Source organism: Rutidosis leptorrhynchoides, chromosome 8 (assembly GCF_046630445.1).
Source record: "Rutidosis leptorrhynchoides isolate AG116_Rl617_1_P2 chromosome 8, CSIRO_AGI_Rlap_v1, whole genome shotgun sequence".
NCBI classification, from domain to species: Eukaryota; Viridiplantae; Streptophyta; class Magnoliopsida; order Asterales; family Asteraceae; genus Rutidosis; species Rutidosis leptorrhynchoides.
Genome location: NC_092340.1, coordinates 20,045,783 through 20,117,871, shown reverse-complemented (window position 1 = coordinate 20,117,871; position 72,089 = coordinate 20,045,783). Strand labels below are relative to the sequence as shown.

The 72,089-nt window shown below is 36.1% G+C and overlaps 1 long non-coding RNA gene across 4 annotated transcripts; it reads right to left on the bottom strand.

The window, feature by feature from the left end:
- Positions 1 to 56,319: 56,319 nt before the first annotated feature.
- On the bottom strand, positions 56,320 to 59,472 carry LOC139861933 (uncharacterized). 4 transcript variants are annotated; one of them, XR_011764016.1, is made up of 4 exons: positions 59,155 to 59,472; positions 58,934 to 59,028; positions 58,515 to 58,671; positions 56,320 to 58,346 (listed from the first exon to the last, which is right to left on the bottom strand). It is a non-coding gene; the product is annotated as an uncharacterized lncRNA (long non-coding RNA). The 4 variants fall into 4 exon arrangements; XR_011764017.1 differs by having other exon boundaries at positions 58,590 to 58,671; XR_011764018.1 differs by having other exon boundaries at positions 59,291 to 59,472.
- Positions 59,473 to 72,089: the final 12,617 nt, after the last annotated feature.

The window sequence follows — 72,089 nt, the reverse complement described above, 5'->3', positions numbered from 1 at the left end:
TACTTTAATAATTCACTATAATAATTCATACTTTAATAATTCACTTTAATAATTCATACTTTAATAATTCATACTTTAATAATTCACTTTAATAATTCATACTTTAATAATTCACTTTAATAATTCATACTTTAATAATTCAAAAATCTATTATAAATAGAATTCAATAGGTTTCATTATTTCATAGAAACTTGAAAATATATTTCTCTAAACTCTCTCAATCGATTATATATATATATATATATATATATATATATATATATATATATATATATATATATATATTTGCTATGTATTATTTCAAGATATTATTAGAATACATAAAATATTACGACGGAGTGCTGTCCGAGTGATTTCAAAATAGTTTTTTTTGAATGAGTCGAAACTAAGGAAATTATGGGTTATAGGTATGGAGGTGATGGGTATGGTTCATGGTTATGCTCGTGAGGTCAATCTAGTGTTTATCATCTCCGTTGCGTCTACGTACTTTCCTGCAATATTGAATCTCAATATTGATACGTTCGTGAATCCGAGACCAACCTTGCACTTGTTAAATGACGTTATATGTATTTTTACTACAAAATACAGTATTGTGAGTTTCATTTGCTCCCTTTTTAATTGCTTTTGCAATATATATTTTTGGGCTGAGAATACATGCGCTGTTTTATAAATGTTTTACGAAGTAGGCACAAGTACTAAAACTAATTCTATGTGGGTTTAAACCAGAAATATACCCTTAGCTTGGTAACATTAAACTACTTGTCTATGTACGGTAGGCGCGAATCCTAAAGATAGGTCTATTGGGCCTGACAAACCCCATCCTGACTATGGGATGCTTTAGTACTTCGAGGTTATTTTAAACACACCTGATCTGGTGTACTTCAGAGGGTAAAACATGAATGTTAAGGCTTGTTATCGGGTGCCTACAACTTATAGAATACTTTTATACACTTGCGAGTGTACATATATTTATAAACGGAAATCTTGTGGTCTATTAATATATTGAAATGATTGTTATGATAAACCTATGAACTCACCAACCTTTTGGTTGACACTTTAAAGCATGTTTATTCTCAGGTATTAAAGAAATCTTCCGCTGTGCATTAGCTCATTTTAAGGATATTACTTGGAGTCATTCATGGCATATTTTGAAAGACGTTGCATTCGAGTCATTGAGTTCATCAAGATTATTATTAAGCCAATTATAGTTGGATGTATTATGAAATGGTGTGCATGCCGTCAACTTTCGTTGTAAAGAAACTTTGTCTTTTAAAAACGAATGCAATGTTTGTAAAATGTATCATATAGAGGTCAAATACCTCGCGATGTAATCAACTATTGTGAATCGTTTATAATGTATATGAACGGGTCCTTTCAATTTCCATTCCGGGATTTCGGGTTGTTGAAGTAGACCTGATGGTTTCTGATGCTCAGCTTTGACCTTAGAACACGTCAAACATTCCCCTACATATTTAGCAACATCGGCTTTCATACCTGGCCACCAAAAATGTTTCTTAAGATCCTTGTACATCTTTCCCGTTCCAGGATGTATTGAGTATCTGGTTTTATGAGCTTCTCTAAGTACCATTTCTCTCATATCTCCAAATTTTGGTACCCAAATTCTTTCAGCCCTATACCGGGTTCCGTCTTTCTGAATATTAAGAGTTTCTCTGATCCTTTGGGTATTTCATCCCTTAGGTTTCCCTCTTTTAAAACTCCTTGTTGCGCCTCCTTTATTTGAGTAGTAAGGTTATTGTGAATCATTATATTCATAGCTTTTACTCGAATGGGTTCTCTGTCCTTTCTACTCAAAGCGTCGGCTACCACATTCGCCTTCCCCGGGTGGTAACGAATCTTAAAGTCATAATCATTCAACAATTCAATCCACCTGCGCTGCCTCATGTTCAGTTGTTTCTGATTAAATATATGTTGAAGACTTTTGTGGTCGGTATATATAATACTTTTGACCCCATATAAGTAGTGCCTCCAAGTCTTTAATACAAAACAACCGCGCCTAATTCCAAATCATGCGTCGTATAATTCTGCTCGTGAATCTTCAATTGTCTACACGCATAAGCAATTACCTTCGTTCGTTGCATTAATACACAATCGAGACCTTACTTTGAAGCGTCACAATATATCACAAAATCATCATTCCCTTCAGGTAATGACAATATAGGTGCCGTAGTTAACTTTTTCTTTAACAATTGAAACGCTTTCTCTTGTTCATCCTTCCATTTAAATTTCTTTATGCGTTAATGCAGTCTAGGGTTTTGCTATTCTGGAAAAATCTTGGATAAACCTTCTGTAGTAACCAGCTAGTCCTAAAAATTGGCGTATATGCTTCGGAGTTTTCGGGGTTTCCCATTTTTCAACGGTTTCAATCTTTTCTGGATCCACCTGAATACCTTCTTTGTTCACTATGTGACCGAGGAATTGAACTTCTTCCAACCAAAATGCACACTTTGAAAACTTACCGTACAGTTTTTCTTTTCTCAGCAACTCTAGCACTTTTCTTAAATGTTATTCATGCTCTTGATCATTCTTCTAGTAAATAAGTATGTCATCGATGAAAACAATGACAAACTTGTCAAGATATGGCCCACACACTCGGTTCATGAGGTCCATGAACACAGCTGGTGCGTTCGTCAATCCAAACGGCATAACCATAAACTCGTAATGACCATAACGTATCCTAAAAGCAGTCTTTGGAATATCATCCTCCTTCACCCACATTTGATGATACCCAGAACGTAAATCAATCTTCGAATAAACCGACGAGCCTTGTAGTTGATCAAATAAGTCGTCGATTCTCGGTAGTGGGTAGCGGTTCTTGATGGTAAGTTTGTTCAACTCTCGGTAGTCGATACACAACATGAATGTACCATCTTTCTTCTTGACAAACAGAACAGGAGCTCCCCATGGTAATGTACTTGGTCGAATGAAACCACGCTCTAAAAGTTCCTGTAAATGACTTTGTAATTCTTTCATTTTGCTGGGTGCAAGTTTGTATGGAGCACGAGCTATTGGTGCATCTCCTGGTACAAGGTCTATTTGAAATTCAACGGATCGATGTGGGGGTAATCCCGGTAATTCTTTCGAAAATACATCGGGAAATTCTTTTGCGACGGGAACATCACTGATGTTCTTTTCTTCAGGTTTAACTTCCTCGATGTGTGCTAGAATGACGTAACAACCTTTTCTTATTAGTTTTTGCGCCTTCAAACTACTAATAAGATTTAATTTCGCGTTGTTCTTTTCTCCGTACACCATTAACGGTTTTCCCTTTTCACGCATAATGCGAATCGCATTTTTGTAACAAACTATCTCTGCTCTCACCTTTTTCAACCAGTCCATGCCAGTTATTACATCAAAACTCCCTAACTCGACTGGTATTAAATCAATTTTAAACGTTTCATCCCCCAGTTTAATTTCTCTATCCCGACATATATTATCTGCTGAAATTAATTTACCTTTTGCTAATTCGAGTAAAAATTTACTATCCAAAGGCATCAATGGGCAACTTAACTTAGCACAAAAATCTCTACTCATATAGCTTCTATCCGCACCCGAATCAAATAAAACATAAGCAGATTTATTATCAATAAGAAACGTACCCGTAACAAGCTCCGGGTCTTCCTGCGCTTCTGCCGTATTAATATTGAAAACTCTTTCGCGGCCCTGCCCATTAGTATTCCCCTGATTCGGGAAATTACTTCTAATGTGGCCCGTTTTTCTACATCCATAACAAACAAAGGCGGCATTACTTGTTTCGCCACTATTTGTTCCTTTAGTTCTGTTAAACTTTGGTCAGTAGACCTCACACTTTTTCACACCATGGCCAGTTCTTTTACACTTGGTGCAAAATATCGTGCAGAACCCATTCTGGTGGTACTCTTCACACCTTTGGCATTTTTGGTTTTTGTTGCCGTTGTTGTTATTGAGGTTATTATTGTTGTTGGAACGGTTGTTGTAGTTGTTGTTGTTGTTGTTGGGATATTTGTTGTAGTTATTATTAGGATTACGGTTATTGTTGTGATTGTTGTTGCGGTTGTTGGGATAGTTGTTGCGATTGTGGTTGTAATTGTTGTTGTTGTTGTTCTGGTAACTCTTGTCACCGTTTTCCTCTCACTTCCTCTTGAATTGTTTCTTGTTGGCTTCTTCAGCCGCCTGCTCTTTAATTCTTCCCTCAATCTGATTTATGAGTTTATGAGCCATTCTACTTGCCTTCTGTATTGAAGCGGGCTCGTGTGAACTCACATCTTCTTGATACCTCACTGGTAACCCTTTTACAAACGCGTCGATCTTCTCTTCTTCATCTTCGAACGTTCCTGGACACAATAGGCACAACTCTGTGAATCATAGTTCATATGTGGTAATGTCGAACCCTTGTGTTCGTAACTCTCTAAGTTCTGCCTTGAGCTTATTGACTTCGTTTCTAGGACGGTACTGCTCGTTCATCAATTGCTTGAATGCCAACCACGGTAGTGCGTAAGCAGCATTTTGTCCTACCTGTTCAAGATAGGTATTCCACCACGTTAATGCAGTACCTGTGAAGGTATGCGTAGCGTACTTAACTTTATCCTCTTCAGTACACTTACTTATGGCAAACACTGATTCGACTTTCTCGGTCCACCGTTTCAATCCAATTGGTCTTTCGGTTCCATCAAATTCCAAAGGTTTGCAGGCAGTGAATTCTTTGTAGGAGCATCCGACACGATTTCTTGTGGAATTAGTTCCACTGCTAGATCCAGAGTTATTGTTATTTTGCATTGCAGCCTGTACTGCGGCTATGTTTGCTGCAAGGAAAACACGGAAGTCTTCCTCGCTCATGTTCAAATTCTGACGAGTCGCCGGTGCCATTTCCTTCAAAATAGCCAACTGAATCGAGTTAATCATACAGAATATTAAGAGTAGTCAATAGTATTTCGTAGCATAATATGAACTCATTTATAAAAGCTTTTTCTTCATATTAGCGTTTTATAAGTTTAAATTCGGGTACTACCTACCCGTTAAGTTCATACTTAGTAGCTAATATACAATTCAACTACTACAATTCCATATGAAAAACTGATTATAATAATATATCACATACAAATATTCTTCAAACTTACAACTTCGCTATACTACATATAACATGAAATATTGTACACTTTGATACATGACAGTTTTGAAGAAAAATCTAGTTAATAAACAAGTTGTTCAGCAAAGGAAATAAAGACACGTAATTCATAAGTCCATAAACCAGTCATGCATTCTGAATTTACTAAAACGACTTCCCATCCTTTGTCTTGTGGAAAATAATCGTTATGACCATTGGCTAGGCAACATGTTGTAATGTCGTCAAAAGGACCAGGGTTTCGTAATTCCCAACAGCCTCGTAGCAATCTAAAAAACTTTGTTTCTTACCCCAACTACTGAGTCCGTCACTTGTGAGAAGGTTTTATTTAAAAGTTGTAACACGATATTATTTTTCTCACTTTGGTAAGAAGCGAACATCACTAACCCGTAAGTATAACATGCTTCTTTATGTTGCATGTTAGAAGCTCTTTCTAACTCACGAAATCCTATGTTGGGATATGTTGAGTCAAAATAGGTTCTTAACCCGTAGCGTAAAATTGCATTTGGGTTCCCCGCATTTAACGCTTTAAAGAAAACACGGCATAACTTACGGTCTCCCTAATGTGATATACCCCAGCTATCAAAGGAAATCCTTTTATAAACTAAGGCATTTCTGGAAAGTCTTTCAAACGTTTGACAAGTTAATTTTGCCATAACTAAATGTGCTGATGAATTCCGACCGACTCTAGACAAGATTTCCTCAATCATATCCTCTGGTAGGTCTTCTAAAATATTTGGTTGTCTACCCTTAACGTCCATTTTGTTTTTATACTGTAGAATATACAAGGATTAGATTCGTAAAAGATAATTAACAAACAATACAAGCAATTTTTACATAGAACATAAAATTACAAGCACACTACAATACATATAATACACAACATGATTACAACCCTCTAATCTGAATCACTGGTTTCTTCTTCTTCGGACTTGGTTCGTTTTCCTAATTTTCTAGGGATATATGATGTTCCTCTAATACGAGTCGTCTTTTTCCACAATGGTTTAGAAAAACCTGGTGGTTTAGAGGTTCCCGGGTTATTGTTACAATTTAGGAAATACGAACGTTGCCGATACATATAAAGTTCATCGGGGTTGGAATCAGGTTTCTCTATTTTTATACCTTTTCCCTTATTATTTTATTTTGCCATATTAAATTGTGTCGAGGTAATTTCTATAACATCATCGGAATCCTCATCGGGATCTGATTCATCGGAAAATTGGTAATCTTCCCAATATTTTGCTTCCTCGGCGGAAACACCGTTGACCATTTTTAACTTTGGTCCGTTGGTTGATGATTTTTTTAATCGATTTACTGTAGGTATCAAAATTTCATCCTCCGGAACCTCTTCTTCTTCCGGTTCCTCCTCTTCCGGTTCCTCCTCTTCTAATTCCTCTTCTTCCGGTTCCTCTTCTTCCGGTTCCTCTTCTTCCGGTTCCTCTTCGGGAATTTGTGAATCTTCCCAAATTATATTCGACTCTTCATTATTATTAGGTGAGTCGATGGGATTTGTACTAGTGGTAGACATCTATCACACAATATCAAACACATTAAGAGGTTAATATATCATACAATATTTACATGTTAATAATATATAGTTTCCAACAAAAGTGTTAAGCAATCGTTTTTAAAGAAAACACGGTCGAAGTCCAGACTCACTAATGTATCCTAAGAAACTCGATAAGACACACTAATGCAAATTTCTGGTTCTCTAAGACCAACACTCGGATACCAACTGAAATGTCCCGTTCATATTGATTATAAACGTTCCATATTAATTCATTTCGTCGCGAGGTTTTGACCTCTATATGAGACGTTTTTCAAAGACTGCATTCATTTTTAAAACAACCATAACTTTTATTTTATCGATAAAGGTTTAAAAAGCATTACGTAGATTATCAAATAATGATAATCTAAAATATACCGTTTACACACGACCATTACATAATGGTTTACAATAAGAATATATTACATCAAAAATAAGTTTCTTGAATGCAGTTTTTACATAATATCATACAAGCATGGACTCCAAATCTTGTCCTTATTTTCGTATGCAACAGCGGAAGCTCTTAATAATCACCTGAGAATAAACATGCTTTAAACGTCAATAAAAATGTTGGTGAGTTATAGGTTTAACCTATATATTATCAAATCATAATAATAGACCACAAGATTTCATATTTCAATACATCCCATACATAGAGATAAAAATCATTCATACGGTGAACACCTGGTAACCGACATTAACAAGATGCATATAAGAATATCCCCTATCATTCCGGGACATCCATCGGACATGATAAAACAACATCGAAGTACTAAAGCATCCGCTACAACGGATGGGGTTTGTTGGGCCCAATAAATCTATCTTTAGGATTCGCGTCAATTAGTAGACTTGTTTACTAATTCTTAGGTTACCAAGTAAAAGGGGCATATTCGGCTTCGATCGTTAAACCATAGAAAGTAGTTTCATGTACTTGTTTCTATTTTGTAAAACATTTATAAAGCTGCATGTATTCTCATCCCAAAAATTTTAGATTTTAAAAGTGGGACTATAACTCACTTTCACATATTTTTACTTCGTCGGGAAGTAAGACTTGACCACTGGTCGATTCACGAACCTATAACAAATATGTACATATATATCAAAGTATGTTCAAAATATATTTACAACATTTCTAATACGTTTTAATGTTTTAAGTTTATTAAGTCAGCTGTCCTCGTTAGTAACCTACAACTAGTTGTCCATAGTTAGATGTACAGAAAATAAATTGATATATATTATCTTGACCCAATCCACGACCCAGTTTATACACGTCTCGGGCTAGATCACAACTCAAAGTATATATATTTTTAGAATCAACCTCAACCCTGTATAGCTAACTCCAACATTACTGCATATAGAATGTCTATGGTTGTTCCAAATAATATATATATAGATGGGTCGATATGATATGTCAAAACATTTGCATACGTGTCTATGGTATCCCAAGATTACATAATATATTAGAATACATGTATAATACAATATAAGTTAGCTAGGATATGATTTGTATAGAATTGTTACAATATTTTCCGTAGCTACAACAATCAAAAAATATCCAATCTTGTTTTACCCATAACTTCTTTGTTTTAAATTCGTTTTGAGTGAATCAAATTGCTATGGTTTCATATTGAACTCTATTTTATGAATATAAATAGAAAAATTATAGGTTTATAGTCGGAAATATAAGTTACAAGTCGTTTTTGTAAGAGGTAGTCATTTAAGTCGAAAGAACGACGTCTTGATAACCATTTTGAAAAACATACTTCCACTTTGAGTTTAACCATGATTTTTGGATATAGTTTCATGTTCATAAGAAAAATTATTTTCCCAGAAGAACAACTTTTAAATCAAAGTTTATCATAGTTTTTTATTATCAAACCCAAAACAGGCCGCGGTGTTACTACGACGGCGTATGTCCGGTTTTACGGTATTTGTCGTGTTTCCAGGTTTTAAATCATTAAGTTAGCATATCATATAGATATAGAATATGTGTTTAGTTGATTTTAAAAGTCAAGTTAGAAGGATTAACTTTTGTTTGCGAACAAGTTTAGAATTAACTAAACTATGTTCTAGTGATTACAAGTTTAAACCTTCGAATAAGATAGCTTTATATGTATGAATAGAATGATGTTATGAACATCATTACTACCTCAAGTTTTCTGGATAAAACTACTAGAAATGAGAAAAATGGATCTAGCTTCAAAGGATCCTTGGATGGCTTGAAAGTTCTTGAAGGAGAATCATGACACGAAAACAAGTTCAAGTAAGATTTCCACTCGAAATAAGATTGTTAGAGTTATAGAAATTGAATCAAAGTTTGAATATGAGTATTACCTTGTATTAGAAAGATATATTACTGTAAATAAGAAAGATTTCTTGAGGTTGGATGAGCACTTTACAAGATTGGAAGTAAGCTAGCAAACTTGGAAGTATTCTTGATTTTATGAAACTAGAACTTATAGAAATTATGAAGAACACTTAGAACTTGAAGATAGAACTTGAGAGAGATCAATTAGATGAAGAAAATTGAAGAATTAAAGTGTTTGTAGGTATTTTTGGTCATTGGTATATGGATTATATATAAAGGATGTGTAATTTTGTTTATATGTAAATAAGTCATGAATGATTACTAATATTTTTGTAATTTTATGTGATATTTCATGCTAGTTGTCAAATGATGGTTCCCACATGTGTTAGGTGACTCACATGGGCTGCTAAGAGCTGATCATTGGAGTGTATATATGTAACGACCCGGAATTTTCTGATCGTTCTATACTTATGAGATTAATATTTACATAAATTAAACCTTACCAACATGATAAGCAATCCAAACTGTTGAGACTTATATTTTTGAAAGGAGATTTACACAACGTTTGACCGTCCAATTTGACCGATGATATCACGAACTATATAACACACGATAATTATACGATTATGTATATGTACATATCTATACATATTTAACATGATTTAAGGATGGTTTAACATTTCATTGTGAACTAACAACAATGAGTTATAAGTATACTTTGAGACCACTAACTTAAGTTTTCAAAACGATAACTATATGTAACGTTCTTTGACATATATACTTAAAATCTATAATGTGTTGTGATTTATGTCACCAATATGATTTAAGTGTAATGGGATTAATTTGTAACCAAAATAATCTTGATAAATATCGAACAAGTTTGGGGAAGTGTGGAGTGCACACTTGTTTGAACTTATCTTGATTATGACGGGGGTTCGAGGGCAGCGCCCCCGATAAGCGGGGTCCAAGGGGTGGCAACCCCTGGTGGGGTCCAAGGGGCAGAGCCCCTGGCTTGGAAATTTTTTTTTGGGCTAACATTGCTTTATTAAAAATGTCTTAAAATTTTATTTTTGGCCCGGTTGGACCCAAAATAAAAGCCCGATTTTGAGCTTCTTTTACCGTATCATACCCATTATCTATACGTATTTACTATTGGTAAATACACATCAAATCAATATCTTTATCAGCCTTAGATCTGCCCTAGATAAGAGGGAATCTTATTTGTAAGCTAGCATACATTATTACTCAAAAATTCAACACAATAATTTGTCCTTGTTCCCTCAACAACCAAACTGTCCTATAAGTATCACCATCACTTTGGTTTTTCATTTCATTCTTACAACCATCTTTCTCTAACCAAAAACACACTCTTAGGAACTCTAAGTGTTCTTCACAATCTCAGCAAATACTCATGAAGAACTAGCTTCGTGAACAACCTATAATCATCATAAGAAAGTTTGATCAAGATTATTTTCTATCTTTTCCAGTAGCTTTATCCAAGTAACTTGAGGTAGTAACCTTATTCATAATCTTATTCGATTCATATTTATATAGCTATCTTATTTTGTGTTATAAAATTTGTAACAACAAGAACATAGTTTGAATGATTTCAAACCTGTTCGCAAACTAAATAGATCTTTCTAATTTGATTTTTAAAACGCTTCAAAACCTGTAATATATCATATTATGACAAAATCGAATTAATCATATCTTGGCTAATTAACATAATATTTAATATATATTTACTTATGATTTGATTTTATATATTTCAGGACCACCCGTAAACAACACGAGAAGATTAATCATAAGACCTCATGATTGTACGCAACACGTCATCTGACAACACGGTACTTTATGTACGCAACACGTCATTTGACAACATGGTACCATGGGTCGAGATTAATTCTGATCAATATGAATACGATGGGGTCTTTATTTATTTTATTGAGCAACTAATTTTGGACCATTAACAACAGACTGCTAACTACGGACTAAGAAAATATTAAAAGTATTATAAGTATATATATATATATATATATGTAACGATTACTTGAAAAGAAAATATGTTGATATATTATATATATGGTTAGGTTCGTGATATCTATCGGAGACCAAGTCGAGTTAAATACCTTCAAGGAAAAGGTGAGTATATAGTCCCACTTTTAAACTCTAAATATTTCGGGATGAGAATACATGCATTTTATGATTTACGTTATGGACACAAGTGATTAAAAATATATATTCTACGTTGAGTTGTACCACTGGCATACTTCCCTGTAACTTGGTAACTTCTATTTGCATGAGGTATTGTAAACGCGAATCCTATTGATAGATCTATCGGGCCTGACAACCCCAACCGGACTGGACGACCAGTATTCAACGGTTGCACAGTACTTCGTTTCGGTGACTACACTTGGTACGGTGTAGTAAGATTTCATAATAAAGGGAATATACGACGTTGATTAAATGTTAAGTATGGTTATCAAGTGCTCAACAACTTAGAATATCTTTATTAAAACGTTTATATATGAAATCTTGTGGTCTATATTTATAACGCTGCCGGCATTAAACCTATATCTCACCAACTTTATGTTGACGTTTTAAGCATGTTTATTCTCAGGTGATAACTAAAAGCTTCCGCTGCAACATGTTGAATTTAAGCAAGATCTTGAGTATGCATATTTGTGTCAAAAATAAAACTGCATATCGGAGGATTTGTAATGTAAAATATGTTGGAAGTCGTATTGTTATTATCACATGTAAAGTTTGTAAGTCTAAGATTATCGCTAAACGATAATCATTATTATCTTGTTTAAACCTTGTATTTGTAATAAAAGTTATGGTTTATATTGTAAAAACGAATGCAGTTTTTGAAAAACGTCGCATATAGAGGTCAATACCTCGCGATGAAATCATATGTTATTGTATTCGTCCTTATGGTTAAGGTCGGGTTATGACAATATACCAATAGTACATACATCTAAAAGCTGTGTATTGTACGAGTACGAATATAGGTGCATACGAGTAGAATTGTTGATGAAACTGAACGAGGATGTAATTGTAAGCATTTTTGTTAAGTAGAAGTATTTTGATAAGTGTCTTAAAGTCTTTCAAAAGTGTATGAATACATATTAAAACACTACATGTATATACATTTTAACTGAGTCGTTAAGTCATCGTTATTCGTTACATGTAAATGTTGTTTTGAAACCTTTAGGTTAACGATCTTGTTAAATGTTGTTAACCCATTGTTTATTATATCTAAAGAGATGTTAAATTATTAAATTATCATGATATTATGATATATTGATATATCTTATTATGATATATATACAGTTAAATGTTGTTACAACGATAATCGTTACATATATGTCTCGTTTCGAAATCATTAAGTTAGTAGTCTTGTTATTTACATATGTAGTTCATTGTTAATATACTTAATGATATTTTTACTTATCATAATATCATTTTAACTATATATATATATATCCATATATATGACATCATATAGTTTTTACAATTTTTAACGTTCGTGAATCACCGGTCAACTTGGGTGGTCAATTATCTATATGAAACCTATTTCAATTAATCAAGTCTTAATAAGTTTGATTGCTTAACATGTTGGAAACACTTAATCATATAAATATCAATTTCATTTAATATATATAAACATGGAAAAGTTCGGGTCACTACAAATACTAAACTGTGTTTTAATTGGATAGTTAATTAAAAGAAATTGTATTCACCCCCTCTACAATGCTCCTGTTGTTAATCAAGGGACCAACAACTGGTATCAGAGCTTCAGTCTTGATAATTTAATATCTTGGATCTGAATTCTCTCATGGCTGCATACTCAAATACAGCTTACTTTGAAAATGGCTCATCCAATAGACCACCCAAATTCGATGAAGATGAGTATGAAACTTAGAAGGCAAGGTTCATGCTTCACCTGGAGTCTATTGACCCACTTATGCCTGGTATTGCCACAGATGCTCCATTTGTCCCAACTTAGACTATTGATAGCATCCCAGCTACTGTTGACACTTCTGCCGTTCCTGGCAGAGAGGTTATTCTCGCTCCATCCAGATGGGATGCGGAGGATAAATGTCGTGTTGGACTTGAACCTAAGATCAGAACTCTGTTAGCTATAACTTTACTTAACCACCTGTTCAAACTGATTAAGGTAAAGCTGAATGCTAAGCTTATGTTAGACTATCTAGATGTTACTTATGAAGGCATGGATGAGGTTCGGTAGAACAAGATTATTGCTTTGAAAAGAGAGTATGAAATGTTCTTTGCCTATAAGAATGAGACCCTTAAGCAAACCTTCATTAGGTTTAACTCCTTAGTTGCTGACCTGCTTACTTTAAATATCACATATACTGATTTTGAACAAGTAAACAAATTCATTGACTCACTGCCTACTAAATGGAAACCTGTCACTGACCCCTTAAGAACCACCCAGACCTTAAAGAACTTTAACATGTCCTCTCTTTATGGTACACTTTGGAACAATGAGAAGGTAGAAGCTAAACTTGAACTGAATTTAAAATAAAACTTTAAGTCTGCCCCCACCACCTCAAAATCCTTAAAAACTGATGATACTGCTCTTATTGCTGCTGCTAAAAAGAAAGCTCAAAAAGCTTTACTGGTTCAAAAGTTGATGGCAGAAGATGAGGTGGATAGTGGTACTAGGTCTGAAGAAAGCAGTGATGATGAAGATGATGTGGAAGGGTTTGCTGAAGGTATGGCTTTGCTGGCTAGGCAGTTCAAAAGGTTCAATCGTAATAGAACCAACAAGCCATAAAAAGGGAGTAAGAAACCAAGTGCTAGGTATATCAGCAAATTAGTCAAGGGTCCTAAATCTGAGTGTTACAATTGTGGGAAGGTTAGACATTTTGCTGCTGAATGCATGTCTAGGAAACCTTCAACATCACATGCTAACTCCTTCTCAAAAGCTGATAAGTACAAGAACAAGTACAAAGCTATGAAGGCTCAGATGAAGGAAAGTGCAAAAGCTGATAAGAAGGCAAAGAAGCCAGAAAAGGTTCTATTTGTTGAGCATCATGATTGGGATGAAACCAGCTCTTCTTCATCTTCTGACAATGATACTGATGATGATGATGCTGGTTATGCTTCTGGTAAAAAGCTGTGTTTGATGACCAAGGAAGTCGAGGAGTCTGATGAAGATGATAATGGTAGTATGTTTTTGGCTGATATGAGGGAAGCTGATCGGAAAAAGGATTTACCTCAATGGAAATCTAAAATGCTGTATAAAGTTGATAATTTTTGAACTTATACTGATGATGAAAAAGCTGAAATGTTTGACTACCTAAGAGTTGATTTATGTAGAGGCAGTAAACGTGAAGAAGTTTTGAAAAATGATAACAAATCTTTAAATGATAAACTTAAAAGCAAAACTGATGAAATTAAGATCTTGAAGGATGAAATTTCAAAACTTCAAAAACAAAATTTTGCTTTAAAGTCTCTTCACGTTGAGGCAGCAGATGTTAAGAACCGGCTAAACGACCTCAAGAAGGTTGTTGCTTCATGGTGTACATCTTCTCAACGCACAGCTAAGTGGGTAAATGAGCAGGTGCCTGCCCAAGTTGAAGCTTTCTTTGCTGGTGACTATGCTGCTGCTGCTGCTCTCGCAGAAGTTACTTACATGGACCTCATTCTTGAAACAGATCCTAAAGATGTCTTGCCAAATACCTTTGCCAAGATAGTTAAGGGTAAAAAGGTCTTAACAAATAAGTTTGTCAGACCTACTGTGACCCCACCACCGTCCATGAAAGAAATTTTGGAGGATGAAGTAAAAGCCAAGGAAACTAGTACTTCAATTGATGAAACTACTGATCCCTCAAGCATTTACTATATGACTCCAAAGGAAAGACGCATTAAAAGGGAAATCACTGAAAACAATCAAAGAAAGTTAAAATCAATTGATTCCCCTTCGTGTTCAAATTCCACCAATGCTGAGCCAGCTGATGAAAATTGTACTGGTAAACCAGTAGCTGCTGACAAGCCAGCAAAATGCAATACTGGCAAGTTAAAGGCAGCAATCAAGATTCACAAGAATCGACTAGCATCAGCTGACAAGTCAGTAACTTCCCACACTGATTCGTCGAACAAAGGCAAAGCAGTATACCATGATTATGGTACTGGTTCTAAAAGGAAAGCTGCCCTTAAGGGAAAAGCTAAAGTGAACCAAATTGTGGAATCAAGTGCTGGGTCATCTATCACTGAGATAATGACTGTCAAGCTTGAGCAGCTCATAGCTGCCATATTTGAAAGTAGACCCGATCTTACTGCACTCATTTACTCAGTGTATGACCAGTCACCGATACCAAATGTGAGAAAATGCTACAAATGTGGCAGCAAGTTTCACTTAGCCAACCGGTGTACTCTAACCCTAACCCCAAACCAGCAGACAGAAAGAGATCATCAAAGATGACCCTTCCAGAACCCATCCTTGGATGGGTTCCTAAAAAGAACTAATCTCTTAGCTACTGTGCTGGGCATTCAAAACAAGCAAATCTGGTATCTCGTGTGGTTGTTCGAGACATATGACCGGATGTAAGTCCCTGCTGATGGACTATCAAGAAAAGGATGGTCCAGTTGTATCATATGGAGATAATTCTTTGGGTTACACAAAGGGTTTTGGTACTTTAACAAATGGGAATGTTACATTTTCAAATGTAGCATATGTCGTTGGGCATAAACATAATCTACTCAGCATAAGCCAACTGACAAGAAAAAGTAAGATAGTCCCGTTTAGAAGGAAGATTGGCACTATTTTTGATAAGATATGGAAGGAACTACTGATAGCAAAAAAATATGAGAACATGTATCAAATTGACATGAACACAGCAGTCACAACAACTGATACTTGTTTTTATTCAAAGGCAGCAGACAACCTCAAGTGGTTATGGCACAAGAGACTCTCACATCTCAACTTCAAAGATATTCATAAGTTATCTAGTAAAAGTTTAGTGTCTGGGCTACCCACAATGTCTTATGTGAAGGACAGATTATGTCCTGGATGTGAAAAAGGGAAGCATCATGTGACGATCACTCCAAATCCATATGGACGAACACGTCATTAATTGATTTCATTGCGAGGTATTTGACCTCTATATGATACGTTTTGTAAACATTGCATTCTTTTGAAAAGGCGCACCATAAATGAATATTTAAATCAAAGGTTTTCGACATATGATGATTTTTACATATAGACAATCACCATAAATAATAGTTTACAACAGTATTTCCGTTGACAATGCAGTCAAAATAAGATACATGGTGATGATTTGGTGAATGCAACGTTTCCTTGAAAATATGTCATGTAAGACTCCATGCACATAGCTTGTCTAACATCTAAGCAAACAGCGGAAGACTTCTAGAAACCTGAGAATAAACATGCTTCAAGTGTCAACACAAAGGTTGGTGAGTTCATAGTTTTAATATTACACATAATCCGTATATCAATGTGGATTACAAAAGTTCAGTTGTTTTATTCAAAACGTTTATCAATAGGTTTTACATAAAAGGTGGATCACAAGATTTCAGTTGTTTCATCTGAAACGTTTATCAATCGGTTCTACAAAATTGAGCACCCTGGTAACTAAACTTTAACGTTTATATAATTTGTACCCTTTGTATAATCATCTTAATAATACACACAAACCAATGTGTACGCTTCTCAAATAGCATACGTCCGTTAAAAGGCTAGTGCTCTAGCTCGGACGGGGATGTCAAGCCCTATGGATCCATATACTACTACTCGCGCCCACCAGTTCTTATAACTGGCAGTTACTAGTTACCAAAGCTAAGGGATTTTAGGTTCAAACTCAGTGTAGAATTTAGTATGTACTTGTATCCATTGCGTTTAAAATAAAGTGCATATATTCTCAGCCCAAAAATATATTGAGTAAAAGGGATCATATGAAACTCACACTTTATAATTATTGTAAAACAGTTATTAAAGCATTTGCATGTATTCTCAGCCCAAAAATGTAAAGGGTAAAAGGGATCTTATGAAACTCACTCAAATCAGTTTTAGTTTTTGTATTCATTTTATAAAACAGCGCATGTATTCTCAGTCCCAAAAATATAAAGGGTAAAAAGGCAAATGAAACTCACTGTTTAATATTGATATACAATATTGTAGGAAAGCATGTAGACGCATCGGAGATAATAAACACGAGGTTTGATTCACAAAAATACCCCCGAACATTACCCATAACCTCCTTGGCAATAACCCATATTTTCCTTAGCTCTAGCTTGCTCGGAAACTCGTTTTGAAAATTACTTGGACAGTACTCCGTCGTAATATTTTATGTACATTATTATTTTTGTATCGCAAAAATAATAATACTAATAATAAGATTAATAATAATCTTAATAATAATAATAATAATAATAATAAATATTATACGGAGTAATATATATTTGTGTATGTGTGTTTGATTTTTCATTCGAGCAAAACACCTGAATTTATAGTACCTGGCCTGGAATCTGGAGTCATGCGACTCGCATGGAAATGGCCTTCTGGCCATGCGACTCGCATGAGGACCAGGGACAGCTCACATTGTTTTGGCTCCTAGCTTGTCGACATAATATAAAATAAATATAAATATATAAATATTTAATATAATTATTTATATATTATATTTTATTCTTGTGCATAGTAGACTAGATATTTTTGGTTCGTTGTGTCGGGCATTTCTTCTTGACTCGGGTCCCGGTTCCGGATTTTCAGACGTCCTTGCGTACTATTTTATATCGTGTACTTTGCGTTCCGCAACTTGTACTCTTGTCATTTTTAGACGTTCTTCATCAATAATTTGAACCTTTTTAATTGTATCTTGTACATTTGAGCATTTTGGACCTTTCCGTCTTCAATTCTTCGTTTTCGCCTTTTGTCTTCGCACTTATTAAATATAAACGAATATTACTTGAATATGGAACAATTACAACTAAAATCCTGTCTTTCTTGGGGGATAATGCTATGAAATATATGTTCCTTTTTAGCCTTATCAATAGCCTTAAATTATCCCTTAATTATATCACTCAAAGTGTATCTTAAACTTTCGAGTGTTTTGGTCATTTACTTCTATAAATCATCGTCTCGCTATTTGTTAAAATACATTTTTATAATAGCGTTTTACTGTAGCAATTCACTGTAGCAAATAGTGATTTTCAAAAACACTGTAGCATTTTGGGTACTGTAGCAATTTGAAAATGTTACTATCGTTTACTAAATAACTTGAAATTATATATATGTATATATCTTTTTTTAATATACATAAATCAGTTTTTAAATACACATTGGAAGTTATTTATAAATAAATTTTAATAATAAATATTTCAACTTATCATATATATTCAAATAGATATTTAAACCAATAAGTTTAATGTACGGTATCAAATAATTAATACATTGTTACCTTTTCAAGTTATAGTATATATGTATCTATTTACATATAATTGTTCGCGAATCGTCGAAAATAACCAAAGGGTATTTAAATATATAAAAGTAGTTCAAAAATTTTGAGATTCAGTTTTACAGACTTTGCTTATCGTGTCGAAAATGTTAATCATACAAAGATTAAGTTTAAATTTGGTCAGAAATTTCCGGGTCATCACAGTACCTACCTGTTAAAGAAATTTCGTCCCGAAATTTGAGTGAGGTCGTCATGGCTAACAATAAAAATGTTTTAATGACGAATATGAGTTGATAATAGAGTTTTATCTATGTTTGAATAATATGGATAAAATAATCCAATTACTCGAAGCGTATGAGAGAAGTTATAGTAATCAAGTGAAATGGAGAATAGAGATGCGTCTTATCTCTTGATGTAGTAACGATTGATTTCCAGATTTTAAGGAATAGAAAATCTTCATAATTTAAATAAGATTTGATTTTTTTCGGAATTTGCGGAAATTAGGATTTTCTTTGATTAAATGCGTAATCTGTCTCTATTGCTACGTCCGATATTTTGCTATAAATTGACCTCTTCCATTTCATTATTTTCACTACTCCTACATCTTCTTCCTCATTTCATACTTTCAAAAGATTGTGAAATGCTTCATCCAGTTCTGATTCTTGATATTTTCCTGGCTATCGTATCCTTCATTCTTCTTTTTCATCTGCCACCAGAGGAAGTTATTTTCTTCTACTATTACCTTGGGGTTATAGTATTTTTCATTCTCCCGTGTCTTTATATTGCTATACGCATTGATATACACGGTTTGTAATTTCGGGGTTGTTATCGGGCTTTATATTCTCCATTATATTTCGGAGCTTCATACTTTTGTTTTCTCTTCCCGACCTTAAGTCAAACGGATAATGGTCCAGAATTCGTAGGTATGAAGTTTCAGATGAACATAAATAATGTTCTAAGAAAGAAATGGTAATAGTACAATCTGACTTGTCAAATTACCAGAATACCTCGAAAAAGACCGAATCATCAAGAAATATATTTTCTTGTTATATTTAGAGATTATATAGAATGAATGAGTTATGTAACATGGTTCATGATGAGGGTATGATCTGTGAACCTTTATCACGTTCCATTAGAAACTCAGCATGACTTACTGTAATATAATCACGTTGATCAAGTGTCATTATATTATACTAACTCATGCTTCAGTTCCCAACACTACTTCAAAAACATCCATTTTTCGAAATTTTCAGAAATTAGAAACTAAAATAGTTTCTTTTATGGTGTAACACAGATATCATAAAGAGAAAATTGATTTTCGATAAGAATGATTATGAAATTATCTCCAGAAATATGGAGGATATTTATAATGAAAGATACGATGATATCTTAGAATTTCTAATATCAGAGGATGATGAAGAATATTGTCCGCAAGGGTTTAGATTCGGAAGCAAGGTATTCGTTAATGGCTTCAGCAGATACTGAATCATTTGGATTCTTTGAAGGCAGATTTCGTCCTTGTGATTTATCCACAGCCTCTTTCATACTTTGCTCAATCCGTTTTCCAGTTCCAAACTCTCTTTTTCTCAGCTTTACCACCATACTATTCTTTATCATCAAACTTTTGACATTTAAGGTCGTTTACAGTTTTTGCTGCTTCATCAACATTTTTCCAAAATTCAGAGAACTAGTTTCGTAGTTTGGGGTGTTTTTCAAAAACTTCACATTCGAAGTATGTAATTCGAGGAGGTAGACGTTATATGTACACATATAACTGTTGGCGTAGACGTGCTGCAAGATTTCAAAATACTGATTGCAAATTCCCGATAGTTGGAATGGCAACTATTGTTACAAGATGTGGATGAGTACATGATAGGGTTTCAATGTATATATAGTGATTTCCGGAGAGTTTCAAATAGCAGAGTGACGGAGTCGCTGGTACATTTACTGCTAATATGGTGGAACATAAAAGGTTCCCCAGTAACAAAAACGTATATGCCAAAGTTATAAGTCTGAAAGGTCGTCGTTGACTAAAAGGTTCCCCAATTTTTACTGTAGCAATTCACTGTAGCAAATAGTGATTTTCAAAAACACTGTAGCATTTTGGGTACTGTAGCAATTTGAAAATGTTACTATCGTTTACTAAATAACTTGAAATTATATATATGTATATATCTTTTTTTAATATACATAAATCAGTTTTTAAATACACATTGGAAGTTATTTATAAATAAATTTTAATAATAAATATTTCAACTTATCATATATATTCAAATAGATATTTAAACCAATAAGTTTAATGTACGGTATCAAATAATTAATACATTGTTACCTTTTCAAGTTATAGTATATATGTATCTATTTACATATAATTGTTCGCGAATCGTCAAAAATAACCAAAGGGTATTTAAATATATAAAAGTAGTTCAAAAATTTTGAGATTCAGTTTTACAGACTTTGCTTATCGTGTCGAAAATGTTAATCATACAAAGATTAAGTTTAAATTTGGTCAGAAATTTCCGGGTCATCACACATCACCATGCCTCATTCAAATCAAAGCAGATTTCATCTGTTGAGAAACCATTTCACCTTCTTCATATGGATCTTTTTGGTCCTGTTAATATAGCCAACTATAGTGGGAAGAAGTATACACTGGTGATTGTTAATGAATATTCCAGATACACTTGGGTATTCTTTTTGAAGCAAAAGAGTGAAGCTGCTGATGAAATCATCAATTTTATCAAAAGAATGGAACTACTGAATGGGCAACTGGCGAAGCAACTTAGAAGTGATCATGGTACAGAATTCAGAAATGCAATATTGGAAGAATTTTGTGCTGACAAAGGTATTTCACAGAACTTTTCTGCTGTGAGAACACCTCAACAGAATGGTGTTGCAGAAAAAAGAAACAGAACTCTCATTGAAGCAGCAACATCTATGTTGGCTGAGTCTGGGCTGAAAAATTCATATTGGGCAGAAGCTGTGAACACTGCAGGTTTTACCCAGAATAGATCTTTAATTGTGAAAAGACATCAGAAAACTGCTTATGAAGTTCTCAAAGGCAGAAGACCCTCAATTTCATTTCTTCATGTATTTGGCACTCCCTGTTTCATTCTAAACAATAGGGATCAGCTAGGCAAGTTTGATGCTAAGGCTGATGAAGGTATATTTTTAGGATATTCCAACATGTCAAAGGCATACAGGGTTTTCAATAAAAGAAGGGGCTGTTTTGAAGAATCCATTAATGTTACATTTGATGAAACTGCCCCTACTTCATCTTCTGGTCAAGAAGATGAGGAGTTACTGTTTGAAGAACCAACTCAGCAAGCTCCTGATAATGAAGAAGAACCAGCAGCAAATCCCTCTCCAATCCAAGTTGCTAGGTTCTCTGATGATAAGATGGAACACTCTGTTCCATCTGTGTCTAAACCATGTGGACCTACTGGCTCTACTGAAGTTTTACAACTGGAGCATATGTCTACTGGTTCTGAAGGATCTCAAGCTGGTACTGGTTTCACTCATAATGAACAGCTGTCTCCTACTACTGCTCATTCCTCTGAGCCAGCTGATGATCAAGATGTTGTGTGTTCCACAACAAGCTCACCTGTTCATAACACTAGATGGATAAAGGAGCATCCAATTGAACAAATTATTGGTAATCTGGCAAATGGTGTTAAAACAAGGAGACATGCAACCAGCAACTTTTGTATGCATGTAAACTTTGTGTCTACCATTGAATCTACATGTCCTGATGAAGCAATCAAATATCCAAGCTGGGCAGGTGCTATGCAAGAAGATATCTCCCAGTTTGATAGGAATAAGGTTTGGACATTGGTACCTAAACCTGATGATGAAACTAAGAAGATCATTGGCACCAAGTGGGTTTTCAAGAACAAGATGGATGAAGATGCGATTGTAATCAGAAACAAAGCTAGATTGGTAGCTCAGGATTTCAAACAGGAAGAAGGATTGGATTATGGAGAGACATATGCTCCAGTGGCTAGGATGGAAGCTATCAGATCGTTCTTGGCATATGCTGCTAAGATGAACTTTAGGGTATTCCAGATGGATGTTAAATCTGCATTTATAAATGGGAAGCTGCAAGAAGAATTTTATGTCGAACAGCCTCCTGGTTTTGTAAGCAGTAAATATCCAGACCATGTCTACAAGCTAGACAAAGCTCTTTATGGCCTCAAACAGGCACCAAGAGCATGGTATGAGACACTTCATGTGTATCTCACTGGTATAGGTTTTAAAGTTGGAATAATTGATACAACTCTGTTCTCAAAAGAGATAGATGGTGATCTCTTACTGGTACAGATATATGTGGATGCTATTATTTATGGATCTAAAAATGAGAAACATTGTCAAGATTTTTCAAAACTTATGTCAAAGACATATGAAATGAGCTTACAAAGAGATTTGCAATACTTCTTAGGATTGCAAATTAAATAACTTGATGATGGAATTTTTATAAGTCAAGATAAATATATCAAAGATATGTTAAAGAAATTTGGTCTGACCTGTTTAAAAGATATAGGGACCCCTATGGCAGCATCCATTAAAATAGATGTTGATCCCAATGGTGAACCAGTCAATATCACTGAATATAGAGGTATGATTGGATCACTACTTTATCTTACAGCCAGCAGACCAAGTATTATGTTTGCCACATGTCTCTGTGCCAGATATCAAGCTGATCCTAAAGAGTCACACTTGCTAGCAGTAAAGAGGATATTTAGGTATCTAAAAGGTACTGCTAAATGTGGTCTTTGGTATCCCAAAGGCCAGGTTTTTGAGCTAATTGGGTATTCAGATGCTAACTTTGTAGGGTGTAAAATAGACAGGAAAAGTACTACTGGTGGTTGCCAGTTACTGGGTGGCAGGCTAGTCAGCTGGACGAGCAAAAAGCAAAATACTGTGTCCACATCTACTGCTGAGGCAGAATATGTTTCTGCTGGTAGTTGTACTGCTCAAGTACTATGGATGCAAAGCCAGCTGGAGGACTATGGTGTTCATGTTACAAAAACTTCAATCTACTGTGACAACACAAGTACTATTGATATTACCAACAATCCTGTGATGCATTCTAGAACAAAGCACATTGACGTTCGATATCATTTCATAAGGGATCATGTTCAGAAAGGAGATGTGGAGCTACATTTTATTTCAACAGACCAGCAGTTAGCAGATCTTTTCACAAAGCCCTTAGATGAGAAATGTTTTAACTATCTCATCTCTGAGCTGGGTATGCATGAACTTTAAAATAAAAGGCAACTTTGTTGGTGTGCTGGCTCTACAACATGTGGGGCAAACCAGTAAGTCAAAATTTCTTTCACTTACTACCTACATGTCAAACAGTCAGCACAACAAGGTCTTTTATATCATGGTTATTCAATGTTCAAAACGAAATAATAAATAGCTCACAATACTTAAATGATACCTTAAATCTGAAACTCATTTACTCCCAATGATTTAAAATTAAATTCATTACATATTAAATGTCACAAAGAATTTTTATATTTAATACAAAATTTATCTTATGGTTTTTAACTTCAAATTGATTTGAAAACTGCTGCATTTAATGCTTAATGGGAGGTATGAGTGTTCAAGCTGATTAAACGTCATGTCAACAGTCTGTGTCCCCTCGGAAACGTGCCAGTCTGTCACATCTGCCCACGCGCCTGCATATGACAGTTGCCATTTTCTCTCTCCTGCACTTTTTCCACCAATCCAAAAGTTAAATAAGGCGATCAATTTCACATAATAACCTTCGGTTATTAACTCTTTGATTTACCTTTCAAATACACACTCTTCTCTCTAAAAATTCCAAATCTTCAAATACTTTATACATTCATCTTCAACATTTAATCAATGGCAGAACAACAACACCAATCACCACCTGCTGAGAATCAGCCAGAGGAACAACAACAGCAACAACAACCGGTTGAACAACAACAACAACAACAACAACACCCTCCTCCATTCATTGAGGAACAAGTTGTACAGGGTCCACTATTCAACCTTCACCCTAACCTGATCAGGGCTGCTAATGCACCAGACCCTGCACTGATTCGCCTTTCCAGAGGCAATGCAGCACACGCTCTCTCTATTCCCAAGTCTAAAGCCAACATTGGCTATGAGGCTTTGATCGACTACATCAGGCGATGCCCATTGGCGAGATCCATCACCGGAGTTCCTTCTTGCCTCTATCCGGCCTGTTTAGCGAGATTCTGGTATACTGCCACCATGGCCACCACTCAACAGAATGCTCCTTGTATTCGTGGCATGGTGACTGAAACCCTACACTGCTCGATCACTGTTGATGCCATCCGTCGTGCTCTTCAATTACCCGGTAGTCCATTTGTTAATTCACCGACGAGCAATGATTTCAGGAGGGAAGTGCTGGAGACAATCGGATATGCTGGTCCAATTGCTCATACGCCACTGAGGAGGAACATGCCACCGCTGTGGTATTACTTTTTTGGGTTGCTGACTCAGTGTATCAGCCAGAAGTCTGGAAGTTTTGATCATTGCACAGATTTTGAGCTGAAGATTGGTCACGGCATGCTGTTTAACCGTAATATTGATTACGCCGGTGAAATCTATTTGAGGTTAAGGGAAATGGTGCTTGCACCCAAACGAACACATCTTATCCCCTTTCCAAGGTTTTTGAGCCTTGTTTTTGAAAATGAGCTGGGTGAAGCTTACCAGCAGATCACTGATGAATCATTTGACCTGCCTCTAAAGCAAGGGGGGATGCCAAAGGATAAACCTACTACTCCATATGCTGCTTTAACACCAACAATGCTTGAGTATCTCGTTGCTCAAGGTGAAGTTGCCCCAATGACTGCCTCTGGTGTTGCACCAGCTGAGGGGGAGGGACCTCAGCGAAAGCCAGCTATGAAAAGGAAGAAGCCAACTACCTCAACTAGTACATCCACCGTCTCACATACTGGTAAAGCAGTAGTTGTATTAGAATCTAGTGCTCTCTGATCATAAAGAACAACCCTAGTCTTATATACTGACTACCACTTCTAGTATTGGAATCCGTTGCTTAACTATTTCTTGGTAACAGGCAAATCCAAATGAGCTAAAGCTGGCTCCAAGCAAACCACATGAGGGATTACCCCATTCTCAACTGCTGCTTCTGCAAAGAAAGCTGCTATGGAACCAGGTGCGTCTCTAGACTAAACAGCAGAAATCTCTAACCTAATTAAAAATCTTTTAACTGCTGACTTGACAAATGAAAGTGGAGTTAAAGGCACAACCTTTACTCCCAAGCTGACTGGTTTTAAAACTAGTGTTAAGAAGAGTAGCAACCCATACTCTTCTAACCCATACTTTTCAAACCAGGCACTTCCACATTTTTCTAAAATGAACATAATGCAATATCCTCTACTGACAGTACAACCAGCAGAGAACATAACTGACCCCCAAAGCAGTCTTGAGCTGGTTCCTCATCGTGTTGAATCAGCTCAGGCCACTGCACAGCCTAAATGTTACTTGGATTATGTTAAGAGTCTCACTCCTACATCATTACCAGCTAGAACTCTTACACTATCTGGGTCAACATGTGTTGCCAATGAGTCAGCAGAGTCACAACTGTACTTACAGACACCTAACTCTGTCTCAATCGAAGGGCTGACTAAATCACCAGTCTGTCCCCAGAGACCAACAACAGATGCAATTGTTGAGTCAAATTTATTTGGTTCTACAGTTGTTAACATAAAATGTTCTTTTGTTTCAGTTTTTAGCAGGGTAGATGAACAGGCAGGGGGGAGCAAGAAAAGGATGTTATTGTTTCTACTGATGAGCTCTCCGTTTCTGCTATTGGTGTTGGTGCTACTGATTTTTCTACTGGTGGTACTGCTACTGGTACTGTTGCTTCTACTACTGCTGGCTCTACTGGAGACAATGTGGTTGCTGGTTCCACCGTTCTTACTGATAATGAGGAGTTAGCTACTGCTGATATTTCTACTACTCCTCCTACTATTTTTTTATTACTGCTTCAACCACTGATTCTGTAGTGGTTGAGGAGATGATAATGGAACCTCCTCCTGCACTTGAAAAGGTCATTGGTAATATTGTTAAGGAGGTTCTTGATGTTGATATTTCTGGCACTACCACTGTCACTTCTCCAACTGCTTCTATTGAGAAGATTATCACAGGTAGTGACCAAGATGACGTGGTGCTTAATGATGAGCTTATCGCAGCAAATGCTACCTATTCTGCACATGTCACTGGTTCTACGGAACCCACTATGGATGCTGGTACCTCTGCTACCGCCACTACTGATTCTTCTCAGGTTACTGCTTCTACTGAGAAGAAACCATATGTGTGCCAAGTACCAGATCCTGATGAAGTTGTACCAAAATTTATCTATAGGGGAGCATCCATCACTCCCTGAGTTGCCTTGCTGGTGGATCAGCTGACTATTGATCCCCAAAGTGCTATAGTCTCAGCCAAAAAATTACCAGAAGAGGAGCTGACTGAGCTATTATCTCAGCTGGATCGACCAGCAAGAGAAGAGATATATGAGAGGTTGGCCATGCTACAACAAGTTAATGAGCAGCCATACTATCACTATTTTGGTATGGCTCCAGCTGCTTCTCCATGGCCTGGTACATGGAGGCCTCTCAAGTTCATCATAGATCCTGCTACTGGTAAATGTGTTATGCAAAATGTCCCTGATTCGCCAGTACCTTCTGATTCATCAGTTTCTTCCTTATCATCTTCTACATCTGATGGTGATGCTGATAAAGGTACTGGTAAGGGCGGACCAGTCACTCATGATAATGTGACTGGTTCCAAAGACAAACCAGTGGATCTAACTGATGATGCTAATAATGATGCTGACAAGAATACAAGTGGTTCTAAACCTTCGGGTGAAGGTAAAAATGATGGTGATCATGGTGACGAGTTAGATTTTGAACTTCCACCTCCACCACCCCACGGAGGTACTTATATGTTAGCTGCTACTGATCGCCCCTCAACCAGCACTTTTAATGCTGATGAGGTGGCTGCCATCTCCACTCTGGCTGTCTATAAGACGTTAGCCGAGGTTACACCAGATCTACAAAGCACCATTCACTCTGCTATTGTTGATAGAATGACCGAAGCCATACGCAGAGCTGGAGAGGTTACCACTTCTACCATTGAAAACCAGCTCAAACAAGTATGTGCTTTTGCTGATCTAGCGGTGGAATCTATTGTCAAACAATTTGAAGAAGAGGAGGATCTCAAAAGGCGAATCATCTCCTATGATGAATATGCTGATCATATTGCTCGTCTTCAAACTGATCTTGATGCTGCTAATTGAAGGAATTTTTTCCTTAATGAAGAGAATCGGGTATTGACAGAGAGGTTGGATTCGCAGGAACAGCAAATGGCTAATATGGTTCCTGTCTCTGCTTATCTTCAATTGGTGGAGATTATGCAACAAATGGCTGCCCTACAAGCAGATGTTAGGGCCACTGTTAATCAAATGGCCATGGGTGTTGTAAGAAATGAAGTTAGAGCTTCAAATCTGTGTCTCCGACAATATGGTATAGATCCTGGTGCCCATCTTTCTCCCGCTGATGCTGATTGGAACAACTTTGCATTTTCAGTTCCTGAGTCAGATAGTGACCTTGATGCACATGTTTCCCCTGATCACCCTTCTGCCCCTGCTGATGACAAAAAGGGGGAGAAGAAGTCTAAAAAGAAGTCCAAAAAGAGAAAACAATCTGAGGGGGAGCATGAGCATGAAAAGGCTCCTAAACAGGAAAGGAGAGATGGTGATGATGATGGTACTGGTACTGATCAAGGTGATGGAACTAAGCCCAACAACACTCATACTGAAGATGGAGTACATGCAGCTGGTGAATCTCAACCCAGTGTGTCTGCCACATCAGTGGATGATATTGGTTCTGGCAGTAAGCCCAGTGATGTTTCTGATCTGGCTGTTGCTGAATCTTTTGTTGTCTCTCAAACGATTGAAAGAAAAATGAAAAGAAAACTGGATAGACATAAGAAGAGACAGCAAGATTTAAATGATGCCTTTAATGCCAAATGGGAGGCTTATGTTGCTCGTAAACAACACAGAATTGAACAAAGAAGAAGCCTGGACCCAAAAAAGTTGGATATTAATGATGAACTAATCAGCATTAAAAAGTACAAAAGAGATGCTCGTAAAAGAAATGCTAAGTTCATGATTAAGTATGACAAGAAAAGGGCAAAGCTGTATGTTGAGCGAGCAGACATGATCAATAGAATGACCCCTGAAGAAATGAAAGATTATCTGCAATCTACTGGGTCAGGAGGAGTAGGAGCTGACGTGTTCATGAAATGGCTAGATGCAATGTTAGAAACTAGTTCATCTTCTCGACCAGCATCTTCTGCTCAGCCAGCTACACAACAACAGCCAATAGAAATAACAGACCTTGATGTTGATGATGTTAAGGGGGTGCATCTTGCTATTGTTCCCTATCTGCCTCCACGAGAACCAGTATCAACACAAGAACCATCAGCTGAACCCCTTCCAATCGATAGACAAAGGGTGAAATATGCTCCTAGGGACAACCAGCCCCTAAGGAAAGGACCCCTATTTGAGGCAGCTGATGAAGATACTTTGGCAGGTGTGCCAGCTGATACTAATCAGTCAGCTGGTACTGAAGACACAACAAGGAGTGCTGTGATAGAAGACCCAGCCAGTAGTGTGCTGCTGGGTGAAACAAGTGTTGAAGACCCAGCCAAGGCGGCTGAGCTGGGTGCTAAGCAAGATGATGATACTGTTGATCCTGCTGACTTCACTGTCTGGGGTAGAGGAGATCACTTATTCGTTCAATCACATATCTCTCCCCGGACTCTTGCTTATTTTAACAAAACACAGGATGAACGTATTAATCAGTTTTCAGTGAGTTCTTCAGGCATATCAGAATCAATCATGTATCCTCCATCTTCCCCAAAACCACATGATAAACACACAACTTGGGAAGATGATTCAGTTGCCCGTGGTGAGCCAGATCTATTAAGGATGAATCCAGATGAAAGAGAGGCTTACAGGCTGGAGATCACTGTACCTGAATTGCTTGAGCAAAGACAAGCAGCTATTTCTGAAAGGATACGCCAAGTTAGATTGCTGCATCATCCTCTTGATCAGCCATTCTACATCACTGCCTTAACTTATGGCATTGAAATTGGCGTGTATCTAAATAACAGTGGTCAAAGGCTACATACTGATGAAGAGAAAGCTCAATTTCATGAGGCTTGGCAACTGGTTATAGATCTAAAGCAGTATCGTGATGCCCTTAAAACTGATAAGGGAAGGAAAATGATTGAAACAGCAAAGTCCCTGAATATTACTGCCGATGATTATCTTTTGGGCTTAGAAGTTGAAAGGCAAAGAAGGGAGGATGCTGATGCTGAATATGCTGAAAGGGTAAGGCTTCAGGAAGTAGAAGCTAAATTGGCTGCTGATAGAAAGCAAGAGGCTGAGTCCCTCAAGCTAGCCAAAGCTATTGTTAAGGAACAAGATAAAGCTTTTGATGAATAGGAAGCTGCTGAGAAAGCACCTGCTACTGCTCCTATAGAAACTGAACGAACAATTGAGCTATCTGATCACTATTATAGGAGCAAGTATGGTGATGTACTGACCAGGAGATCAAATCTCAGCAAGATCATCAAAGTGCACAGAGGCACAAAAAGAGCTTTCATTATCAGCAGGGAAGATAACATTCAAGAGAGGGTAGACTACACTGATTTGAGAACTTTTGGATTCAGTGAATGGATGGAGATATTGGAGTACTTCGTTGGTAAAGTTGAAAGTGGTATTAAAAAGACATTGAGACCAGAACTCCAAGAGCTCTTCAACAAAGCAACAAAATTTGGGAATGCACCAGTGGTAAACGTAGAGGAAGTTCTTTCTCAAAAGCCTAAAAGAAAGAAATTTACTGGTGAAGGCCCAAACAGAAGAGATCCCATCATTCTACCTCCTCATGTTCCAGTTTATGACCCTGCTGAGCTGCCTTACTTGTTTCCTGAAGCCTGGGCTGCCTTGAAAGTGAAAGAAGAAGAGCTATCTGGTGATGAACTAGAAAAGGATAAAGATAAAGTTAGATAGCCCTCTAGTGCCCAAATTGTATCTTTTGTTACTTCATTTTTCATTATCATGCTTTGTAATTACTGTATATACTCTGTTGTAATGAAGATGAAATGAGTTAGTCTTCAAAATCATATCAAGTTATAAGATATAGATAACTCAGCAAAAGATCCCACAAACAAACTTAAAAGGGACAAATTTACTGCCTATTTTTCATTAAGTCCCTCAATACTGGCTTTAGTGTTTTCTCTAAATGTCATAAGTTTTGTCATCATCAAATAGGGGGAGATTGTTGAGTCCCCAAAATAATTAAGGATTTAATTATGACAAAACTGTAATTTATTTGCTCTAGAATGTTATGTGCAGCCAGCACAAGTTTGTTTATGTATAGACATCAAATATTGCTGTTTCAAGTGTTCAGTATGCTGCCTAGTCTACCAGCACAAGGTAGAGTGTATTCCTTGAATCAGCACATGATGAGTACTCAGCAATTCAAGAATATCAAGTGACTCAGCATAAGAAGAACCAGTAAACCTGGAAAGCAGCATACAACACAAGACAGCCATGCTCCATTACAAGCATGGTGGTTTTTTGAGTGGTCTACATCAATTGTACTATTCAACAGAAGTCAAAGACAAAGTTGAACAGGAAAGGACACGCGTCGGCGGCTGACAAGTGACCTTACAAGACCACGTGGGAATGCAGAAGTTTAACGTATGTACAGACATGTGTTATACTTTGTCAATGCTTAGGGAACACAACATTCTATTTGTTTAAATGAATAATGGTGCCAAACCAAATTGGGGTGTTCCTGCAAATAGCTACCAAAGAGGAAAGAGGAGAGCACGCTCTCTGATGCAGTTGTCCCCACAAGTACAGACATCATATGTACCAGTGGACAATAAAACCATTACACGTTTAATAGGACTACTATAAATTGTTGTATCTACTATTGTAACAACTAGTGGTGTGAGTTTATTTATTTAGAGTCCAAAACATGTAATAGCTTTAAGTTTACCCTCATAGCTATACTTAGGTAAATCTGTATCAACCAACTATCATTCTGCCAAGGATAGTTGTAATTCTTTGTGATTTAATCAATAAAGAATAACAGTTGAAAAATTATCTTTGACTCTATTTAAATTACATGCTTGAATACTAAACTGTGTTTTAATTGGATAGTTAATTAAAAGAAATTGTATTCACCCCCTATACAATATTCCTGTTGTTAATCAAGGGACCAACAATTAGTATAAAAACCGCCACGATAATATACTAAACGTAAACAAGGCATAAACATGCTAACCCTTCTCTCGCTTTGGTACTACCGGCTTGTAGTCGACCAATAACGTCGAGTCTCACTCGTATGATGTCATCGACTTGTGACTCATCATAAGGTGTCACCGACTTGTGAATCACCAAAGGGTGTCACCGACTTGCGAACCACCCACTAATACGTATGGGTCACCGACTTGTGAATGCCATGTGGCATCACCGACTCGTGAAGCACCACCTAGTGTCACCGACTTGTGAGCACTAAGAAATGTCACCGACTCGTGAATCATTCTTCCGACTTATGGTATCACCGACTTGTGAATCACCATCTAGTGTCACCGACTCGTGAACACTATGAAGTGTCACCGACTTGTGAATCACTTCCCCGAATTATGGTATCACCGACTTGTGATTCACCATCTAGTGTCACAGACTCGTGAACACTATGAAGTGTCACCAACTTGTGAATCACTTCCCCGACTTATGGTATCACTGACTTGTGATTCACCATCTAGTCTCACCGACTCGTGAACACTATGAAGTGTCACCGACTTGTGAATCACTTCCCCGACTTATGCTATCACCGACTTGTTGTAGTGACCCGAACTTTTCCATGTTTATATATATTAATTGAGATTGATATTTACATGATTAAATGTTTCCAACATGTTAAGCAATCAAACTTTTTAAGACTTGATTAATTGAAATATGTTTCATATAGATAATTGACCACCCAAGTTGACCGGTGATTCACGAACGTTAAAACTTGTAAAAACTATATGATGACATATATATGGATATATATATAGTTAACATGATACTATGATAAGTAAACATATCATTAAGTATATTAACAATGAACTACATATGTAAAAACAAGACTACTAACTTAATGATTTTTAAACGAGACATATATGTAACGATTATCGTTGTAAAGACATTTAATGTATATATATCATATTAAGAGATATTCATACATGATAATATCATGATAATATAATAATTTAAAATCTCATTTGATATTATAAACATTGGGTTAACAACATTTAACAAGATCGTTAACCTAAAAGTTTCAAAACAACACTTACATGTAACGACTAACGATGACTTAACGACTCCGTTAAAATGTATATACATGTAGTGTTTTAATATGTATTTATACACTTTTGAAAGACTTCAATACACTTATCAAAATACTTCTACTTAACAAAAATGCTTACAATTACATCCTCGTTCAGTTTCATCAACAATTCTACTCGTATGCACCCGTATTCGTACTCGTACAATACACAGCTTTTAGATGTATGTACTATTGGTATATACACTCCAATTATCAGCTCTTAGCAGCCCATGTAAGTCACCTAACACATGTGGGAACCATCATTTGGCAACTATCATGAAATATCTCATAAAATTACAAAAATATGAGTAATCATTCATGACTTATTTACATGAAAACAAAATAACATATCCTTTATATCTAATCCATACACCAACGACCAAAAACACCTACAAACACTTTCATTCTTCAAATTTCTTCATCTAATTGATCTCTCTCAAGTTCTATCTTCAAGTTCTAAGTGTTCTTCATAAATTCCAAAAGTTCTAGTTTCATAAAATCAAGAATACTTTCAAGTTTGCTAGCTCACTTCCAATCTTGTAAGGTGATCATCCAACCTCAAGAAATCTTTGTTTCTTACAGTAGGTTATCATTCTAATACAAGGTAATAATCATATTCAAACTTTGGTTCAATTTCTATAACTATAACAATCTTATTTTAAGTGATGATCTTACTTGAACTTGTTTTCGTGTCATGATTCTGCTTCAAGAACTTCGAGCCATCCAAGGATCCATTGAAGCTAGATCCATTTTTCTCTTTTACAGTAGGTTTATCCAAGGAACTTAAGGTAGTAATGATGTTCATAACATCATTCGATTCATACATATAAAGCTATCTTATTCGAAGGTTTAAACTTGTAATCACTAGAACATAGTTTAGTTAATTCTAAACTTGTTCGCAAACAAAAGTTAATCCTTCTAACTTGACTTTTAAAATAAACTAAACACATGTTCTATATCTATATGATATGCTAACTTAATGATTTAAAACCTGGAAACACGAAAAACACCGTAAAACCGGATTTACGCCGTCGTAGTAACACCGCGGGCTGTTTTGGGTTAGTTAATTAAAAACTATGATAAACTTTGATTTAAAAGTTGTTATTCTGAGAAAATGATTTTTATTATGAACATGAAACTATATCCAAAAATTATGGTTAAACTCAAAGTGGAAGTATGTTTTCTAAAATGGTCATCTAGACGTCGTTCTTTCGACTGAAATGACTACCTTTACAAAAACGACTTGTAACTTATTTTTCCGACTATAAACCTATACTTTTTCTGTTTAGATTCATAAAATAGAGTTCAATATGAAACCATAGCAATTTGATTCACTCAAAACGGATTTAAAATGAAGAAGTTATGGGTAAAACAAGCTTGGATAATTTTTCTCATTTTAGCTACGTGAAAATTGGTAACAAATATATTCCAACCATAACTTAATCAACTTGTATTGTATATTATGTAATCTTGAGATACCATAGACACGTATACAATGTTTTGACCTATCATGTCGACACATCTATATATATTTCGGAACAACCATAGACACTCTATATGTGAATGTTGGAGTTAGCTATACAGGGTTGAGGTTGATTCCAAAATATGTATAGTTTGAGTTGTGATCAATACTGAGATACGTATACACTGGATCGTGGATTGATTCAAGATAATATTTATCGATTTATTTCTGTATATCTAACTGTGGACAACTAGTTATAGGTTACTAACGAGGACAGCTGACTTAATAAACTTAAAACATCAACATATATTAAAAGTGTTGTAAATATATTTTGAACATACTTTGATATATATGTATATATTGTTATAGGTTCATGAATCAACCAGTGGCCAAGTCTTACTTCCCGACGAAGTAAAAATCTGTGAAAGTGAGTTATAGTCCCACTTTTAAAATCTAATATTTTTGGGATGAGAATACATGCAGGTTTTATAAATGATTTACAAAATAGACACAAGTACGTGAAACTACATTCTATGGTTGAATTATTGAAATCGAATATGCCCCTTTTTATTAAGTCTGGTAATCTAAGAATTAGGGAACAGACACCCTAATTGACGCAAATCCTAAAGATAGATCTATTGGGCCTAACAAACCCCATCCAAAGTACCGGATGCTTTAGTACTTCGAAATTTATATCATATCCGAAGGGTGTCCCGGAATGATGGGGATATTCTTATATATATGCATCTTGTTAATGTCGGTTACCAGGTGTTCACCATATGAATGATTTTTATCTCTATGTATGGGATGTGTATTGAAATATGAAATCTTGTGGTCTATTGTTACGATTTGATATATATAGGTTAAACCTATAACTCACCAACATTTTTGTTGACGTTTTAAGCATGTTTATTCTCAGGTGATTATTAAGAGCTTCCGCTGTCGCATACTTAAATAAGGACAAGATTTGGAGTCCATGCTTGTATGATATTGTGTAAAAACTGCATTCAAGAAACTTATTTTGTTGTAACATATTTGTATTGTAAACCATTATGTAATGGTCGTGTGTAAACAGGATATTTTAGATTATCATTATTTGATAATCTACGTAAAGCTTTTTAAACCTTTATTGATGAAATAAAGGTTATGGTTTGTTTAAAAATGAATGCAGTCTTTGAAAAATGTCTCATATAGAGGTCAAAACCTCGCAACGAAATCAATTAATATGGAACGTTTTTAATCAATAAGAACGGGACATTTCAGTTGGTATCCGAGCGTTGGTCTTAGAGAACCAGAGTTTTGCATTAGTGTGTCTTATCGAGTTTGTTAGGATGCATTAGTGAGTCTGGACTTCGACCGTGTTTACTTGAAAAATGATTGCTTAACAAATTTTGTTGGAAACTATATATTTTTAACATGTGAATATTATGTGATATATTAATCTCTTAACGCGTTTGATATTATGTGATAGATGTCTACCTCTAGAACAAGTCCCATTGACTCACCTAATAATAATGAAGAGTCAAATGTAAATTGGAATGATTCGTGGACTGATTCACAAGTTCCCGAAGAGGAACCGGAAGAAGAGTCGGAACCGGAAGAAGAATCGGAACCGGAAGAAGAATCGGAACCGGAAGAAGAATCAGAACCGGTGGGGGAAATAATAAAACGGTTAAGTAAAAGAAAATCCTCAACCAACCGACCAAGGTTAATTATGGTCAATGGTGTTTTCGCCAAGGAAGCAAAATATTGGGAGGATTACCAATTCTCCGATGAATCGGATTCCGACGAGAATTCCGATGATGTTATAGAAATTACCCCAACTGAATTTAAAAAGGTAAAAGAAAATAATAAGGGAAAGGGCATAAAAATAGAGAAATCTAATTCCAACCCCGATGAACTTTATATGTATCGTCAACCCCCGAAGTCCTTAAGTTGTAACAATGACCCGGGAACCTCTAAACCACCAGGTTTTTCTAAACCAATGTGGATAACGACGGCTCGTATTAGGGGAAAATCATATATCCCTAGAAACTTGGCAAAACGAACCAAAACCGAAGAAGAAGAAACAAGCGAGTCGGAATAAGATAGTTGTATTCATGTGGTGTAATATATGTAATATAGTGTGCTTATGCTTTATGATATATGTAAAAATTGCTTGTATTAATAAGTATTTTTTTTTATGAATCTAACTCTTGTCTATTTTACAGTATAAAAACACAAAATGGATAGACAACCCAATATTTTAAGAGACCTACCCGGAGACATGATTGATGAAATCTTGTCTAGAGTCGGTCAGAATTCCTCGGCACAACTATTTAAGGCGAGATCAGTTTGTAAGACATTCGAAGAACGTTCCAAGAATGTCTTGGTTTATAAGAGACTTTCGTTTGAAAGATGGGGGATATCACATTGGGAAACCCATAAGTTACGATGTGTTTACTTTGATGCATATATTGCGGGGAACTCAAATGCTATTTTACGCAACGGGTTAAGAAATTATTTTGACTCAATGTATCCGAATATAGGACTTCATGATTTAGAAAAAGCGGCTAACATGCAACATAAAGAAGCATGCTATGCTTATGGGTTAGTAATGTTCGCTTCTCACCAAAGTGAGAAAAAGAACATCGGGCTATAGCTATTAAACAAAACGTTCCCACAAGTGACGGAGTCGGTAATTGGGGTAAGAAATGAGGTTTTTAGATTGTTACGGGACTGTTGGACATTACGTAACCCTCGTCCCTTTGACGACGTTACAACACGCTGTCTTATCAACGGCCATAAAGGTTATGTTGCACAAGACCAAGGATGGGAAGTAGTCCTAGTAAAACCAGAATGCATGACTTGTTTCTGGACGTATGAATTACGTGTCTTTATTGCCTTTGCTGAACGACTTGTGTACTAGCTAGAATTATCTTCACAACTATCTTGTATCAAAGTTATTGTGTGCTATATTTCATGCTTTATGTAAAATAAGCGGTATTGTAAGTTTGTAAAATATTGTATAAAAGTTTGAACGCGAAATACTATTATAATCAGTTTTTCATATAGAATTGTAGTAGTTGAATTGTATATTAGCTACTAAGTATGAACTTAACGGGTAGGTACTACCCGAATTTAAACTTATAAAACGCTAATATGAAGAAAAAGCTTTTATAAATGAGTTCATATTATGCTACGAAATACTATTAACTACTCTTAATATTCTGTATGATTAACTTGTTCCATTTGACTATTTTGAAGGAAATGGCACCGACTACTCGACACACAGTGAATATGAATGAAGAGGAATTTCGTACTTTTCTAGCTTCAAACATAGCCGCAGTACAGGCTGCGCTACATACCAACAATAACCTTGGATCTAGCAGTACAGGAAATCGTGTAGGATGCACCTACAAAGAATTCACTGCCTGCAAACCTTTGGAATTTGATGGAACCGAAGGACCGATCGGATTGAAACGGTGGACCGAGAAGGTCGAATCGGTGTTTGCCATAAGTAAGTGTACTGAAGAGGACAAAGTGAAGTACGCTACGCATACCTTCACAGGTTCTGCGTTAACATGGTGGAATACCTATCTAGAGCAAGTGGGACAAGACGATGCGTACGCACTACCGTGGTCAGCATTCAAGCACTTGATGAACGAGAAGTACCGTCCCAGAACCGAGGTCAATAAGCTCAAGACAGAACTAAGAGGGTTACGAACCCAAGGATTTGATATTACCACGTATGAAAGACGATTCACAGAATTGTGCCTATTGTGTCCGGGAGCATTCGAAGATGAGGAAGAGAAGATCGACGCGTTTGTGAAAGGATTACCGGAAAGAATCCAAGAAGATATAAGTTCACACGAGCCCGCCTCCATACAACAGGCATGTAGAATGGCTCACAAACTAGTGAACCAGATTGAAGAAAGAATTAAAGAACAGACTGCTGAAGAGGCCAATGTGAAGCAAGTCAAAAGAAAGTGGGAGGAAAATGGTGATAAGAATCACCAATACAACAACAACAGCAATCGCAACAATTATCCCAACAATCGCAACATCAATCGCAACTACAACAAACGGCCCAACAACAACAACAACAACAACAGCAACTACAACAATCATCCCAACAACAATAATAACCGCAACAACAACAACAATCAGAAGCAGCTATGCCAAAGGTGTGAAAAGTATCACTCGGGGTTCTACACCAAATTTTGCAACAAGTGTAAAAGAAATGGTCATAGCGCGGCGAAATGTGAGGTCTACGGACCAGGGGTTAATAGAACGAAAGGAACAAATGGTGTCGGAACGAGTAATGGCGGAGCAAGTAGTGTCGGAGCAAGCTATGCCAATGTAGTTTGTTATAAATGTGGAAAACCGGGCCACATTATTAGAAATTGCCCAAACCAAGAGAACACGAATGGACAAGGCCGCGGAAGAGTTTTCAATATTAATGCGGCAGAGGCACAGGAAGACCCGGAGCTTGTTACGGGTACGTTTCTTATTGACAATAAATCTGCTTACGTTTTATTTGATTCGGGTGCGGATAGAAGCTATATGAGTAGAGATTTTTGTGCTAAATTAAGTTGCCCATTGACGCCTTTGGATAGTAAATTTTTACTCGAATTAGCAAATGGTAAATTAATTTCAGCAGATAATATATGTCGGAATCGAGAAATTAAACTGGTTAGCGAAACATTTAAGATTGATTTAATACCAGTAGAGTTAGGGAGTTTTGATGTGATAATCGGTATGGACTGGTTGAAAGAAGTGAAAGCAGAGATCGTTTGTTACAAAAATGCAATTCGCATTATACGAGAAAAAGGAAAACCCTTAATGGTGTACGGAGAAAAGGGCAACACGAAGCTACATCTTATTAGTAATTTGAAGGCACAAAAACTAATAAGAAAAGGTTGCTATGCTGTTCTAGCACACGTCGAGAAAGTACAAACTGAAGAAAAGAGCATCAATGATGTTCCCATTGCAAAAGAATTTCCCGATGTATTTCCGAAAGAATTACCGGGATTACCCCCACATCGATCCGTTGAATTTCAAATAGATCTTGTACCAGGAGCTGCACCAATAGCTCGTGCTCCTTACAGACTCGCACCCAGCGAGATGAAAGAACTGCAAAGCCAATTACAAGAACTTTTAAAGCGTGGTTTCATTCAACCAAGCACATCACCGTGGGGAGCTCCTGTTTTGTTTGTCAAGAAGAAAGATGGTACATTCAGGTTGTGTATCGACTACCGAGAGTTGAACAAACTTACCATCAAGAACCGCTACCCACTACCGAGAATCGACGACTTATTTGATCAACTACAAGGCTCGTCTGTTTATTCAAAGATTGACTTACGTTCCGGGTATCATCAAATGCGGGTGAAAGAAGATGATATTCCAAAGACTGCTTTCAGAACACGTTATGGTCATTACGAGTTTATGGTCATGCCGTTTGGTTTAACTAATGCACCAGCTGTGTTCATGGACCTTATGAACCGAGTGTGTAGACCATACCTTGACAAGTTTGTCATTGTTTTCATTGATGACATACTTATTTACTCAAAGAATGACCAAGAACACGGTGAACATTTGAGAAAGGTGTTAGAAGTATTGAGAAAGGAAGAATTGTACGCTAAGTTTTCAAAGTGTGCATTTTGGTTGGAAGAAGTTCAATTCCTCGGTCACATAGTGAACAAAGAAGGTATTAAGGTGGATCCAACAAAGATAGAAACTGTTGAAAAGTGGGAAACCCCGAAAACTCCGAAACACATACGCCAGTTTTTAGGACTAGCTGGTTACTACAGAAGGTTCATCCAAGACTTTTCCAGAATAGCAAAACCCTTGACTGCATTAACGCATAAAGGGAAGAAATTTGAATGGAATGATGAACAAGAGAAAGCGTTTCAGTTATTGAAGAAAAAGCTAACTACGGCACCTATATTGTCATTGCCTGAAGGGAATGATGATTTTGTGATTTATTGTGATGCATCAAAGCAAGGTCTCGGTTGTGTATTAATGCAACGAACGAAGGTGATTGCTTATGCGTCTACCACATTTGAAGATTCACGAACAAAATTATACGACGCATGATTTGGAATTAGGCGCGGTTGTTTTTGCATTAAAGACTTGGAGGCACTACTTATATGGGGTCAAAAGTATTATATATACCGACCACAAAAGTCTTCAACACATATTTAATCAGAAACAACTGAATATGAGGCAGCGTAGGTGGATTGAATTATTGAATGATTACGACTTTGAGATTCGTTACCACCCGGGGAAGGCAAATGTGGTAGCCGATGCCTTGAGCAGGAAGGACAGAGAACCCATTCGAGTAAAATCTATGAATATAATGATTCATAATAACCTTACTACTCAAATAAAGGAGGCGCAACAAGGAGTTTTAAAAGAGAGAAATTTAAAGGATGAAATACCCAAAGGATCGGAGAAGCATCTTAATATTCGGGAAGACGGAACCCGGTATAGGGCTGAAAGGATTTGGGTACCAAAATTTGGAGATATGAGAGAAATGGTACTTAGAGAAGCTCATAAAACCAGATACTCAATACATCCTGGAACGGGGAAGATGTACAAGGATCTCAAGAAACATTTTTGGTGGCCGGGTATGAAAGCCGATGTTTCTAAATACGTAGGAGAATGTTTGACATGTTCTAAGGTCAAAGCTGAGCATCAGAAACCATCAGGTCTACTTCAACAACCCGAAATCCCGGAATGGAAATGGGAAAATATTACCATGGATTTCATCACTAAATTGCCAAGGACTGCAAGTGATTTTGATACTATTTGGGTAATAGTTGATCGTCTCACCAAATCCGCACACTTCCTACCAATAAGAGAAGATGACAAGATGGAGAAGTTAGCACGACTGTATTTGAAGGAAGTCATCTCCAGACATGGAATACCAATCTCTATTATCTCTGATAGGGATGGCAGATTTATTTCAAGATTCTGGCAGACATTACAGCAAGCATTAGGAACTCGTCTAGACATGAGTACTGCCTATCATCCACAAACTGATGGGCAGAGCGAAAGGACGATACAAACGCTTGAAGACATGCTACGAGCATGTGTTATTGATTTCGGAAACAGTTGGGATCGACATCTATCGTTAGCAGAATTTTCCTACAACAACAGCTACCATTCAAGCATTGAGATGGCGCCGTTTGAAGCACTTTATGGTAGAAAGTGCAGGTCTCTGATTTGTTGGAGTGAGGTGGGGGATAGACAGATTACGGGTCCGGAGATTATACAAGAAACTACCGAGAAGATCATCCAAATTCAACAACGGTTGAAAACTGCCCAAAGTCGACAAAAGAGCTACGCTGACATTAAAAGAAAAGATATAGAATTTGAAATTGGAGAGAAGGTCATGCTTAAAGTTGCACCTTGGAAAGGCGTTGTTCGATTTGGTAAACGAGGGAAATTAAATCCAAGGTATATTGGACCATTCAAGATTATTGATCGTGTCGGACCAGTAGCTTACCGACTTGAGTTACCTCAACAACTCGCGGCTGTACATAACACTTTCCACGTCTCGAATTTGAAGAAATGTTTTGCTAAAGAAGATCTCACTATTCCGTTAGATGAAATCCAAATCAACGAAAAACTTCAATTCATCGAAGAACCCGTCGAAATAATGGATCGTGAGGTTAAAAGACTTAAGCAAAACAAGATACCAATTGTTAAGGTTCGATGGAATGCTCGTAGAGGACCCGAGTTCACCTGGGAGCGTGAAGATCAGATGAAGAAGAAATACCCGCATCTATTTCCAGAAGATTCATCAACACCTTCAACAGCTTAAAATTTCGGGACGAAATTTATTTAACGGGTAGGTACTGTAGTGACCCGAACTTTTCCATGTTTATATATATTAATTGAGATTGATATTTACATGATTAAATGTTTCCAACATGTTAAGCAATCAAACTTGTTAAGACTTGATTAATTGAAATATGTTTCATATAGATAATTGACCACCCAAGTTGACCGGTGATTCACGAACGTTAAAACTTGTAAAAACTATATGATGACATATATATGGATATATATATAGTTAACATGATACTATGATAAGTAAACATATCATTAAGTATATTAACAATGAACTACATATGTAAAAACAAGACTACTAACTTAATGATTTTTAAACGAGACATATATGTAACGATTATCGTTGTAAAGACATTTAATGTATATATATCATATTAAGAGATATTCATACATGATAATATCATGATAATATAATAATTTAAAATCTCATTTGATATTATAAACATTGGGTTAACAACATTTAACAAGATCGTTAACCTAAAAGTTTCAAAACAACACTTACATGTAACGACTAACGATGACTTAACGACTCCGTTAAAATGTATATACATGTAGTGTTTTAATATGTATTTATACACTTTTGAAAGACTTCAATACACTTATCAAAATACTTCTACTTAACAAAAATGCTTACAATTACATCCTCGTTCAGTTTCATCAACAATTCTACTCGTATGCACCCGTATTCGTACTCGTACAATACACAGCTTTTAGATGTATGTACTATTGGTATATACACTCCAATGATCAGCTCTTAGCAGCCCATGTGAGTCACCTAACACATGTGGGAACCATCATTTGGCAACTATCATGAAATATCTCATAAAATTACAAAAATATGAGTAATCATTCATGACTTATTTACATGAAAACAAAATAACATATCCTTTATATCTAATCCATACACCAACGACCAAAAACACCTACAAACACTTTCATTCTTCAATTTTCTTCATCTAATTGATCTCTCTCAAGTTCTATCTTCAAGTTCTAAGTGTTCTTCATAAATTCCAAAAGTTCTAGTTTCATAAAATCAAGAATACTTTCAAGTTTGCTAGCTCACTTCCAATCTTGTAAGGTGATCATCCAACCTCAAGAAATCTTTGTTTCTTACAGTAGGTTATCATTCTAATACAAGGTAATAATCATATTCAAACTTTGGTTCAATTTCTATAACTATAACAATCTTATTTTAAGTGATGATCTTACTTGAACTTGTTTTCGTGTCATGATTCTGCTTCAAGAACTTCGAGCCATCCAAGGATCCATTGAAGCTAGATCCATTTTTCTCTTTTCCAGTAGGTTTATCCAAGGAACTTAAGGTAGTAATGATGTTCATAACATCATTCGATTCATACATATAAAGCTATCTTATTCGAAGGTTTAAACTTGTAATCACTAGAACATAGTTTAGTTAATTCTAAACTTGTTCGCAAACAAAAGTTAATCCTTATAACTTGACTTTTAAAATAAACTAAACACATGTTCTATATCTATATGATATGCTAACTTAATGATTTAAAACCTGGAAACACGAAAAACACCGTAAAACCGGATTTACGCCGTCGTAGTAACACCGCGGGCTGTTTTGGGTTAGTTAATTAAAAACTATGATAAACTTTGATTTAAAAGTTGTTATTCTGAGAAAATGATTTTTATTATGAACATGAAACTATATCCAAAAATTATGGTTAAACTCAAAGTGGAAGTATGTTTTCTAAAATGGTCATCTAGACGTCGTTCTTTCGACTGAAATGACTACCTTTACAAAAACGACTTGTAACTTATTTTTCCGACTATAAACCTATACTTTTTCTGTTTAGATTCATAAAATAGAGTTTAATATGAAACCATAGCAATTTGATTCACTCAAAACGGATTTAAAATGAAGAAGTTATGGGTAAAACAAGCTTGGATAATTTTTCTCATTTTAGCTACGTGAAAATTGGTAACAAATATATTCCAACCATAACTTAATCAACTTGTATTGTATATTATGTAATCTTGAGATACCATAGACACGTATACAATGTTTCGACCTATCATGTCGACACATCTATATATATTTCGGAACAACCATAGACACTCTATATGTGAATGTTGGAGTTAGCTATACAGGGTTGAGGTTGATTCCAAAATATGTATAGTTTGAGTTGTGATCAATACTGAGATACGTATACACTGGGTCGTGGATTGATTCAAGATAATATTTATCGATTTATTTCTGTATATCTAACTGTGGACAACTAGTTATAGGTTACTAACGAGGACAGCTGACTTAATAAACTTAAAACATCAAAATATATTAAAAGTGTTGTAAATATATTTTGAACATACTTTGATATATATGTATATATTGTTATAGGTTCGTGAATCAACCAGTGGCCAAGTCTTACTTCCCGACGAAGTAAAAATCTGTGAAAGTGAGTTATAGTCCCACTTTTAAAATCTAATATTTTTGGGATGAGAATACATGCAGGTTTTATAAATGATTTACAAAATAGACACAAGTACGTGAAACTACATTCTATGGTTGAATTATTGAAATCGAATATGCCCCTTTTTATTAAGTCTGGTAATCTAAGAATTAGGGAACAGACACCCTAATTGACGCGAATCCTAAAGATAGATCTATTGGGCCTAACAAACCCCATCCAAAGTACCGGATGCTTTAGTACTTCGAAATTTATATCATATCCGAAGGGTGTCCCGGAATGATGGGGATATTCTTATATATATGCATCTTGTTAATGTCGGTTACCAGGTGTTCACCATATGAATGATTTTTATCTCTATGTATGGGATGTGTATTGAAATATGAAATCTTGTGGTCTATTGTTACGATTTGATATATATAGGTTAAACCTATAACTCACCAACATTTTTGTTGACGTTTTAAGCATGTTTATTCTCAGGTGATTATTAAGAGCTTCCGCTGTCGCATACTTAAATAAGGACAAGATTTGGAGTCCATGCTTGTATGATATTGTGTAAAAACTGCATTCAAGAAACTTATTTTGTTGTAACATATTTGTATTGTAAACCATTATGTAATGGTCGTGTGTAAACAGGATATTTTAGATTATCATTATTTGATAATCTACGTAAAGCTTTTTAAACCTTTATTGATGAAATAAAGGTTATGGTTTATTTAAAAATGAATGCAGTCTTTGAAAAATGTCTCATATAGAGGTCAAAACCTCGCAACGAAATCAATTAATATGGAACGTTTTTAATCAATAAGAACGGGACATTTCACTTGTGATTCACCAACCGACTACTAAGGGGTCACCGCCTCGTGAACCACCATGAGGTGTCACCGACATGTGAGGCACCTAACGAGACACTACCGACCCGTAGTTCTCTTCACCCATAACCTCAATAAGTCACCATCTTGTGACATAACGCCCAACACTCACGATGTGGCACCTAAGGCCCACATCACGTACGAGTAAATAAACTACATACATACATCTATAAATATTCCACTCACCTCGATTACAAGAAAGGCAACTCCTGCTTGAGCTCCTAATCGTCCAAATGTGAATCAGCTAGATAAGTCACAAAAAATAAGCTAAACAATCTAGCTTATGCCCAAAACACCATAAGTGCAATTTGAACCATTTTGCACTTACTTCCACTTTAACTAAGTCAAATCTCGCCCAAAACAACCATAATCACAATTAACTAGCGATTATGTTCTACCACCAAGTTTTACCCGAGGTTTCAACAACGAAACACATTACTTGCATCATTTGACACAAACCTATTTTGGCCTAATCTCAAGTCAAAACACCCATTTGCAAGCTTACACCTTTAATCACTCATAACCTTAATTAACTAGTGATTTCAACAATCAAACATGATTATCAACTAATCAATTTCACTAACCAACCCAAACCAACCAACAATGGTCATTAACACCATTTACTAGCTCAATCACCCAATTATCAACTAGTGGGTTTACTCAAGAACACCCAAGTCAAAACCCCAATTAAGAACACTAATCATATTATGAAAACTCGGAGTTAGAGCTTACCAATACAACCACAACGTAGCCGTGAACGAGATGAACAACTTTAACACTTGCAACTTCGATTGATTCAAGCTTCTTCTTCTCCAAATGAAGCTTTCTTTCTCTAAACTCTATTTCTCACTCTAGGGTTTAAAAGTGTGTGGAAGAGATGAAGAATGAGATCCAAATGAGATTGGACCAGGTTTTGTGGCCTCAAACCGTCCAACAAGTGAAAAGACCAAACTACCCTTCATTTAACTTAATTAGAAAAAAGCAGAAATCTGTCGCAGGAGCTGTGCGCGACGCGCACCCCTAACCATGCGCGGCGTGCACTATGGTCTGAACAGATTCTGTCAAATTTTCAATTATGCAAAGCTTCGTACACTTTATGTACACCATATCTACATTATGTGCAATAAATATTTGGGTCTTACAAATCTCCCCCACTTAAATTGGATCGCGTCCTCGCGATGTAACCCTCATCGCAAACAAGGACCACACAATTCCTCAAGTTTTCGAGTTCTCACACAATCTCGAACCCTTTGATGCCGCCATTGCATCCCATAAGTCCCATTTCTTTGGAACGCAACGTTCTATCCACATAACAATCTTCCATGATCTCTTGGCACACTCTAATTTACAACACAGAGTATCCTCTCCAACCATCAACTAGTTTGGGTCATCCGCACCACGCACACGGTGATGGAATTTCCCACAACATTTCGGTAACTCCAACTGACTTGCAACCACACAATTCTCAAAACTCGTCCACCATTACACGGTGAACATCAATACGATCGCCCATCAAAGATGATCTTCACACCTTTCGCACGTACAAATCCTCGATACTCTAAGGAACTCACCCTCGAACGTGTTCTATACTAACATATCTCTACACGAGATAGTCAAAATCAACACTCTACGTACCTAGTTTGCTCACAAAACGGGACGACTTCCGACAAATTGCTCAAATACGCCTACCAAAACGAGGCACTATCGTACCCTCCGGGTATTTACTCCCCCACTTAAGGTTTTAACCCCACGCTATCACCGTCGAGATGATAATATCTTGTAGAATTTCAACATTCCATAACACACATGACCGGTATCAACGTTGGTCATACTCAAAAATCTTCCGCGGACTTACTACAAGGCACTCGAACCTCGCCCTTTCGAATAGGTTAAACATCAACGTCCGCTAATCGTCACAATAAACCATTATCGTACCTTCGAGTTTTCTCATCGGTACCCAAGTACAAAGTAATCACACCACCGGAGTGAAGCATTCCACTAGCAGGTATACGGAGGCACCTGACGCAGTGTTATGCAACTCCCATTACTACCACCGAGTCTCAATAACTTGAACCTTACGAGGTCCATCCTCGGAGTCATATGTCACTTGACTATTCGAAGTCACACAAATTCAACGATCATTATGGCTCAACGCCCACAACTTTCTAGTGACCCCCGTTAGCCACTATATACCTAGGCCGCACAACTAGCCTATTTAGCTTTTACACATCGCTAAGGAGACGCTTGGAACACCAAGACTTACACCCTGACTCGCACCGTCTCAACCGTTAACACGGTTACTCACACACAATCAAAGATAGTTAACAACCGTGACTCTACTCGCAAACGTACATGGTCAACGTAGAACGCCTCCTCGATCGGCATACCTTTTCTACGCTAATACTTAAAGGAGAGCAATACAAGTAACCCTCTAATCATATCATGGTTACACCTGACTTGGTTAAGCCTCCAACACCAAAACGATTAACCCGACCTGGTTAGTCAAACACGCTCGGTCAACCTACCTCGGCCAACCCCTCACAATAATTGATTAACCCAACTCGGTTAAGTCAAATACACTAAGTCAACCCCACTTGGTCAAACCCCTAACAACAATTGATCAACCCGACTTGGTTAGTCAAACTCTCTTGGTCAACCCGCCCTGATCAACACCTGACGTCTAATTGATTAACCCGTCCCGGTTAATCAAACGACCCTAACAACAAATGATTAGCCCAACTTGGTTAAGTCAAACACCCTTGGTCAACTCGACTCGGTCAACACCTAACATCTAATTGATTAACCCGACTCGGTCAAGTCAATTACACTATGTCAACCCGCCTCGGTTAACACCTAACATCTAGTTGATTAACCCGACCCGGTTAGTCAAATTCACCCGGTTAACCCGCCTTGGTCAACACCTAACATCTAATTGATTAACCCGACTCGGTTAGTCAAATTCACCCGGTTAACCCGCCTTGGTCAACACCTAACATCTATTTGATTAACCCGACTCGGTTAAGTCAAACTCACTCGATTAACCCGACTTGGTCAAACCCCTAACGACAAATGATTAACCCAACTTGGTTAGTCAAACGCACTCGGTCAACCTGACCTGGTCAACACTCCTAACAACTTGTTGATTAACCCGACATGGCTAATCAAACCGCAATGGACTAACTCAACCTAGCTAGTCACTACATCACATGGATAAACTCAAATGTTACCCAAAAGTCACCCGCATAAAGATAGTACTATAATCGGATAGTACTTGAATCAAGCGTCGCTAGACCTTTGCGCTCCGTCACTATTCCACTCGGGACATTCCGACTTCCGGTGTCCCTCCTTCCGGCACTTAAAACATGTGACCTTACCCGACGGACATTCACGAGACTTATGTCCCATTTGTCCACAATTATAACACGCGAATTTAGAACCACCCGTGCCACTCACCTTCACGCTTCCAACATCTTCGGTAGCACTTTTACTTTTCTTGTTCGAAAACATCGTCGCTTCGAACTTCCGCTTACTAACATCGGAAACACTTGCCTTCGAGACAAACGTCTCGAAACCCTTCGCCATGTCAAACAACTCGTCAAAAGTTTTCACCGAGTTCCTACTAATCTTTTCTTGGTAATGATCACTCAAGGTTCGGTAAAAGTCTTCCTTCAACATGTGGTCATTCCTGACATACTCCGGGCAAAATTGAGTCTTCGATAAGAAAAAGGATTTGAGAGTGTTCAAATCCATTGACCCTTACCTCAAGGCACGCAACTCGTCCTTAAGATTAGAAAGATCGGCCGAAGTTCGGTATTCCTTGAAAAATTCCGCTTTGAACTCGTCCCATGTGAACTCCATACATTGTTCCGCACCATAGAGTTGGATTTTCGCATCCCATCACAACTTGGCGTCACCCCTTAGCATACTACTACCATACCTCGTCTTCTTATCGAGAGGGCACTCACTAGTACGAAAGGCCCCCTCCATATCGGAGATCCAACGGTTGCTCTTTAGCGGATCTCGTTCGCCATCAAAAGTGGGAGGTTGAGCATCCTTGAAATTTTTGTAGTAGAAGTCTCGCCTTCCCATATTATCTTCGTGAAGGACAATCTTAACTTGTTCCTTAACTAGACCGACTACTTCCTCGTTAATCGAATCTAGGAACATCTTCCTAACGTCCTCTAGAAAGGCCGCACGTTGCCTTTGAATAATGGCCTCAACCTTGGTCGTGAACTCGGAGTCATCGCCTTGATCTTCGTTATCATGTCAGTTCCTCGTCTTCATTCTAAGAAATGAACCCGTTTAGGAACGCAACACAGGTAAATTATATACACCGCCACGATCAATATTCACAATCATATAAATATGCCAACGTTCGTACATCCCATCTAGTCCAATACTTGTGGTACATCACTTGCATGACTTGGCTTGCAACCGTAATAATGGTCGCGAAACATTATTACACTCACACGCCATGCCGAGCTCATGAATACAACAACCATCTCGCTAGATATTCAACACAAACAACATGATTAATAACAACATAATCAATATATAGCTAGTTCACCTACAATCTAAGGCACTAGCTAAAACCCGAGCCGACCCGTAATCCTACAAGTCCCGCAACAAATAAGCACACACAAAAAGTCTAAGTCTAGGCGCCTATCTCAAGTCACCTAAATCCCTTAGACCATATTTTTATACCACTTGTAACGACCCAACCCGTTATCCAACCGAAAACGCGAAATAATTTTTTTTTTTTTACAACATTAAGGTGCGCGGCGCGCACATGTTCTGGCAGCCCGCTATCCAAAATATCCAATTTTCGTTTAATGATCTCCCACTTCCCGACACTTTTAGACTAAACGATTTTCACAACATTTTATAATATGTAAAACTAACACGTTTCAATAATAAAACAAGTTTTACGACACCGGGCCCACATCGGCCGTTTTACAACTTTCATACAAAATACAAGTTTTCGACTACATGAGTTTAAGTTTCAAACATAACTACGAGCATGATGTTTGGGGATAAACTACCCAATCCTAAGTCGAAACCAAAAGTAATCCATGCAAGCATCAAAAGGGGAAATCATCTAAATCCCGAGCATACCCTTGCCAAATCCGCTTCCGTACCTAAAAATGTAAACAACGAGAGGGTAAGCTAATGCTTAGTGAATGCAATACTTATACATATACATATGTAATTTACCTACACGCATCCACTTACAAATACCATGCAAACAAACGTATAAACGAGCTAGCATCACCAAAAATACAACTAACAACAACATTAGTATAAAAACCACCACAATAATATACTAAACGTAAACAAGGCATAAACATGCTAACCCTTCCCTCGCTTTGGTACTACCAGCTTGTAGTCGACCAATAACGTCGAGTCTCACTCGTATGATGTCACCGACTTGTGACTCATCATAAGGTGTCACCGACTTGTGAATCACCAAAGGGTGTCACCGACTTACGAACCACCCACTAATACGTATGGGTCACCGACTTGTGAACGCCATGTGGCATCACCGACTCGTGAAGCACCACCTAGTGTCACCGACTTGTAAGCACTAAGAAATGTCACCGACTCGTGAATCATTCCTCCGACTTATGGTATCACCGACTTGTGAATCACCATCTAGTGTCACCGACTCGTGAACACTATGAAGTGTCACCGACTTGTGAATCACTTCCCCGACTTATGGTATCACCGACTTGTGATTCACCATCTAGTGTCACCGACTCGTGAACACTATGAAGTGTCACCAACTTGTGAATCACTTCCCCGACTTATGGTATCACCGACTTGTGATTCACCATCTAGTGTCACCGACTCGTGAACACTATGAAGTGTCACTGTGAATCACTTCCCCGACTTATGGTATCACCGACTTGTGATTCACCAACCGACTACTAAGGGGTCACCGCTTCGTGAACCACCATCAGGTGTCACCAACATGCGAGGCACCTAACGAGACACTACCGACCCTTAGTTCTCTTCACCCATAACCTCAATAAGTCACCATCTTGTGACATAACGCCCAATACTCACGATGTGGCACCTAAGGCCCACATCGCGTACGAGTAAATAAACTACATACATATATGTATAAATATTCCACTCACCTCGATTACAAGAAAGGCAACTCCCGCTTGAGCTCCTAATCGTCCAAATGTGAATCACCTAGATAATTCACAAACAAATAAGCTAAACACTCTAGCTTATGCCCAAAACACCATAAATGCAATTTCGACCCTTTTGCACTTACTTCCACTCGCCCAAAACAACCATAATCACAATTAACTAGCGATTATGTTCTACCACCATGTTTTACCCGAGGTTTCAGCAACTAAACACATTACTTGCATCATTTGACACAAACCCATTTTGACCTAATCTCAAGTCAAAACACCCATTTGCAAGCTTACACCTTTAATCACTTATGACCTTAATTAAATAGTGATTTCAACAATCAAACATGATTATCAACTAATCAATTTCACTAACCAACCCAAACCAACCAACAATGGTCATTAACACCATTTACTAGCTCAATCACCCAATTATCAACTAGTGGGTTTACTCAAGAACACCCAAGTCAAAACCCCAATTAAGAACACTAATCATATTATGAAAACTCGGAGTTAGAGCTTACCAATACTACCACAACGTAGCCGTGAATGAGATGAACAACTTTAACACTTGCAACTTCGATTGATTCAAGCTTCTTCTTCTCCAAATGAATCTTTCTCTCTCTAAACTCTATTTCTCACTCTAGGGTTTGAAAGTGTGTGGAAGAGATGAAGAATGAGATCCAAATGAGATTGGATCAGGTTTTGTGGCCTCAAACCGTCCAACAAGTGAAAAGACCAAACTACCCTTCATTTAACTTAATTAGAAAAAAGCATAATTCTGTCGCAGGAGCTGTGCGCGGCGTGCACCCCTAACCATGCGCGTCGCGCACTATGGTTTGAACAGGTTCTGTCAACTTTTCAATTATGCAAAGCTTCATACACTTTATGTATACCACATCTACATTAAGTGCAATAAATATTTGGGTCTTACATAAAAGGTATTTTCTACTAAAAATTTTCAAACTAATGGTGTTCCATGATCCCACGGGTTTCTTATTATATTCGCCTCCGTTTTTTAACCTTAATAGTCTTGCACAACATGCATTATGTGGTATGAATGTCGGTTGTTAGCCCACTTGGTAAAGAATACGACACGGCTTCTTCTGATGAAGAAGCCCAACTTAAACCAGATGATCTCGAGAGTTAAAGTCAAAGTCAATCGAGGGGCAAATCTTTTGAAAGAAGATTCTGGTTCACCCCACGAGATGAAACCATATTTGAAACTAATCCAAAATGGAGTGGTTGCATATTTGATTTTTATATTTCGTTAGCATACCTTTAGTTTTTGTAGTGTTTGTGTTTTCGGTTGGAATATGTAGAGACTTAGGCTGAGGAACATAACTATCCTAAGGTATCTCAAGTGGCTGGGGCCCTCACATCTTTGTAAGAGGTCTCAGGTTCGAATCTTGGAGTAGCTAGGGAAGGGATGGAAACAACCAAAGACTATTCCTGATGGGTTGTTTACAATAGAGTATGAGGTCGTATACTCGCTCTTTTGAGTATCCTGAAATGGAAAAACCTTACCAACTTTTTAGTGTACTTTCAAAAAGTCATATATAAAAAGATATATAGATACGTAGATTTGTGTATAATAAAGTGTGAGGCTCAGAAAACTGAACTTTTCTGATGCCTCATTTTAGTTTTGAAGTGATATCCGTTTTTATGTACAAAGGAGACGGACTTTTTTGTCAAGTGTTAAAGTGGTTTTGATACTCGGTTTAAAAGGTTTAACTAAATCTTTTCGAAAACACTTACGATTTACAACGGCTTTATATAATATGTAGTTATAAACAACATGGCATTAAAACAGTACTACCTAGTATCTGAACTTCGAACTTGGTTCCTATGTTGCTTGCCATATGAACATAATTCATCTTTCAAATAAATTAATGAAAAAATTTCAATGTTGTGCTTTGTACCAAAATTAAGATGGACCTAAAGTTTTGATTTGGTCACAAGTTTTAATAATTGTACACTAATGGTCCCAGAGTTAACTGATCATTGGTGTCCACCAGTTAAGTGAAACACTGATGGGTATTATGGTCTTTTTATTCATCCACATCTTCATCCACTTTCTAATTAAAATACATAAAACCTTAATTTCTTCAATTTAAATTTATCAAATTCCAACCTAAAACTTAACATCAATCTAAACTATGTTTAGATTATAGTTTAGATTGACGTTAAGTTTTAGGTTTTAAATTTCAACTTAAGTATATAACCTTGTTGGTTAGATTGTGACTGAAACACACTAGTACGATTCCCAGAATGCCCATTCTCAAAGCAAAAATTTCGTTTTACCTGTGTTTCAAGATCAAAGACCCAACAACTAAATAAATATATATAAAACCAATTCAATTCAATTAATTTATCACTATGATCTAAAGATTGAAGCTTTAGCATATCAAAGAAGTAAAAATAGAAACTTTTTATAAATAGAAGTAGTAACACGTACCTAAAATCAATGAGATGAGTAGGTTTCTGGAACAACGCATAGTAATATGGTATGTCTTGTAGCTCAGGTAGTGGTATACCTCTCTTAGCGAGAGATCAGGAGTTCGACTCCGCTGGGCTGTAACATTGCACTCAATGTTTTCTTGACCTGAAATATCCACCCAGATCGCCTTTCGCTTAGTGTGGGGCAACGGGGATGGGGGGTTTTACCGGTCATGCCCTCGGATTGGTCCGAGTTTCCTCCAGGGCAGTAGTTGAGTGCGAGTTATGCAACTACGAGAGATGAACGCGTGAGTGATTAAATCCCCTGGGTGATCCCAAATTGATGTAAAAAAAAATGTGAACAATAAAGTCGTTCAAAAAAAATATGAACAAGGAATAAAAAAAGTACAAACTCACCTAACTGAAAGAGACCACAAAGTAAAAAGTATAAACCCACAAAACTTAAAAGAGTCCATAGACTTATCAACCGACAATCCTTAATTAATCGTTAAATAAATACTATGAAACCCCAACTGTGAGACAAATCTCTACGAAGACGAGACCTGGATTGCGGCGTATATTTTTTCTTTTTCGAAAAAAACTGATATTGTCGTGACTCGTGACCATTGTTAAGGTAATCGACTTAAAATATTCAATTATAATTAAAATTCATGTTATATTCTTTAACTAGATTTAAGAGCCAGTGCGTTGCACGGGTACTCTTAATCAAACAAACTGGAATCGTAAAATATTATATCAATACATGTATGATATAGACAGTATCACAAGTATTGTTATTGTTGTGGATGAAATAAACATACAATTGTAATATTAATGTATTACATTTTTTATGAAATGCATTTCAAACAACATTATAAAAAAAGTAAAAGAGATTAACAAAAGTATAGAAGCTATGTCAGCAAAACTAATAGAAACTATAGATAACAAAAAGATATGGTAGATGATAGTATACAGTATATGCAAGAGATATGAGCCCGTCCATAGTGTTCTTTTGATTTCCATCATGGGAAAAAATAAAAATTAGACTATATTAGTGTACTGATTTGTGACTGACCATATTATTTATTGAAAGTGTTTTGTTTAAATGCAAACTCACACGCTCATTACACAAAGATTTCACAACCACCCTCAAGTCCTCAACCTCATGGTTGAAAAGGTCACCACGATACTGGCATGGCCCTTTGGTCCGGAGTTACACCCGTAGTAGAAACATTTATTCCTTTCCAATTTATAAAACAATTTATGAACTCAATTAAAAATATAAGTAACGTAAATTGAACACATCACCAAAAAAATCACAAAAGTCAAGACTTTAAAACAAAAGGTGTGTTCTTATGCTTACCAAGCCTAAAAATCTGTTTTTTTTTTTTAAAGAGATTCCATGCACAAATTATTATGAGTACATGTGAATTTATTTAATACACATAATATTTGACTTTCTTCAAAGAATTTCAATGTGCTTATTTCTAATAATATAATTGAAAAAGGTCAAAACTGCAGATCACGCTTTCTAACAAATTACTAACAGAGAAAGAGTTACAGTCATAAACGTCAACTATATAGCTTACAGAAACATAACTCCAACAATTCGACCTCATCAGTCATAATGTTAGATGTGCTAAATATTATACGGAGTAACTACTATGACAAACTGTGAAAAGCAATGAATGATTAGTTACTCACTTCGTTTATGTTTGACGGAAACTTGAGTTGCATATGTACAAATTGTTGCAACAAAAGCAATTAATATCTCCCATCTATGGCAAATCTTGACTTATGATATCAACTAAACCATCAAAGAACACATCTTTCATTATCGAAAAATTTCAAGTCCACACATTTACGTGATCACCGATCAAGCTCTAGTGCTCTTCCTTCTTTGGCATGGATCAACATTTTCATCATCCACCCTTTTCTAACACTTTACAACATGTACAACACTAACTACACTCCACAAGAATAATCACTATACATGTTCATGTAAGCATCGCTTGTCAATTTGTTCAGAAGGTGTTATACAAATACCTTGTTGGAAGAACCCAGAAACTAACTACATGAACACAATACATGAAATAACACCTCAATATTCAAATGATACAACTCAATATCAGATTCTTGAAAGCTAAAAATTACAAAAATGGAGTTTCCTTGGGAAAACATATTATTCAATGAATTGAGTAAAAAGCTTTGTAATAACAAAATGGATATCATGATAGAATGTAACTATTGACAAAATAAATACTTTCACTTTTCAAAATGAAAGTAGGATGTAACCCTATTGTAGACAAAAGCTGAAATATTTATTGAAAGCTTGTAAACAACATTACCATCCGAAACTCTTCATGTTCTCAGTTTGATCATGTAATGCATCTCAGTGTTTGGTCAATGCAAACGCTTAAGAACATTGTGACATATCTTTATCATATATGTGTAAAAACGAATCCCCCACAAACTGTTTATGACTTTGTAATGTCAAACCAAAACTGTTATCATAGGTATGACAATTCGTTTTTTAATAAACAATATGAATATGATAATATTATAAGAACATACGAAATAGATAAGTATGTGCCTTTGCATCAACCAGAATCATGTATGAAGTGAATTATTTTAACTTCCTCCAGGCAGTCTTCTTCCACGTCTTAAGAACGTTAACAATTAACACGTACTCCAGTCATTTCGTTGGTTGTTCAACAAATTATGAGTAAACTCGTTTATCAGTCATTTTTTTATACAAATTAAATGTGGATTAGAGGTGTGATAGTCAGCATTGTATTATGCCAGTCTAATGTGATGAAGGCATTATATTTATAATCTTAGTGGTATAGTAGACATGATCAATACTACTTAATAAACAACCTTTGATCATTATAATTAACAACTGATCCCTAAAGTATAACCCTTTCAAATTTTAGGGGGATTTGACTAAATATCTTTTAATGATATATCTTTACATTATAATTTATAATCATTTGATTTCTTATACCATAAATAGATGTGTCAAAAATAAGTTATCTTCAAAAATCTAACTCCTCTTAGTTGACTACTTAAATCAATTGAAAAGGTTACTATTAGTATTGGTGAGTAATAGGTCCGCATACCTTATCAGTCCATAGACAATTATTACACATATGTGTAATAATTTTTATCCTTCATACATTATAGCAAGAAATACTACAACAAACAATTAGTTTTACGTAAGTGTAAATTATGTTGGGTAATAAGTATGCATACCTTATCAGTACATAGACTCTAAGTATTGGTGGTTAAAGGCTGGAACTTTGTCTGGACAGGTCTGCATACTTTTCCAAAGATAGAAGGCTTCACATATTCATTCATTGTTTTAGAGTTGCAGTCAGACACATACAATAACAATTTACAGTCGAAATACATAATGACAAACACATCATTTACACGCCAACTCAATTATTACCTTAGGATATTCAGAAAGCATAACTAATGTTTATGAGACTTGGCCCGGAAAATATTTACTAATTACCCAAACCAACCCGCCCAAGTTGACACCTCTAACTGAAGAGAAACTTTTCGTTAGATGATTGGACAATAGTAAATGTCACATTCGTTGTGAAGTAAATAACTTTAATCAGCATTAAACACACACAGTACAACATTAGCTTTATGTATATCTCGAATTTATAAATTGACACTTTACGGCACACCGTTTAAATCTACAGTCACCAAAAGGCTAAGAAATGTGCAAAGCAATGCAAAGATTTGTCTTAATTTTAAACCTTTACGATTAAGAACAAAACAGGTTGTGATTCTTCTTGAGACCCACTTTAAGTCATGGAGGATAGTAAACTGCACCCCGTACAAATAGTTTTCTAAAATAATGTTACTGAAATTAATAAGACTAACCTCCTCTTCAGGTAAGTCTTTGAGAACACAAACTTTCTAGGGTCTGAAACTGTTGAACTTTACAGCAGTAGACAATATAGGCTCACTGGCACAAACCAAACCCAAACTATCCTAACTATTTTACTCAATCTCATCGAGTTTGTTTATTTCTCCTTCTATAAAATAGAGAAAAAAATAAAAACACTAACCCTTTGAGAACACTCCCTTTAGTTCTTCAGCTTGACACCTTTCTCCTGAATGAAGTGGTTAAGATTGTCGATCTTGTTAAAAAGAGGTTTACGCCTATGAGTTGAAATGCTCACATGATTCAAAGTGTACCCATTGACCATAGTCCATGAAGCATACTCGCTTTCTCTACATGAATTAAACCAACCAACATAAGTTTACTATGAATATCATTGTATAAAAAAAAAGGCAAAAATAATTGCACCAAATGTTGTGAATTCACAGTTTTGCTAAAGGAAAACTTAAAAAGAAAGACAAACAAAATAATGGTCATAAAATATATGTTACCATTAATACCTCATAAATTAACCATAAAAACATTCATCACTATTGTAAATCAATATTACAAACTTATGTGAAGTAAAACCATACCATAATATCATAAGCATGTGCAGAGCAATGGGTTTGAATGATTTCTTCGATATGACTTCTAACGAAGTCATTCCTATAGTGGCTGCAAAAGTAAAAATACAAGAAATTTCTGACAGCTAATGAAAGCGATTTAGAAAGTTAATGAAACCGATTTAGAAACAATATAGCTGAAAGAGATAAAAGTAAAACCATTCAGTAAAATCGCATGGATGAGAGTAAACATATAGTATTAAAAAGGAGAACACTACTTGTTACCAAATAAGATGTAATATAAATGTAAATACAATCTAATGTTAATTTTAAGTTACTTATAAAAGCAGCTCCAAATGATATACATAACAAACCTCTTATGTATTGACATTCTTGACTGAAAATTTCATCATATAAGCACAGCAAGAACATTACATTAATCAACATGATGAAAGCTGCTGGTTGAGACCTTGAAAAATATAAACAAATAATTTAGATTGCAATTCGATGAAAAATATAAACAAATTAAATTGAACAATTCAAATATACGAACGAATACATAAACTTAATCAACCTTTGTTAGTAAACAACATACCTGAGCGAGATTAATGAAGAATTGACTGTTTATTGAGCGAGACTCGTGATTGTCGATTTGTTCCCATAAATTAATGAGTAAACAACATAACTGAGTGAGATTAATGAAGAATTGACAGTTGTGAGAGGAAACTTACTTTATGCTTTTTAAAGCCCTAATCAGGCTGATGTTCTTGAATCTCAATTACATGACGGTTGTGAAAGTAGCCATTCAAACCGGAAAGGAGATGATGTTAACGGATTGGATGCAATCAACATCGATTGATAAATTAGGGTTTGTTGTAGATGGATTAGATGGATTGTGGCCGGGGCGTAGGAGATGATATCGTGGTTTTTTTTTTTTTTTTCTGTGTGTTTTGGTTGTGGATTTGAGATGCCAGCTTGGAAATTTTCATGCTTAGTTAGTGTTAATTGTGATTAATTAACAATAATTCACGTCAGGCACTAAGGGTTAAAATTCAATTTGAGAATGCCACGTTGGATTTCTCTTAGCGATTTATAGAATGTAATAGATAGATAGATAGATAGATAGATAATAGATAGTTTAATATTTAATATAGTTGACTTAATTTACTGTTGTTTCTTTATATCTTTTGATCTACAGTAATATAATATTGATCGAGAATTGGTTACAGATAAATAAATGGATATAAGTGACGAGGTAAAACAACAGAAGTTGTGTTTGATTACACAGCTTCCTGATGAGCTTTTGAGCCTGATTTACCGAAAACTAAACGAATTGTGGGATCAAAGATCTTTTGGCCTAACTGGTCATCGTTTTCATGATATCGTAATTCTAAACTGTAAATGCTTGGATGTTATAAGGTCAAGCAAGTTAAGTCAGCCATTCTTCGACCCTCTTGATGCAATTGTGTTTGGTACATATATTTGTTGTTACAGGCATTTTGAGTCACCTTCATCGTTATCAGTTCTTGATTTGTCTTTTACCGCCGTTACAGACGACAACAGATTGGAAACGTTAACTAAATATTACGTAGTATAATAAATCCTTAACAAACGTGAATCTTAGGTGTTTCCGTAACATAACAAACACTGGAATTTCGTTTCTTATACAAAACTGTCGTCGACTTCGGGTACTCAGAATATCCGGGTGTGATCAAATTGTTGGAGTAAGATCCGAACAAGGTTTTTCGTCAACTTTGACTTATTTAGAAGCAGATTCACGTGTCCTTTACCCGACAACTGGATTTTTAAGGGAAGGTAGTCTTTTGAGTATCTACAAGTTTCTAGTATTAATTATTATCCTGGTAACAATAATAAATATGGTTTGACAGCAATTGGTTCAGGCATTTTTAAAAACCTTAAAATACTTTCCTTTTATGTTGGATCATTTGTTACGGATGAGTGTATCATGAGAATTTCAAAAGGGTGTCCTTTACTGAAAGAGTTGAAGTTATCATGTTGTTTTGGAATCGGGCTCCCTGGTTGGGTTTCGATTGGATTGCATTGTCATAATTTGGAGAGACTACATGTGAACGACTCCAAAAGCCTTTGTAATAGGGGATTACTAGGTTTGGGTAATGGCTGCAAATTGTTATCCGTGTTGTACATGACCAATTGCCCACAAATTACTTCAAATGGGATTCACACATTTACAATTCAGAGATCGGATGTCAAGATAAAAAAGACAACGAGGATACCATGTTTCCCACGTTGGACTTATAGTAAGTTGTCTCGTGCTGAGCATCACTTATTATTATAATAAGATGTCTCGTGGTGTGGTGTGATTGTTACATATGCAGCAGCTTTCTCTCGAATTTTCGACTTCGAGAACTTCTTCAAGTGTTGGCTTAGGGATTGATTTTTATATATAGTTTGTTCTTAATAATGGTTATGTTTGTGTTTTGCATTATTTCTTACATTGAATGACTTTGTTTTGTGTTTTTGTAACAACAACAATAATAATAATCATATCATATCAAGTGTGATTTTGTATTTTCAGCACATCATATTTATTACTGTCTGATTTTTATGCATTGGCTTGAATGAGTTGATTTGGTTCCGATTGTTAAAAATCTCTCTCGTTACTACAATAGCTATGATATACTGTCAGCAAAACTAAAACTCTTATTTATATAGCATGCACACGAATTCCTTTTCAGTGATAACCTGCCCCATACTGCCAGATTATTAGACCTTAGAAGAAATGAGACAATTTATTTAGGTTAGAACCAATTGGTAGAATGTTATAAGGCGCGAGGCCGAATCGTTACTAGTAATGAACCAATTGTGCAATGTGCTAGGCTAGCCATTCATTGGTAGAGAGGTCAACCGACTACGTGATGCATTAAATCTCTGGATGGTAAATCTTAAACTATTATCTATATGAGATGCAAGATAATATATGTTTTATGATGCTTATTTAATTCTTGCATTGCTCACTAAGCTTTATGGTTTCCGTTTTATTATTAGCTTGTTATTAACTGCCCATATGTATTTTAAGTCTCTTTTGGGTTGTAATTGTAACTTTGGGTCAGTTTATGTCTTTAGAGTTAACGATTGTAAATAGGTCATGTATGTGTTTTAGTAATGAAAAAATGGAGGTCGTTTGAAAGATATATAACTAATTGTTTTTATTGCCGACTCCCGACCCGTTCGGACCATATGGTGCCAAATTGGGTAAATGTTGATTAGGACACATCCGCTATGTTAAGTGTTTTTGTAGGTTTTGGTGTTTTGAAAATGAGTTCTGGACTTGTATTGGGTTAAGATAGAAAATTTGACCCATTTGGGTCATTAGGGTATATTTTGACCCATATGTGTAATTTCAGAAATCCGAAGTTACTAACAGGCCCGAAATGCCCTTTTAGACTTGTTGTATGAAAGTGAAACATTCAAATCACTCTGCTAGAAATTTCGAGTTGTCAACAGATAATTTTCAAGTTTTGGCAAGATGGCAAGAATGACTCGGGGGCTGTTTTTATGGGCTTGTAAGTTGACACTGAATTAGTTTAGTAGAAACTAATTTTTGTTTTAGAAAGTGGATGTGAAAATCTTTAAAATGGTATATGATAACTATATGTTTAAGTTTGTCGAGACTAAACGCATTTTAAATGGATGCCAAACTCAACTTTTTTTTTCCAGCGAAAATGGAACATATCATTGGAAACCTTTCATCAAATCAATGAAAGACACATTACAAAATGGAGCTTCCGGCTAAGAAACATACAAGCTAACACAACAAACTTAAGCCAAAAGACATAAAATACTGGGATTGACATCGCATACATAAAATTGATGACTAAAACATAACTTGTAAGAAGTAGCCCACAAAAACACCTTGAGTTTGATTTGTCGTACAATGTGCCGCCAACAAGTGTAATTTCCATTGAATATAAAATCATTTCTTGCCCCAAATAATAGGTTTATGATCCGATGACTTTGAATCCCCGGTAAGCAAAATAGAATTGGGAAATAATTGTAACCATAGAGTATTCACCATCATTATTAAGAGGTTGATCAACTAAATTAGCCGATAAAATAAAATTGTTGAAGTTTAATAACTCGGCTGGATGAATAATTTCCCGAAATCTCTCATATTCCTTGCAAACCGAATTAAAGTACCCTAATACGCAAATAGGCCCGGACCATTGGTTGCAAATGGTGCAAATATGATTCCAAACGATACACTTATCTTGCTCATGTTGAGGTGCGTACACATTTATAATGAAGATAATTTTTTTATTGGACTTACACTTTAACAATGTTGTGATTCAACAACGGTTGGTCCATTAGTTCAATACCATGAAACAATGTTCACGCCATATTGAAAGAAGACCATCGGAACGTCCCTGAGAACAAACTTGAACGTTTTGAAATACATGAATTTTCCAATAGAATTCAAAATGGGTTGTGAAACGTTTTTAACCATCGTTTCTTGCATTGCTAAAATTGGACTTGAAAGTGATTGATCATGTCACCCGCCATTTGACCTTTATTTATGTTACCTAGGCCTCGGGTGTTCCATGAGGCGAGCCTCATTCTTTTGTCAATCTTTTTGACAACTCTTTCGCCGCCAACTTATCCATAACCCACCCAAATTTTAACAACTCGTCTTTGAACGTCCCGTTAGATTTCATATGATTCTCAACAGTTCACCAACGAACACAGTATCTAATTCAGTAGCTTGTTCAAGATTTTTATTGTTTCTAATTTCGCTAACAGTGTCAAAAAGGGGATATTTTACATTAGAACACGAACCTTCTACCATATGGTTAATGTGACGCCCCGTACAAAACCATCGTGTACGGTTCGTCAACAACAGGATCTTTACACGGTCGAATACTACATGCTAATTGAAAACCAGTTTTGCATTCATAAAAGACATAGCGTTTACAAAAGATAACGTGACACAAAGGTCGTTACAAATCATTATTTTTGAAAATAACATAAGTTACGAATGCAAAAGAAAAGTTCCATAATTGAGACATCTCTAAGTTATGCAGCGGATATCTAACACAGCAGATCCTTAACAGCAAGTCTAAACAGCATGACAGCAAGTCTAACAGCGGAAGCAACAAACCTCTAAGCACCTGAGAAAAATGCTTAAAAACGTCAACAATAATGTTGGTGAGCTATTGTAACGACCCTGACTTTTCCATCTTTAATTAATAATGGTTATTATTAATACTTGTGATTAAACGAATGTATGTGATTACATTTACTTGTTACCATGGTACACCATACTTGACTTTAAATGCCCGAAACGTCTTTGTGACACACGAAACTTTCACGAATAATATTTTTAGATATTATTTGCATTCATGATTAAGTTTATTAATCATTTTAATTAATTATGGTTACTAGTTAGTTACTTGGGCTTTTATTGGATTAACTTGTTAGTTACTTGAACTTGGGCCTTTATTAGTGTTAATGGACTTAAGAAGTCCACCCTACTTCTTTAATGGACTAAGTTAATCCATTACTTTCATGTAAGTATCATCATTAAGGTGAAACTAGATGGTTAAATGCATAAGGAATCTAGTTACCACCTTATCCCCATGAAATCAACTCTTATAACCAACTTTTTAAGCTTTAACATACAAGAACCCCATGGATTTTTCCTTCCTCCCTTCCTTTTCCCCTAACCGTCGACTTCAAGGGATCAAAAGGAGATTTTGGTTTCATTTTTATATTACTTCTTACACATGCTTTCTCTCATTCTCACACACAAAGATTACTTGCATTTTTTTTTTCAAACATCTCTCTCTTTTCTTGTAAGTATTATGAACAAATCCTCTTATCTTTTCCTTGTCTAAAAACCGATGCAAAACACTTCATCATCATCATTATTTTATTTAATGTTACTTGTCTTTGATTATTTGCTACTTACTTGTTGTTGTTACTTACTACTTACTAAGGATCAAACTCTTTAGTTTGATTCTTCATATCATCTTGTTCTCACAAGACATACAAGAACTAAACTCTTTAGTTTATGTTCTACATTTATTGTTTCAAAAGAAAGAAAGTTCATGAGTTGAAAGCATACTTGTAGATCATGATTGTAAACTTAAAGTTTACTTTCCTTAAAGATCAAGCTTTGGCTTGAATCTTTAAAGTATGAAACCCATGAACTTATTATTTGTTTACTTAGTTTATTTTCTCATATTATGCACTTTAAATTCATGATTGTTGGTTTGAATGGTCAAGTGTTACTAGTTAATTTTGATCTCATTAATCTTGAACTAAAAGTTAACTTGAAAGTTCAAGAACATGTAAGTAAGCTTTCTTTAATTATGACTTTGTACAATTACGTTAGATCTAGACATTTGGGTCTAGGATCTTCAAGATCTAACTAAGAACCATGTTCTACAACTTAAGATCTTGATTTTATAAGTTTATTTTCAAGTTGTAACTTAATATTACTTTTATAGTTCATGTATGTGTTAGATCTAAGACCTTGATGTAACTTTGGTTCATCAAACTTCATACAACTCTTGAGTGAGTTGTACTACATGTCTTAGACTTACACTTGTGTCATAATAGTTAAAACTTGGTTAATATTACTTTTATAGTTCATGTATGTGTTAAATCTAAGACTTTGATGTAACTTTGGTTCATCAAAACACTTGCAACACTTAAATGAGTTGTGCTACATGTCTTGGACTTGCACAAGTGTTATGATGGTGAAACCTTGGTTAAGATGATGCAAACACATCAACGAGTTGTACACTTGAAGCTATATGCATCAAGGATGAGAACCGTGATAAGCATCAAACACCAAGAACCCACCGGACCTACTGTTTTACTGTTTCTGTGTCTGACCCGTATGACCTGGGCTACTGTAATTTTTATTTTCAGATATCTCTGTTCGAGTAGATAACTTTTAATATAGGACTCGTCTTAATCCGAGTTACGGTTTAGGATTTATGGCCCTCCGATCGTCACTATGTCCATTTAACGTTGTGCTGAAAATTCTGAGCTACTCGCACTTAGACCGTCGCCACGGTCAAACGAAGACGAGTTTGCTTCTGTAATTTTTACCACAACTAAAGGACTCATATACAGAGCCATGGCCACTGGTCTCACCTTATTTCAGTAGGTATAGAGGCCGTGGTGACTGACCGAACTCAGCCTTTGTTTTAAACTCTTTTCATGAACAAAACTTACTTTACACCTTTTGTTTAATGATGAATGATGATGAACCTTAAGACCTTATTTACATACTTTTAAACCTATTCAGACGATGTACTGACTTAGTACTATTTGACTTAGGTTGAGGACTTTCCAGACCTACGTACTTGCTCATTTTCCCGACTCGACTTTACCGCTACTTTATCATTGTGAGTTATAGCATTCCCTTTTTACTTTAACTACTTTGGGAACTAAGAATACATGCGTGTTTTACGTTTTACATACTAGGAACGAGTACTTAAACTTTATATATGTGTGGGTTATACAACGGCATAAACATTCCCTTTAGCTCGGTAACGTTTAGTCATTGGTTATTGAACCGGTGAACGCGAATCTTAGATATGGATCCATAGGGTTTGACATCCCCACTCGGGCTAGTCGCGCTAGCATTTAACGAGTGTTTAATACTTCGTAAACATACGCACTTGTCAAGTGTACTTTCAGGGGGTGATATTTTATTAAACGTTAAGTTAGTTACCGAGTGCCCACGGTTAAACATATACTTTATCATACTGATTTGGATTACTGTTTTGAAACGCTCTTTGTAGCACTGAAATCTCGTGGCCTACCTTACATTACTGTTATACTTAAACTATAGCTCACCAACCTTTGTGTTGACGTTTTTAAGCATGTTTTTCTCAGGTGCTTAAGGTTGCTTCCGCTGTTATACTAGTCGTGCTGTAGACACCCGCTGCTTTAGAGATGTCACTGCATGAACGCTTACTTTTGCATTCAAACTTTAGTACTTTTGAAACGATGATTTGTAACGACCATTGGGGTCACATACACTTATTAATTGCTTCTACTTAGTGAATCATACTTTTGATGTAAAACATTCGACGTTGGTTATGACGTCACTTTTATTATGAATGCAAACTCTTTTTGAAATCGCATATAGTACTTAACCTTGTAATGATCCTGTTGTTGATGGTCCGTACATGATGATTTAGTATGGGGCATTACATTTGGTATCAGAGCATTGGTTGTAGGAAATTAGGTTGCATTAGTGAGTTTAAGGCCGACCCGAGTAGGATTCACTAATAGGACAAATCTACAACTTGCTAGTTTACTTGTTTCCGCTGAACTTACTGCATACTGCTGCTTGCTTTTACTGCTATATATCGTATACTGCTACTTGTTTACACTACTGCATGATATTACCTGCTTTGGATTGCATGCTACTGTGTTATATTACTGCATGCTACTATCTGCCTTTAGCATGTTACCTCGGTATGATACTGTTACTATTGCCATGCTACGTGCTGCCGTAAACGATCTAGGCTGCTGTAGTTGTTATGCCTGATTACGCTCTTGCTACCTGTCTACTATCCGCTATACCGACTTGGAGAACTTATCCTTCCCGGTTCAGATGTTTTCCTGAACTACCTTCCCACTCGTCTAACCCTAAGAACTAGTAGTGTAATCCACCTGTTACTACTGTTCCACCGTTCCAGAGATCGAAACATTTCTTCACGCAATCTAGAAGATTGTTCAGTTGATACATACCCTGTACGCTTTCATGACCGTCACTTAACTCTTTCTTTCTTTACCACTGCTCGACGATCTAACGACACTTCTGGACTTAGGTCCCTAAAACTCCTAGACATTGGAGAAGTCAGGAAGACATTCCCTTTAACAAGGTCATAGTGTCTTCTACTGATGCTCAGCCATACCCAAAGACTTGGGAGTCGCCTCGAGACATATCGTATCACTACTTGCTACACGTACAACTCGACACGAGACCCAGATTGAATTTCTAGAAAGGAATCTAACGATGTTACTTGAACCCGAATATATCGAAGAAATTTTAGAGCACTTAGGCATTGATGCATGACCTATGGAACTTACGCACCCACACCAAGAAACCGTGAGATTAATTATGTAGATTTTATTTTGAGACAACACAGGTAAAGCACCGTTAGATGAAATTGAGTAGAACTTGAAGTGATCACGTTACATTGACCATGTGAAGTGATATTGGAATGAACGTACGATTTAGTACAATATAATGATGCCAGGCCAGCGTGATTATATTGAAGTAAATCATGCAGAAGTTTCAATGTTACTACATGAGGAATATGTGGTGATCCAGGGAAACTTTGGCAGGGATCACTTGAGCATACGCATTATAATCTGTTAAAGGTAGGGAAGGAGTAACCACGTAGCCCAGATACTATACAAGAAGGGCCTTGATTGCAGAATTGATAACCCAAAAATTTGTTATAGATATCGACACCCTGGACATTTAAGGAAAAAGTTCTCAAATAGGAAAAACCTTGTACTGACTTGCGGTAGAGCAATCGTTATCTCAGTTATGGAAACTCGCATGGATCCTGATTTTAGTTAGGGTACGTTTCATCACAACGTTTTATTGTCTCAAGGTTGTTTAATACCGGAGCGATAGAAACCTTATATCTAAGAACCTTAGTGTTATGACTAATAAGCCAATAACAACTATGAGGGTTAAATATTCTATAGGACAAGCAAATGGTAAGCAGAGGAAGATAGAGGAATAATTTAAGGTAGTACTTTAAGATTAACAGGTGGGTCATTTGGAGATGACCTCATATTAACCAAACTTGGAAGTTTTAATGTAATAATTGAAAGGGATTAGTTACCTACACGCAGACATATGTTATTTGAGAAGATTGATAAAATTTTCACGGCAGTATAATAAGATTGGTTGGAATGAACCTTAGGATTAACCTAACACCCATCAATTAGGGAAATTGGATGCAATAGTTGGGATGAACTTTAAAGATTAACCAAATACCCATCAAGTTAGAAAGCTTTGATGAAATAGTTGGAACGAACTGACTTTCAAGGATGAAAGCGGAATTTATTTATAATGAGGAAGATTTATTCGTATACCTCGCAAGAATAGTGAAACTATTATGGGAAGAGATGTAGCCCGAAAATTGAACCTTATTAGTTACATGACAACAACCCGAAATCCCACAATGGAAATGGGAAGAAATTCATCACTAACTACCAGAGACGGTAGGCGGTTAGGACATCATCTGAGTTATTATTGACCATCTCGCCAAAACTGCTCACTTTCTAGCCATGAAAGAAACCGATACAATGGACAAACTTGCACAGCGATACTTAAAGGAAATTGTATTCCGTCACTTCAGCAATTCAAATTCTATATTGAAGATTTCCCAAGAATCTCATTTGATACTCATTCTTATGCAACTCTAAATCCTAAATTATTACGAGGAATTTCTTATTCGATGATAATCACAACATCGTCCTTCTTACCTCGATATTAGTCATACCGGTTCGAAATTTTCCTAAAATCAATGAGTGGTTAACTCTCATCCTCATACTCTCACATTCGTATCTCACTTATAAGCAACAACTTCACACTTAAACATTTCTGGTCAAAGGACTTATACCCCACTAATAGCCATCAATCACATATAAATTCAACGGTTTTTATTACCTCAAATATCACTCGAAATTTTCAAAAGTCTTTTACTCGATTCTCATCAATCTTTTCCAACTTGTAACCTCCGCAACATGAAAATTTTGTTTGCCAAAATTTTACACACATTATTTTACTGTGCTATCCTCTCAAAGCTTTATAAAAATAAATTTATTCTGTTTGCCAATTATACAAATTTTTAAAATCGTACCCGTTATATAAAATAAAGTAAATGATTACTTTTGATAAATACATATGAAACTTTGCTTTCACTTTTACGAATCAAATCTTTCATTTAAAAGATATTATACTTTGAACGGTACGTGTTGTACATAACACTAACTTACTAAGAACTTCGTTTCTTCTCTTACCTTGACACCATAAACAATTTCTATAAAACTTTCGTTGCTTATTATATAAAACTTTTCGTGTTATTCGTATCCAAGTCATCATAAAGGCTTTATAACCATCGAAATCGAGAGATTCATGTGTATGTGATAAAGGCACTGACTACCACGTCATACAAGGCCTTCGGGCATCCGCTAACACTTAAACCATTCAAAACTATTGCGTTACCCCATGGATTTATTTCACCACACATGTTGGAACAATGCTTTTTCTTACATAGCTCTAAGACCTGACTCATTCCAAGGGATTCTCATTTAGTGGTATTAATATCATCATTATTCCGACTTTAATACTAGTCATAACCTGTTTGGCACTTTGCAAATTCAAGAAGCAATTAACTTCTCATCCTCGTGCTCTATCCTTCGTACCTCACTTTTTAGCAACGGCTTCGCACGTGAATATTTTTGGCCCAAAGACTTGTGTTCTGATAATTACCAAAACTACATTTATGTCATTAGTTTTCATTACCTAGTAACCGGTCACCCGATGATTCAAAGCTTTTTCACTCAATTTTTTTTCCAACTCGTAACCTTTGAAATACGAAAAACCATGTTTATCAAAATTTTTACCCGTTGTTTATTTGTGCGGTCCTCACGCGATTTAAAAAAAAAACTTTTCTATCACTTATACGATTTATAAAATCATACATACATAAATTTATACTTACTTATTTTGATACTAAGTTATCTTCAAATTAAAAAAAAAATAAAAAAATCCGCTCCTTTATCGAATTATTCAACTTAAGTCAAATAGTTTTGTGCAAAATGGTACACGTTGTACCTACTTCTAAGTTTACTAGGAACTTCGTTCCGTTTACGTTGTCACAACAAACGTTTAAAGGTATTGTTTTTCAAAACTCTCTTAGTTGATTTTATTAAAGGTTTTCATATTAGATTACACCATGTATGGATCACACTTTTCTCGCCCTCTGTTAGAGATGAAACTTACCATTAAGATCTTTGTTAAAAACTCTTGAGCCACTTTGGATGGCGGTTTTATAAAATTTGTTAGAAAATCCTTGCATCCAAAAATGTTCTTTTAAAGCTAGACATGACAAAATGCGGGCCGATAAATCAGTTTCCAGGGTACACTCAGTGGTCACCCCATTGTAGGACAGGCACTAGGTGAGTTTCTACTCTCAAAATTTCACGGCTAAACGCAACACCCTCGTAAACATCATCTCTATGAATCAGTATGTTGAGATACAAGAATCATTTTGGAGATTCTTTTCACTCGGAATAAATCATTCTTTAGGACCAAGAGTTCACGTATCTTCTCATCCGCTCGTCCCCTTAAGTACACAGATAAATTCAGAACGAACCACTCGAAGAGTTCACTCTCACGCCTTTCGTACAACTTTCTTTTGGAAATGTAATATAAGATACTTTGAGAACCTAAGAATCTCGTTATCCCTTTTGGGAAGAGACTGCTTAAAACATTTACGACACTGATATGGATACTTCATATGTTCCTTCCTTCATTGGTTGCAACTGTATGTTGCTCTAGTTAACGTTAACCCTAACTTCAACATGTAACTGAAAGGATGAAGTTACATTACGGAACTGTGTTTTCATTTCATCCAAGGACAGGTTCACCTGCAGTATGGTAAACTAGGTGATATTCCTCATTGTTCGTTCATACCGTCCTAAAGACACTATAAATAATCATGGCTTGCAAGTCCGGTTGGTCACTTTCAGCTAAAACTTCGATTCACTTACTCAAATGAGACGTTCTTAAATATCAGGTTCCTTATGCCTAGGGTCTCCTTCTGAAATCAAGGGGTTAGTAAAATTCGTGGCAAACACTATCCAGACTTCAAAACGCATGGTTGTTATCACCACGTTTTCCATATGACCTGTCAGACTATTAGTACGACATAAACGCTCAATGTTTTAAACGAGTTTAGAAACATTCATGATGCATTTCATGTATCCAGCTTAACGAAGATGCCTGTAAGGCTAAACACCCCATCTTTCCTTTTGTGGATGTATATTCAGATGACATACTCATGTTAAGAAATCAATTTGTTGATCTCTTAGGATAAGAGACTTAATTAATGGCATATACCTATTCTTACTTTCATACACCGAAATACCTTTCAGGATAAATAACTTACTTCTGAGCCCACGAGACTCACGAAACTTTGATACACTCCTTCTTATTCGAATACGGTACCATTGTTTGGTCACTCCTTAAAATTTCGGGACGAAATTTTCTTTAACAGGTGGGTAATGTAACGACCCTGACTTTTCCATCTTTAATTAATAATGGTTATTATTAATACTTGTGATTAAACGAATGTATGTGATTACATTTACTTGTTACCATGGTACACCATACTTGACTTTAAATGCCCGAAACGTCTTTGTGACACACGAAACTTTCACGAATAATATTTTTAGATATTATTTGCATTCATGATTAAGTTTATTAATCATTTTAAT